General features: G+C 47.6%; 1 protein-coding gene across 1 annotated transcript; it reads right to left on the bottom strand.

The window, feature by feature from the left end:
* Positions 1-15,229: 15,229 nt before the first annotated feature.
* Positions 15,230-67,872, bottom strand: LOC119454578 (zinc finger protein 211-like). The gene is made up of 5 exons (XM_037716475.2): positions 67,603-67,872; positions 67,134-67,261; positions 62,066-62,275; positions 17,061-17,192; positions 15,230-15,591 (listed from the first exon to the last, which is right to left on the bottom strand). Exons 3-5 carry the CDS (start codon positions 62,259-62,261, stop codon positions 15,230-15,232), a joined length of 690 nt encoding a protein of 229 aa, XP_037572403.1. The 5' UTR covers positions 62,262-62,275; positions 67,134-67,261; positions 67,603-67,872.
* Positions 67,873-72,089: the final 4,217 nt, after the last annotated feature.

Genomic DNA, 72,089 nt, shown 5'->3' with positions numbered 1-72,089 from the left:
TACATTCGAACGGAAACGACTATTCGGCGTTGTACAGTATATAAAAAATGCTTGCGTAAGTGTATATATATATATATATATATATATATATATATATATATATATATATATATAAGGTGGTTTTGCCTGCTACGAATATTGTTTTGGCGAATGCGAGTTTTATGTGCAGTATTCACTAATAAGTGTGTTTGTTACTGCAAACACGTGCGCTTATTCCGGTCGGGAGTTCTCACTTTTTCAATTAGTGTATCTAGAACATTTGTTATGTTTTCCCTTACACATATATCGTGGATATATAAGTCTATGTGCCCTTTGATTTAATGTCTAGAAATACATTCGCCATTCTTCGCGCCATGCAGTTTATAAACCTGGTTTATTTCACTCTAATATTGTTTTCTTCGATCATTGTCCCTGATCAATATCCACCAACAAGAAGCGCGCGCAAAATGACACGACGTCACTAATAAAATGTTCTTACGTAGCTTCATGTTGCAGAGAACAGAGATACCAGTTACTTTTAGAAGACAGTGGTAAAAACAGCAGTTCACCTGGCTGAAACTACATTTGGCACCGGTCGTCAAGAGTCATGGGCGCACCAAAGTAACTAAAACATTAAAAAAAATGTACTGCACAGACGTTCTGCGAGAAAAACTGGGCGTCCGCCAGCGTCCATGCACGTGGCGAATGCGCGCTCGCTAGCAGACGACGCGCCTGACAACGACAGCGAAATTGAAGACGTCGCTTTGTATAATCTACGCCTCAAATATATATGTTTGGCAAAATGGTGTAAACGTAATTTTGGAGTTGAAATAAAGCACTATCTTAAGAGCGTACTATGTGCAATCGGCCTCGGCGCCCACAGTGAAAGTATGTTGAATATGCGTCGGAACGAGTCTCCACCCCAATCTAGTTAAAACCCCTATATTTATAAAAGTAGCGCCATTCTTAGATCTTGCCGCCACCGCGCTCACCCCGGCGCTTCCTCCTCGCCCTCTCTTAGCCGCCTCCTGTCGCCCCAGCCTCCTCCGCTCCCCCATTGGCCAATCTGTGTCACGTGGAAGTTCGTCGCGCTTTTGTATATTTTTTTTCTTTCCAGCGCGCTCCGACTGCCATTCTCGGGCCTGTGCGACGAAAGTGCTGTACGCACAAACGGATCAAACGTGTTAGGGACAAGAACTTCGTTGTGATGGCATGCTGCTGCGCCTTAAGTTGCCGCAACCGACAAGGCGAGGGCAAAAGGCTTTTTTTGTTTACCATCCGGCGTGCGCAAACGCTTGCTGCACACTTGATATTAGCCGTCTCGCATAGTCGCGTTGCTACTTCCAAAACGGCATTATTAAGACCAGTTACTGACTGACGAAGCAAAATCGCGCCTCAAAAACGTCTCCGCAGGGCGCGATCGAAGTTTTCCTCGGATTTCCTCTGGTAGCGCGTTAGCTGTCGTCTGCCACGGCAGGCCCGACGCAGGCGGCGCCACTGTCGATATCGCGCCTCGATCGCGCTGGTCGCGCCGAGCGCGATAGTGGAACGGAGGAGGAGGGAAGTGGATGGCGCTACTTTTTATATATAGGGGTTTTAAATCCAGTTTGCTCGCAGCGCCCTCACACAATTTTTCCACACGCGGCACCTCAGCGGGAGAGCGCCGTTTGGCCCACTCGACCATTGTCTAGTACACTCTATAGTTTATTTTTGCTACATCGCAGCCATCTTGGAAGCCCCCTTGCTGTCTACCAGGGTTGCCTTCCTACATTCCAAAAAGTGCTATGCATGGACACTACATCATCCCCTCAGGGAAGGAAAATTCACTTTTGTTCAAACACATAGTAAGGAATAAAAGAATCACTTTTGTTCAATCACAGTCTTTCAGGCGCTCAGGTTGTTGCCTGATTTGTTGGGGGTACCGCTGTGAGACGGTCTTGGGAGTTGCTGGTAGGGCTTCACTAGGAGTAGCTGTGCTGTGGCTTGGAAGGTCACTGTTACTTGGCATAGCTGCACCGTCCAGATCTAGCATGTCGGTCTGGCCCTGGTGTCGTTCCATTTGAACTGTGCTCGCATGTTTGAAGAAGCTCGAGTTGCGACAAATCGACACTCCATCTCTGGACGCTGTGATTTTGGAGCCAGTGACTTTGGTTAATGGGTGTGGGTCATAGTAATTTGACCTGTCCTGTTTGCAGAGGACTTGCTGTCGTACATGCAGCTGGTTGTGACTGGTGTGTCTCCGAGTCGACGTACTGCTTGTTGTATGCTTTTCTTTGGGTGTCATTCTGTCTGGCCTCAGAGTGAGCCGAGTTGTGAGTATCAGCAGCAAGTGTCGGTAGAAGATTCCTCATGGGTTTCCCAAGTAGAAGTTCAAATGGAGACTTTCCTGTGGAACCATGGGGTGTGGACCTGTAAGTCAGCAGGAACGACTGAAGCTCATTCGTCCAATCCAAGTGGCTGACACAACTTGCGAGTATTGACTTCTTGAGGGTGCGCATGAATCATTCGGCTTCCCCGATAGCCTCTGGCCACTGTGGAGTGATGCAGTGATGCTTGAATCCAAGTTCACTAGCGAACTCTGCAGAACGCTCACTCTTAAAGGGTGGGCCATTGTCTGACTTTAGAATTTCTGGACAGCCGAACTGAGCGAATACAGTGCGCAGTTGCTTGATGACTGTAGGTGCTGCAAGAGTGTGTATGATGATAACGACTGGGTACATGGAGAAATCATCCACAACTGCCATGGCATATTTGCCATCAGGGAAAGGGCCAGCAAAATCTAACGACAGTTCTGTCCACGAGCCTCGTGGCAGCTCCTGGATTGCAAAGGGTCTCAATGGTGTACCGGTGTGTTAGCTTGGCATGCCAGGCAGCTCTTAACTGTCTGGTCCACTAGAGAGCTAGTCTATCCCTGGGAACCACACCTTCTCACGCAACAGCTGTTTTGTCTTGACAATGCCTTGGTGGCCTCGATGCGCAAGGTGCATTGTCTTTGTGCGAAGTTGTGCTGGCAGTACTATCTGCGTGCCTCTTAACACAAGACCTTCTTTGGAGACTAACAGTTCTGTTGCAATGCGAGAGAAAGGCTGTAGAGTTGTGTTCCTCCAATGTTTGCCTTTCTGGGGTTGCTTTAGTGCTTGCTTGAGCGAGTCGATTACCGGGTCAGCTAGCATCGCTTCGATTACCTCCTTTATGGTCATGGCATGAGGTAGGCTGTGAGACATGATGAAGTTCACATACCGTTCGGCGACAGACTCCATGCGCCGAAATGGTTCCGTGGAGTTTACTGGGCGGCGGGACAAGTAGTCAGATGGGTTGCTTGGACCACTAGTGTGTTGCACTTCAAAGGTGTATTGTTGAATTCGAAGTGCCAAACGCTCTAGCCGTGCTGAAGGCAGGGAGCGGGGGTTGCTGAGAATATTGACCAATGGCTTGTGGTCCGTCAGTAGGTGGAAGGCTGTCCCATACAGGTAGATGTGAAAGTGCTCAATTCCCCACACTACAGCCAGCATTTCGCTTTCAATTTGAGAGTAGTGTGCCTCCAAAGGAGAAAGGGCACGACTCCCATATGCTACCACCCTGGTTTCGCTTCCAGATGTCCGCATGAGAATGGCACCTAGGCCATGAGGAGCAGCATCTACAATGAGTGTGATGTCCTTTCCTGGGTCAAAGTAGGCAAGAGCTGTGGCCTCGGAAAGCTTTCTCTTCCGTTCGTCCAAGGCATCTTGCTGTATGTCTGTCCAACACCAGTCCTCTCCTTTGGCTGTGAGTTTCCCGAGTGGTTGGGTGAGGTGGGCCAGGTTCGGTATGAACTGACCACAATAGTTAACAAGACCAAGGAGAGACTTCACTTCACTGGCACTGGTGGGTGGTGAGGCACCGATTACTGCAGACACCTTAGTAGGGTCTGGTTGCACACCTTTTCTTGAGAACACGTGCCCGAAAAAGGTAAGCTCCTGTTGGTAGAACTTGCATTTCCTGACGTTCAATGTGAGGCCACTTGCAAGTAGACATTCCAGTGTCGCCTTCACAGCTTCCTCATGCTTTCTCAGTCTTTCCATACACCAATATGTCATCCTATACATTGAGCACGTTGGGGATTGGTTAGAACCTGACGGATGGTGTCCTGGAACACTTAAGCTGCCGCGCTGATTCCGAAGTTGAGTCTCTTGTATCGGAACAGTCCAGCATGTGTAGAGAAAGTGGTGATCACACGAGATGATGCTCCATCAAGTTCTAGTTGGTGGTATCCATCTTTCAGATCGAGTTTAGAGAACAAGATGGATCCATTCAAAGCAACAAGGATGTCGTCCACTGTCGGTGTGACATGTCTCTCACGTTGGATGGCTTGGTTAGCACAACGCATGTCAACACACATTCGAATATGCTCGGGGTCATGTGGTTTCGGTACTTCCACGATTGGAGATACCCAGGGGGTTGGTCCTTCAGTCTTTTCAATTATGCCGAGGGACTATAGCCTTTCAAGCTCTTCTTCCAGTGGCTTTCGCATGGAGAAGTGGATGTGTCTGTGAGGTTGAACAAGGGGGTCAACATGGAGGTGTACTTGGAAGTCCTTTAGACTGCCCACTCCCTTGAAAAGGTCTGGGTAGGCCACTCTTGGATCCAGTCTGTTTGGCACCTCTCCCACACTGTACATGATCTGGACTAGTCCTAGACGGGAAGCTGCAGAGAAACTAAGTAGTGGGGTAGAGTCTCCAGACACAACGTAGAGAGTTTCATGGCTGCTGCTCTCCTTGTAGGTCATGAGAACATCAAGCTTTCCGAGTAGCAGTAAAGGAGAATTTGCGCCATAAGCAAATACTTTCTTAGACGTCTTGGACAGCGTTTCCGTGCTCAAACGATTTTTTAAGCTATTCGAACCAATGACAGACACAGTAGCGCCAGTGTCAATAGTAAAACGGACGGTCTCATCATCGAGTTTGTCATCAACCTGTGGAGACGCCGTAACTGCGTGACAGTGAGAGGAAGTCATGAAAATGTGTTCATCACTATCAGGGGTGCTTTCCCGCACGACTTGCGTGCAGGGTTTTGCGAGTTGAACGACATACACTAGCAAAGTGTCCAGTTTTGTGACAAGCATTACACTGTTTGCCAAGAGCGGGGCAACTGGAGCGTCCCTCACTGTGAGGCCATGGTTTTCCACAGTTGTAGCATGTCGCGTCTGTCCGTTGATGGCGCGGAGGCTCGCGAGGCTGTGATGGCGCTTTCCCGTGGTACTTCGGCTGATGAGGTTGCGAGGTGCACTTGGAGTTCACTGCAAGTGTAGACGCTGATGCTGAGTTTTCTTTATACTGCTGACGTTCTTGCTTGATCACGGAGAGGTTGTGCTCAACCTCTTCAAACAACCTGCCTTGTTTGAGAATTCCTTGCAAGTCGAGGTCATGCTGCATGGCATACCGGCATAGACGTGTTGACACTGTAAACAGTAGGATTTGATTCTTGATTTAGGTCAGCATCGGCGAAAGCACAGTGCTTAACGAGCTGTCGTAGTCTGGTGTAGAATGCGTCGAGCGACTCGTTTTCCATTTGCTTGGCTTGACGGAAGCGGTAAATCTCGAAGGTAGTGTTCACTCGGGGTGCAAAATAGCCATCGAGCTTCTTGCGTGCTGCGGTGTAGAGAAGCGTTGCGTTGCTGCAGCCACCGGTGCTTGAAACGGTAGATGCAGCTGCGGCTGCGGGGGGATCAGGTAGTGAACAGTAAATGTCACAAACTTCTTCACCCACATAGTGTAGCAGTAGGGCCCCGTCTTCCGGGCATCGGCTGTGATGTCGCAGGCTACGATGAAGTTTTCGAAGCGTTTCACCCACTTCGACCATTTGGTGCCGACGTTGTTGGCGTCAGTGGCACGCGCGTCGAAGAAAGGAAACGAGGGAAGAATGCTGTGTGCCATACCGCAAAGTAGAAGTTCTGTCGATGTGTGCTGATATCTTCGTTCCGTTTAAAATAGTTGCTTGGCAGCCTTCACCTACTCCAGACGCATCTTCATCGTCATTGTAATGTGTCGTAGTTTGAGTAATACGACTTATTACATTCGATTGTGTTGGGAACGCACACAGGTTTATTTTTGCTACATCGCAGCCATCTTGGAAGCCCCCCTGCTGTCAACCAGGATTGCCTTCCTACATTCCAAAAAGTGCTATGCATGAACACTACAGTACCTAGCTGTGCTGCAAATTTTTGCATACCTTTAATGAAATGTTTATCTAAGCTGGCCAAAGGAACTGTAGGTGTGATGAGCGCACAACCGAAGTCATCTCATAAGAAATCTGTAACAAAGTACAAGTTAGCCGATGTGAATGAGCAGAGCTGTTGAAGCCGGTAGATGACAGCAACTTATATCTACTTTCTTGTACAGAACAGACGTGCTACTTGCATTTTTTCGTACGCAGAAGAGAAGCTCCATGGTCACGTCGTCGCGCACGTGCAACTTCTATACTTCTGGCTAATGTGCATTCTCTTACTCCTACATAGCAGTAGAACGTAACACTTCTGCTTCCCTTAGTTTCTGCAAGCATGCTTGAAAATTAATAATACTTTATTGTTAGAGTGAAAGCTCTACTATATACGCCATGTCCACAGCCCCTGGATTAAAAAAAAAAAGTACGGCCCGTTGCGTGGCGCCGAAACGCCGTCTCGGGCCTAGTTCTCCTCGCGCCCGCTCTGGCGCCACTGCTCGGGTACAGCCGTTCACGGAGCAGCATTCCCACAGCTGTGTTTGTACGCACGACAGTGACTCTAATCAGGCCGTAAATAACGCGTTTTATACTTGCACATTCCAGGTTAAATATTGAAGTCGTTATTAGAAGTGCCGATTACCCCACATATGTGAAAAGTCTGCCCTAGGTGTGCCAATCTTTCGTAGAGTGAGTCTCAATGCTCTCCATGAAGGATGTCCGCGCGACTCACCTGAAATGAAAAGAAGTGCTCTATTACGAATAATCGGGATTGGATGTACATATTTCTTCAAGACGACTTCAAGACGATGGATCCTGTTTATTTACATGATGATGAATGCGAAGGTATTGCTCAGCGAAAACAGTCCCCGGTGCCGCACCCCCCGATCCAGCCCAGCTTCGTTCTCTTCAACTGAACTCCCCTCGCACGTTTCCATATTCTCTCTACGCTGGAAGTGGCATGGCCGCTAGGTAGGTAGGTAGTAAAATTTATTGAGCTCCAGAAGAATCTTCACCCTGTTTTCATAGGGGCAACACCTTGGGCAACACTGCGGGCCGCTCCCACGTTGGGACGGGAAGGCCAAGCCTCACCGCCGCATCGTGGGCCTTCTGGACAGCCCGGAATTGATCAATCCATTCGTGGCTCTTTTTACATAAAAAAAAGTGTGGCCTGCTGCGTTGCGTCGCCGCCAGTGGGTGAGCGCGTCTCGGCTGAGTTGACAGTTGTGGCCGCTGTTTTTCCTGGGCTCGAAAAAAAAGTTTCCTGGGCTGCGCGTTCTTTTTTTTTTTTTTTTTTTGCATGTACGGCGGTTAACCGGGGAACACAGTCGGGACCGCAGTCGGAAGCAAGAGCGTAATCTTCGTGTTCTTTTTATAGTCATTCTCAGTAAAATGTATTGAACATACCAGCAACCTGTCGCTTGGCTCCCACTTGCTTTCTTTCCCTGACAGCCCTTGTCGAGAAATATTCTTCAGCCACGCTTCCCGACGTTGTAGATCGCAGGGGAATTCGTGGTACTTCACAGTTGCTTCTCGTGTTCGAGTTGCACAGCGGCCCACAACAGCTTGGCGGCATCACACCGCTAGAAAAAACCGTCTGCCACACATGCGCACACCAAAGAACCGTACTCAAGCACAAGAAACATAGGCAAGCTGCTCACACACACGATCACACAAAAAAAGCACACGAGAATGCGCACGAAAAAGCACACCAACACGCAAGAATCCTGAGGCAACCACACTGTAGCACGAACCGGTGTCTGCCTTGCATACCGTAGCAGTGGCGTCCTCACCAAAAACAGCGGCCGCAACTGTCAACTTAGCCGAGACGCGCTCGCCCATTGACGGCGATGCGACACAGCAGGCCGCACCTTTTTTTATATCCAGCGGCCGTGCCATGTCTCGCAAGGTCATTCATCGCGTCGCAATGACCTTGAGCCGCCACAGTGCAAGTGTGGCAGGCCACATCACACCATGTGATCTGCTGCGGAAGCGTCGCAGCTGCGCTCGTTCGGAGCCTCGCCGCTGCGGTACCACGTGACTATGCGAGGGTTTAATGGCTGCTTCGCCGGCGCTTGGTCGCTCAGTCTCGCCATGGATGGCGCGCCGGCTGTGCCGTCTGTGCGTGCGCTAGCTGAGTGAAAGGCTGAATGCAATCATCCAGTAGTAGCTAGACGGCAGGCTGCGACAAAGATGGCTGCTGAAATACCAGAGCAAAGAGAGGCCAGATTAGCACATTATCGAGAAGCTTACCAACCGCGGAAGCGTAAAAACACTGTGTGCATAGTCTTTGCAAAACCAAGCCAAACAGACCTTCGTGATAACTAGGTTTACAAGAGTTAAACCTCTTTCTTTTTATTGTTATTATTACCACGTGTCTGATGGTAACTAAAACGCCTCGATAGGAAGATTGGCAAGATGCGTGCAGATTAGCCAAATAAGCGCAACTGCGCTTGGCTTCTCGTCTGCTTGTCTGCCGCACCACTTGGAAGTTGTGACGCGTGGCTAATTATGGGGGCGCTACGGAGAAAGTGTTTCCACTGCAAAGGTGACAATGTTTCCAGCTATTGATCCGAGGTTGAGATCTTAAGGCATAAAATGCAGTGAGCAGAAAGCTAGTGACACGAGCTTAAAAACTCCAGCGGCATTCCCATCTACCACGAACTAAAGTGAGTTACTGTATATGCTCCCTTGGGGAGCAGAGTTGCGCATCTGATTGAACACGCCGCTCGCACCCCTATTCGCCAAATCTGGTCACATGCACAAAAAGCATCCTTTTGAGGGAAAGCCAACTTCACGGCTGTGCCAGCACCATCGAGTTTCTATGACCTGCACTGCCGCCTGCTGCGCCACCGTCATCGCGAGCCTCTGTGCTTTGCCGCCTGCCACGCCACCTGGCCTTCACGTAGTGAAGGAGCAAGCACACTCGTCAGCTGAGCCGCACCGTATCCTGCATTCAAGAGGAGTGGCTTTTCTGCTTAACACGGATGCGTCGGCGGGCAAGATGGCACACCTATACACAACCTACCGGGAGCATATACAGTTACTCTACAACGAACCAAGCCATACAAGGCACGCGATACCTATGAATGGCGCGATTTGGCCAGTGAAGTCATGCAGGAGAGAGTGGCATCAAAAGAGGTTGCTTTGACTAGGCTGACTCAGTGACGTCATGCTCCCTCCCATAGTTTTGTCTCGCATCTGAGGAGGGGAAAATGGAGGAGCAAGCAGCGACAATGTTAATTGGATTGCAGGAGCTAGCTAGCTGCCTGATGTCAAGTTACCGCCCATTTTTTTTTTCTCTGTATGTACCATAGTTTCCACCTCGAAAGCAGTAGCGCGTGCGTTGTCTCCCTGCTGGAAAAGACAACCTGTCTCAGTTTACAGCGTTCACGGGAACCCATTGAAAAAGGTACGCTTATGGGCCATTAATAACCTCATGCAAGTGCCGTGCAGACATTACTGTTAGAACTAAGCATGCAAAGCAGTTCCGAAAGAGACATTGAAAGCCGGAGGCCACGGAAAAAGTTCAAGGTTTCGGACCACAGGTATGTTGAGAAATGGGAAAAGGAGCCAAAATACAAATCTTGGGTAAAAAGGAGTACGAAGGGGCCACTGCATTTTTAACTATTAGGCATGCCATGCGGACTGGAAGGGGGGGGGGGGGGGGAGTCCGAGATCGAAAAACACGTGGCTGGTAAAAAGCATCAGACCAATGCGTCAAGCATGGCAATGATGCAGACACTTTTTGGCATGCCGAGTGTCAGTGGAAATTCACCATCAGACAAAACGGCAAAAGAGAGCGAGATACGGCTAGCAGCTTTTGTTGCAGAGCACGACCTTCCACACGCTTTTACAGACCACCTATAGTTCCCCTGGTAAAAGCAGCGTGCCCTGATTCGGAAGTCATAAAGAAGATAGCATGCCGAAGGACCAAGTGCACTGCTATTATCAAGGGCGTGCTGGCAAGTGCGAACAGTGAAAACCTTCTCGAGTGGCCTGCGAACATCACCATTCTCGATTAACGCTGATGAGTCGACAGGAGTGGAATCGGAAACCTTGCACTTGTAGCCAGAGTTTTAAAGAAATACGGGAGGGTTATGGATGCCCTTTGGCATTGCTTCTCGTTGAGGATGGTACCGCTGCTGGGCTGCACAAATTAATGGATAATTATTTTACAGCAGTGAACATCAACTGTAAAACGAACAGGGTTGGATTCGCAGCTGACGGTGCCAATGTGATGCTGGGAAATCGAAATTCGCTTTCGTCTCTTCTGGAGAATGAGAACACCAGGTCATTTATAGCAAAGTGTGTGCGCCACTCATTAGGACTTATGTGCCTCCTATGCCTGTAAAAACGCTCTCCAGAGGCCTTGAGGACTTGGCCAGAGATGTGTACACTGTTTCTTGTCGTTCAAGCAAGCCGAAGCTTACAAGCACGTGCAACATCTATCTCCTCAATGTGCAGTCCCACAAGATACTGCATCCATACCAGACCTGCTGGCTGCCCCTTCATGCTGTGGTTGAAAGGCTTATTCAGCAATACCCTGTCTCGTGGCCTTCTTAGAAGGCCATTGTCATGTGCACTGCCTCTTAGCTGTGGATTCTATCCTCAGTAAGCTGAAGGACCAGACAACCAAGTTGTACCTGCATTTCCTCTATTATGTTCTCCCAGTGTTCACAACACTGAACAAGGAAATGCAGGCGGAAGGAGCGAGAATCCATATGCTATATGACTGCATACTGTCTTTACAACAATTGTTGAAGCATATTTGCAACCTCGATACCTGCGTGACATGCCGCTCGATCGATTGCGCTACGAAGACCCAAGTAACTTCGTCCCACTCGAGGAAGTCTGCCTTGGTGACATGGTAGCGCCAGAGTTATGTGAACCACTTGTCACAGACCCTACAGCTGTGCGCAACTTCCACCTGAAATGTTTGTAATATTATATTGAAGGCGCAAGTCAAATTATCAAAAGATTTCCTTTAAACAATTTATAGATGAAGTGGCTGGAGGCAATTGATTCCCGCTCTGTGGTACAGAGACATGTTGCTTCAATGCTCTTCTTGCTTTATTCTTGTTCCATTTATTGGTTACGGTACAGAACATCAAGAAGCTTGACAACGATTGGAGGCAACTTCGCAACACGGATCTAGGTTTGCCTGCGTTACGCGACACACGAGTGGAAGCGGTCATAAGCTTCCAGCCGAACAATATGGCTTTTATCAATTTTAGCATTCATTGCATTTTTTCCCTTATGTATGCATGTTTCAACTGCTTGATGAAGGAGTGCGGCTATCTCCTTCATATGAATATGCATTTGACTAAATTTTGCTGCTAGGTTTGGCATTGCTGAGGCTGTATGCGAATAAATGCTGTTGCCAGCATTACAACTTGCACTGTGACATCATTTAGCTTAAGCACAGTGACTTCAATAAATCCTTTCAAACAAATACATGTCTTAAAACTAAAATCTGCAGTGTCTTTGCATAGCACCAAATGGCAGTTTATCTTACAGAGAACATACTAAACAATCGCATTTTTCTAAAGCCCGGGAAACATAGCGAATTTTCTTCGAATTATCTTCGGAAGTTGGCAACGTTGTGCTGCGGACAAAACTGCGGTCGCTGCATGGACGCATTCACAAGCTGCATGGATAGCCCGCTAGACTGCCCACGCTTGTGTCTTGATGTTGGAGCTGCGCAGAGCAGCGGCCCACTTCGACGCAAGAGCCTCTGGAGCTACTGCCCATTTTTGCTGCTATAACAGGACACTCCCAAAAGATGTGTGACAGCGTCGCTCTAGTTTCCTGACAAAACTTGCAAAGAGCACCCGGGTATTGTGCGGGGAAAATGTGCCTCATTCACACCAGACTGGGGAAGGTGTGTGTCTGCAGTTGTCGCCAGACGACTGCTTGGCGACGTTTCAGTTTGGGGTGAGGTGGGGGCAATATCCTGCCTAACTGGTAGTGCTTGGTGATGTGGTTATATCCGACTAGAGCACTACACAGCTTGGGCTTACCCGAAAGTCCGGGCCCGAGCTCGACATGTTTTTTCACGGGCTCAGGCCGGGCTCAGGCACAGCATGTGCGTTTTGACCCGGCCGGGGCCGGGCCCGGGTATTTGCGGGCCCAGGCCGGGCTTGGGTTTTTCTGGTGGTGTGTATGTAACGTGCAGCAAGTTATCCTCACCGCATCTCGACTCTGAAAAACCTGTTGTCCCGCGGCGCAGATGGAAGCCAGCAGTGCTACTCCTGTGTACTTCCTTTTCTTCTTCCATCGATATTTTGCGCCATTTGAACAGAATGTAAAAGTTCAGAAAGACCGACGTCGCCTGAAACCAAAGGATACCATTGTATTCCTTAACCTAAATCAAGGTAATTAATGCTTTCAGCGCGGTGCAAGCACGTTCGTGACTTGCCAATTCTTCAAAGGCGAATTCGTAAAACGATGACTGGTAAGATATTCTCCACGGCTGAAATATGGCACTGCGTCCATCCATGATTCCACGCATGTTTTCAACGGGCATCTAAGCAGCAACACATTACGCTGCACCATGGAGGAACGAGAAGCTTTCTGTCTCCATTTACCTCCATCATGTGCTGCGCTCACGACCGGTCGTGGCTGTGCTTCGAGAATACGGTTGAGTGGACGAGCGGCTGGCGCGGTGCATGCTTCGCAGTAAGGCGCCCGACGTGGAAATACAATGTGGCGGCGCTGCAATAGAAGTGGATTGGGCCGCATCAAGGTCGCGCCGTTGGGAACTGCTGGCGATACTGCTCCGCAGGGTTATTCGTACTATTGCGCTGGTATTTGCATTCAGACCGCTCAAATGGTGTTCATAATTGTATATGACATGTATTTATGCCTTAAGAATAAATTCCTCTCATTCTCTTATTTATTTTTTTTGTTAATGCCGCTCGGTAGTCTTTCTCGGTCTTGGGCCAGGTTCGGGCCGATTTCAAGCCGGGCTCGGGCTAAGGTAAAGGGGTGGCGGGCCGGGCCGGGCGGGTAATGTACATTATTTCCGGGCCTGGGTCTTGCCATAAAACTTTTGGTCGGGCTCGGGCGGGCAGCCCAACGTAAAAACTGGCCCGGGCTGGGCCCAGGCTCAAAATATCGGCCCATACAGTGCTCTATATCTGACTAAGCGTTCTTGCGTGTTTTGCACCAGGAGGTCCGAACTCGAAGAGGGTGTCTCTAACTCAGTGCAGCGGGTCAGTTTTCGCGTAGAGTGGTGTGCCACCTCATTCAAGTTAGGGGGGCCCTCGTCGGTAGGGGTGCCGACGTGCGCTGGAACCACATGATCGCGGTGCTATCGAAGAGCTGTCGACCAGCTTTCTTTAGGATCTCAAGAACTTCGGAGGAAATGCGCCCCCGTGCGTAGCTACGAACTGCGGATTGTGAGTCGCTAAGAGCTACCTTGCAGAGGGGGTCAATAAGCGCAAGCACAACCTCTTCCGCTGTTTCTGGGTGCTCCGTGCTGACACTACATGCTAGTGTAAGCCGGGAGTTAATGTCTATGACTACCGCCATGAACCAGTGTTTTTGTGTGTATTCTGCCGTGTCTACGAAGTGCGCAGTTCTCTTCTCACCGAAGGAGCGCAGCAGTGCCTTGGCACGGGCCTGGCATTGGCCTCCGTTAAGTTCGGGGAGTATGTTTTGAGGGATAGGGGTGACATTCAACAGGTCGCTGATGTCGGGTGGAATGGCCTGTTCCCGACCATGTTGGACATGGTAGTTGAAGCCAAGTTTCTGCAGGATGTACCGACCCGTGGCCGTGAGGGACATGCGTTCCAGTTGCGAGGCTCTTTGCGCAACCACGATTTCCTCACTTGGTTGTATACCCCAGATGAATATGGCGATGCGGACTCCGCCGCCTTGTTTCGGTTGGATGCTAGCTCCATTTCTGCTCTTTTGCATCGCACCTTTGCAACGATCTGAGCTCAAGCTCCGGGAGTCATCCAAATTAACCAATGTACGGCCAAATATGCCCAAATTACCAAGTTTGATTTTATTAATAATGCACACTGCCTGCCGAGACCAAAGAATGAGTCCGGATTATCCGATTTTCTGAATTAGCAAGGTTTTATTGCAATCGAAATATAGGTAGTACATCTGTTCAACAGAGTCCAAGGGCGCGATCTTGTACGCCTTCCAAAATGGAACGGAGGCGTTCCGTTCCATCGAGTCGCACACGATTGGTCAATTTCAACCGCGACGTTCAAATTGACCAATCGTGTGCGGCTCGATGGAACGGAACGCCTCCGTTCCATTTTGGAACGCGTACAAGATCGCGCCCCTAATTCAGGCTAGTTCAACATGGCTGTTGACCTAGGGCGGTATTCTCTAAGAGTCCACCTAGTGGACTGTCCATTTCTGCTGTCGCTGATTGGCTGCTGCTTCACGAGCAGGAAGGAGACTAGCTGGCACCTTCACGCACGTGAAGCAGCACCCAATGGCGACAGCTGAAGTGGACAGTCCACTAGGTGGACTCTTACAGAATACCGCCCCTAATCTACAGTGTCAGGGTGCTTTCTTTCTTTATGTTCACTCAAGTAATCCGCACGCACAAAAGACATAGAGCAGACGGTGCAGCAGTGTGGTCGGTCACCTGTATGAATGCGCAGGTGTCGCTTCATGGCACTCTTCTGTGAGAATCCCCGAGTGCATGAAGGGCACTGAAATGGCTTCTCTCCTGTGGGGTACGCAGGTGCATGTTCAAAGTGGTTTTAAGTGAGAAACTCTGAGGACACCAAGGGCACTCAAATGGCTTCTCACCCGTGTGGATGCGCAGGTGCCTGTTAAGATCGCCACTATACTTAAATGTCTTAGGGCATGAAGAACAATGAAATGGCTTTTTGCCTGTGTGGATTTTCAGGTGTGCATTGAAATTGGTTTTATGTGAGAAACTCTGAGGGCACGAAGGGCACTGAAATGGCTTCTCACATGTGGATACTAAGGTGCCTGTTAAAATCGCTACTTTTCCGAAATGTCTTAGGACACGAGGGACAGTGAAATGGCTTTTTCCCTGTGTGTATTTGTAGGTGTTCGTTCAAATTGGTTTATGTGAGAAACTTTGAGGGCATGACGGGCACCGAAATGGCTTCTCGCCTGTGTGAGTGCGCAGGTGTCCTTTCAGGGTGGGTCCTTGTGAGAAGCTCTGAGGGCACAAATGGCATTTAAATGGACGCTCACCCGTGTGGATTCGCAGGTGCTTGTTCAAATTGGTCTTTTGTGAGAAGCTCCGAGTGCAGAAATGGCATTTAAATGGACGCTCGCCAGTATGAACTCTGGTGTGCTTTTCCAGATCTCGCAGGTTATTAGTTTGATGGTCACAGAATCGACAGCTGTAGAGGCGTCTCTGGTGTGATTTGTCACCCTCGGCTGTTGATGAAGAAATAGAAGGCCTTGACTCTGCACAGACAAAAAAAAAAGTGGAAGTTATTACGAAATGGCAAAAACAACATAGATATTAACGCTAATGATGAGCTTTCATTTTTTATTTGATAGGTCTTGAGGTTTATTTCAGAATGATAGAACAAAGCATAGCTGGTGGATCTTATTGATTTGCTCAATAATTTCGTATTCGGATACGTAATGACCCAGCTTGTAAAATCGCCCATTTTTTCACCATGAAATATTTTCTGAATGGTACAAAATTACAAAGTGAGAAATGTGGAGTGTGAGAATTCTCACTGTTTTCTAGAACCTATGAATAACGGAGTGAAAAAGCTTTGGCCCAGCATGCTATCTGATCCTCAACAAGCACTAGAGATTTAGTGGCCATGTTTTAGACATGGCCACTGACATGGCCACAGCATGATTCACTGGCACCACGGCAAATTTATCTCAAATGAGAATTCATCAGTGAATTTCTTCTTGTTGATCGCATGCAGAACTTTAATGATATTTTCATAGTTCAAGTTGTAAGAGCCAGCCAGGAAATGGGTTGTCCTTGATTGACATCTCACCATTCTTCATCTAAGAAAATCACTCAGACTGGGCTTTACTCACAGGGTCGTCCTTATAAGCTTAAGAATGAATACATCTTCAGTTGCAGTTTTGCCCAAAAGAAAACAAAGTGACGTACACTCTGCAACTATCAAGTAATGGTGAAAACAAACGCCTCCCTCTGCCGTGAGCAATACGAATTAAGGGTGTGGAGGTGTAAGCCAATATAATCTAAACAGCTGTATGCATGACAAAAGAGGCAAGTGCAGACTATGTAAGATTTTGGTTACTTTAGGGTCCAGCCTCATACGTAGTCTTTTTTAAGGCATAGTTGACTGATGAGCACTTGGAACAGTTATACATGTTATCCTTTGAGCAAAATAGAAGAGCATGGAGCAAGATAAGGAAAGCCTTAGCTTCGTACTCTTACACTTTGAGCTACATCCAATATGTATAGTAAGTCTAAACCCAACTTGCCCTAGAATAAGTTCTTTTAGACTCGTAACATTGTTGCATTTTCACATGAAGGAATGCTACATGAACATGGACACTGGAGTGCACTGCAATCTCGTTACAACAAATGACTTTGCATGCCTGCAGTATAGCCGGTGAGATCTCAACATCGTGCAACACCTTGTTAAATTGTGATGGATATCCTATTATGCGTCTATAACAAAATATAGTTACACTTGTGCTCCCTAAGGCACAAAAAATTCCATGCAGCTTACTGCACATATATTTCGAGTTACTAGTTCCAGTTCTGTTCAATCTGTCAGGCGTACCAAAAAAAGCTATTTTTTTACCTTGTTGAGGCACTGTTATTCCATGTTCCCATGGATCAATATACAGGAGTAGCCTGCACTGCTCTGACTTAAAGTTGCTCTTAAGTGAAAAGTTCTAAGGGAAGTAATGGCAGTAAAGTAGTTTCTCACCTATGCGCCTGCACTTGTGTATAATGAGAGCGGACAACCTGGCAGTCTTGTAGTTGCAACTGTCACAGTGGTAGAGTTGGCTCTGCTGCAACTCTTGGTGCTTGACTGTTGGTGGGAAGTCATGATGCCTCCCTGTGACAAGAGCATAATAATTGGATTACCTATCGTTTTATTTACGAGACAACATTAAGAGAAAGAACCTGCACAATCTTAACATCAGGTTCATCCTTCACTTACACCACATATACATGATTTACAATGCCACGGAACAAATAAAATTTGTTTGCTTGAAGCATACATAGCAGGACGAAATTTCAAGCTATTACACGGAAAAAAAGTGTCCGACGATTATGATACTCACTAATGCTAAATTTGAGCTAATATTAAGGTAAAGAATTGGAGACTGAAATCATCGCACCGACTGGCAGTGGGCCAGTGCCGTCAGCGTCTTCGCAGTTAGGGGGGCAGTATGGGAATGCTGGCATGATGAGCGGCATTGGAGGCAGCTGTGGAAGAAGATGAGCGTCCGAGCAGTGGCACGAGCGCATTATATCCACCACCTAAGTGACCTTAAAGTAACTCCAGCAGAGAAGAAACTATCCTCAACCGGGCTTATGATATCGCGTCAAGATTAGAGAGGCAGCCGGAATTAGCTGAGAAGCAACCTACACCAGAATCTGAAAGACCGCCAGCCTTTATAACAAGATATTCTAATACCCTCCCAAACATAAACAACATCCTACGAAAATACCACCCAATATTATCAAGTAATGAGTGTCTGAGAAAAGTGTTCCGGAGGTACCATTGGTCACCTATTGCCGCAATTGAAACTTTAAGAGATATTAGTGCATCCAAAAGTAGGACCAACATCATTCCCTGCAATAAAATCATGTTCTGCAACACCTGCAAACACCTTCAAAATGACATTAAAATTGAAAGCACCGGAAATATCTATGCAGATTGGGGTAAAAGTAGCTTTACTTGTACTAGTTCTGATGTAATTTATATGCTTGAATGTACCTTCTGTGAGAAACAACATATCGGTGAAACGCGACAACCAATGAACGTCAGTTGAATGGACATGGCGCGGACGCAGCCAAAAAGCTTCCCGAAGCCGTCGCTAAGGATTTCAACCAATCAAGTCATAACTTGATGAACTTACACTCTACATTCAAATTTCCGTTCTGCGTGAGAAAGAAAGTGCAGCGAATCATCATCATCATCAGCCTATATTTATGTCCACTGCAGGACGAAGGCGATCTCCAATTATCCGTCTTGCGCTAGCTGATTCAAACTTGCGCCTGCAAATTTCCTAACTTCATCACCCCACCTGGTTTTCTACCGTCCTAGACTGCGCTTCCCTTCTCTTGGTATCCATTCTCTAACTCTAATGGTCCACCGTTCATGCATCTACGCATTACATGGCCTGCCCAGCTTAATTTTTTCCTTTTAATGATAACTAGAATATCAGCTATCCCTGTTTGCGAATCATACCTCATCCTTAACTTCAAGACATTGCAACCAATAGACATAAACGTTTCAAAGTTGCCTTTAGAATCTATTTGCTATGCCAAATTTCAAACTACAGGCAACAGCACTAATTTATTTTTCACTGGATTGCTTAGTTTATTTTTGTTATTCGGTTGTAATAATATTGCAACCTCCCTACCTCCCATTTCTTTCATTCATTCACAAGCACCATTTCTGCCGCTACCTTTATTCTCTCTTTGAGAGAGACAAAAAGTTCACTGACCACCAGAGCAGAGAAGCCCCCCTAGGCCCCTTTCACGAAAGGAGGAACCTACAGTGACACGTCAACCAGCTGACACATGGCGCTACCACACTTTCCTCATCGACGTTTAGTAGCACATCCTTCCGTTCAATTCTACACCGTCGCCGCTAACACACCCTGGGTCGTTGCCTCGGCCGCCGCCGCCTCTCTCCCTTTCAGAAGAGCCTTACCTATATATACTGTGCCGAGGATAGCATATGTCGCCTTCAAAAAGACAAGTCCACTTGTCGAAATGTTGGCTCCTGCTTTCATCTTGTTTGGCATAGGCAAACATAGGCATACTAACTAAATCAACAAGCATGGTGTCACGCATGCACAAGCAAACATAAAAACATATCACTCGAAGACCGCAGAAACTCGCTGTCAAAACGCCGGAGTGAGGAAGCGTGGCAGCAGCATCAGTGCATGAATTCACCTTCGTGCTGTCTCTCGTATCAACGCGAAGCCGCGAAAACAGAGCACGAGGCGGACTCTGTCCCCGTCGCAGATGGCATTCAAGATGCAGCGGCCAAGGCGGGCGGCACGGCCAACTGGAGTAGAACGTCCCCCCCAACACACACCTACCCTCCTTCCCCAGAGCCTTGCGCATGACCGAAGACGGCACACTTCCTCCCTTGCGTACTCGAGATTGAGCCGCGATCACCGGCACACCCTCGCACGCTTTCACTCGCACATACAGTGTACAGTGAGCGGGCACGATTGAAATGCCCTTAGATTTTACATGGAACCTCACAGCGACGGGCGATGGCAGAAATGCGCCTGGAGTGTCCATATAAATGCTATCGCAATAATCAAACATACAAACCGAGTATCTGCATGTCATTGCTTTATTTTGTACCATAGTGCGGGAGATGTACTTCCGTTTCGTCTGCTTGATCCCACGTCTTGCAGTCACGCACGCAGAGACAGAAACCATGTCATTTTCTGCCATGTTTTTGCGCGCGACTATGCTCTTTCATCCGCTCGTGCCTACCTCAGTGTTCATGTAACACTGAGTTATCATACCGCTAGTTAAGGGCTCTGACGGCGGTTCCATTCGTACAACGACGCAGTGTATCACAGTATGGATCAATGCCGGACCAGCCTCTCCAAACGTTCATGCACTGAGGGATCCATTTCGCAGAAGCAGCCAGAAAACAATGCAGGGTTCCTGTGCACAGCTACCAAGATTGTGCACAGAGCGAAAGAAAACAAGCACAACCGCTTGCGGGTTCCCGCGCGAGACAGCCACCGGAAGTGCGCACCGCACAGCAGAAACGCAAGAAAAAACAATAAAGGCGGGACCGTGATGTGAACATAACATGATCCTTGAGCTCCAGTATGGGAGAACGCAGGGAAAGAATTTGCTTGTGAAGGCTAGAAGGGGCAAGTGGCGAGAGTGGCGATGTAGGCAGTGAAGCTCGCCTCATGAAATCATGGGTTCGCGACACTTCAAATATTTATCTCCACTAATAAGGAACCAATCTGAAGATTATTGCGGTAGAACACTCCCTATAGGCCACATAATTAACTTCCAGCATATATAACCAAAATTTGCTATGTAGCCTGGTGAGGGGCCCTCTAACACTTGATTTAGAATTTAGATTATTCATGCACATCTGTGATATTGTCACGTTGTCGTGATGGTAAACAACACAGTAGCAAAATTGTGAATCATGAAACCAACTATAAAACCAACTCGTTACTGTGCAAACCAGCGCCCTCAAAAGCAAATGGCACTCAAAGCACAATAATAGGCGAAAATCTGATCTGCGGCTCAAGTGAGTCGACCTTTATACATGACTTGCAGAAGGTTCCAGTATAATCACTGGTGCTCGCGTACCATCCAGGAATTACAACACCATTTGCATCGCGCATACAATCTGATTACACAAGGTTGGGCGAGAACAAAACAACAGATAGAATCAACGATAATATTCGAGTAAGTCGTCCCGATGCTACAAACACGAGAGCAAAAAACTAAAGCGCACATAGTAAAGAAAAATGTCGCAGTTTTGCCCGAAAGGCGAAGCATCAATTGTGATATCAAATTAGTAGACAGCAATACGGAGTAAGAATATTAGTTTTATTGGTCGCATAAATCTGGAAACACTCGCTTATTAACTGAATTAACAAGGATATGGTGTCAGCGCACAAGCAAACATGAAGATATCACACTCAATGACCGCAGATACTCACTGTCAAAAAGCTGGCGTGAGGAAGCCCCGCAGCAGCGAGCGAAGTGACCTTCATGCGGTCTATCGCTTCAACGGAAACTGAGCGGCGAAAACACAGCGCGCACAAAACTATGAGCCCGTCTGCAGATCGCTTTCACGATACAGCACGCGCGGCCGCGAGTACAACTACACACCTTTTCACGGAGCAGTTTGTTCTAGAGAAATGAGATGGCGCTTAAAGCACCGCGCCGCACGTGGCCTCAGTGACAATGCACGAATACGAGCCCATTACTGCTTCTACCTTGCTTCTGTGCGATCAGCTGTCAGATATGCGACTGAGTTTTCGCTAACGCACTGTGCTCCAATGGTGCTGCAAAATGTAGAGCGGTGGATTGAAGACCTGTGAAGTAGTTGGCTACGATAATAGTGACTAGCATATTGAGGAACGGAATGAATATGGGTGACCAAGCTCACGGACGGCTGCTACATAATTACAGCCTGTGTAACCGGCCCTTCGCGATGCACGACTTTCCCCGAGAATAAGAAGCTTAACTTTTCCGCCAGCACTGCATAGCTAAACCCCAAAAAGTCGGCAAGAGTCAGTACCGCTCGTTAAACAATGACAAAGGGAGTAGCGCCGCTTCCTGGTATAGTAAGTTTTACGCACGTTATCCACACATGTACCCGAACTCTCACAAACCTACGACCACTCTGTCGCCAACGTATCAAGAATAAGTGAATGCCACATACTTGAATGTATGCACACTTTGTATGCATAATAAACAACTGAATTCACTGACAGCAAACGAATCGTCAAAGCTGAATGTTTGGTCGCGGTCCACAAGGTATTACAATGCACAGAGCAGATATATTTAAGCCTTATGCGCAGTGAGAACAAACCTATCGAAACTGAGCACAACGTCGAGCGATTAGACAGAAAATAATCAGATAATGGCCGCACCTAGGAACTTTACTGAGTCAGATACGCGACAAGCAGCTGCTTCAAAGTATTTTCCAAATAAAGAACGACGAGCAAAACACGTTGATCTTGATTCAATTCTAAGTGAAAAGTTTGGCTAGCTTGGAACACATTTTTATCCCGCTTTTAGAGGAAGCATCATATAAGCTGCCCGCGCGCCATTTGGACACGGCTTAATCAGCTCCGAAAAAGCTTTTTGCATGTCCTCTGAAGCTGTGGCCTAAGCTTCATGTCGTCCACCCAGTCACCGCTTACAGTATCTCCCGGAAGGTTTTCTAAGCCACACCGGCATCATACACATCCATTGTAAACACGGAGGCAGCTGAGGCAAGCAATGGACGTGTCACCACGTGATCAGACATGGCAGCGTCCACGGGATCGCTGCGAAAAGGGTCCATACCTGTATTGGCGATGAATGTATGAATGGATGCTATGAGCGTCCCCTTTGGAAGGAAGCGGTGGATTGCGCCAACAAGCTCTTATTATTTTGACAAATGTCCTACCTACCCCCCCAAAAAAATCCCCACAGAATTCCCAGCATCAAACTTTCTGAACCATTATTGGGAACATTGTTTTTGTACGCCTCCGTTGTTTGTGAGCTTCCTACTTTTCTGCCACCAAACTTCTAATCACCTGTTAGTAATCTCTATTACGGACATGTTTACTTTCCCCCTGCTATCCCTGAAACCAAGGGCTTCAAGTACACGCGTCTTCGTCCTAGGTGTACCTCGCTTTATAACTACACGTTCGCATCCTGATCTCGCTTCGAAAAGTAAAGAGCTTCTTTGAATTATCATAAATTGTTTCTTTACTGATTTCGTCTTTTCCTCTTAGGGTGTTACTCATGGGTTTCTTTTCCGTTGCCGCCACCCATGAGATTGTCTCAGGAGCTCCAACTCTGCGTTTGACGTTCTTTGTTGCATGTTACCATACCGGTGGCATACTTGCTGGTAAGTTTTTCTTTTTTTTTTTTTCATTAAACACTGACATTATGACTCTAAAAGCCACCCTCAGCACGCGATCCTCCAGCTCCGGTATGGGAGAACGCAGGTAGGAATTTTGCTTGCGGAGGCTAGACGGTGGCAAGTGGAGAGAGTGTCTAATATATACATATTGTGACGGAAGCCAGGATATATTTACAGAACATACACAAAGAAGGCTAGGGCAAGAGATGTCTGATCGGGCACACCGTGCAAGCGTCTTCATCATAGTCTTCATCGCTCTGCCAAGCATCGTGTTCATCCTCAGTGAAACAACTTTCCGGCAGCGGAAGCGCCGTCCTGGCGCTTGCTATGAAGGCGAGGTGCTAGAAGAGCAGTATGGCTTCAACCGGGAAACATGAACATCAGTTGGTAGCAATGAGGTGAATAAGCAGGATCTAGGATTACAATTAATCTCGTAATTGATGCCACCGAGTTGATGAAGAACCTTGTAAGGGCCTGTGTAACGTGAGAGAAGCTTCTCTGATAGGCCAATGTGGCGGCATGGCGACCATAGGAGGACCAGAGAGCCAGGCGTGAAGTGCACACTTCTGTGTCCACTGTCGCAACGGGAATTTCGAGCTGCTTGCAAAGCAGAAAGTCGGTCGTGGGCAAGTTGACGAGCTGCACGGGCTACCATGCAGCTCGTCAGTAGGCGAGGAGCCAAAGGAAGGAGAGTCTCGAAGGGCAATGCAAGATGTCGGCCAAACAGTAGATAAAACGGTGAATATCCAGTGGTGTCATGCCGTGACGAATTGTACGCAAAGGTAACAAATGGTAATGTGCAGTCCCAGTCACGGTGATCTGGTGAAACATACATGGCAAGCATCTTGGCGTTCGGTTCAGGCGCTCGGTCAATCCATTCATCTGCGGATGATAAGCGGTGGTGAGCTTATGTTCAGTGGAGCAGGCACGAAGAATGTCATCTACCACTCCTGAGAGGAAGTACCTCCGATCGGTGAGGAGCTGCCGAGGGGCGCCATGATGTAGAATTACGTCGTGTAGGAGCAAGTCAACGACGTCTGTAGAACAGCTTGTCGGCAATGCCCTGATGATCGCGAAGCACGTGGACGTGGCGTAGTCTGTCACGACCGCGACCCATTTGTTTCCGAGATGGACGTAAGGAAAAGGCTTAGAAGGTCAAGGCCAATGCGGAAGAATGGCTTTGCAGAGATATCAATAGGTTGTAGCTGGCCTGCAGGCTGAGTCAGCGCTTGCGGTGTTGGCAGCGTTCAGAAGCAGCGACGTAGTGGAGCACGGAACTGTACATGCCAGGCCAGAAAAACCGACGTCGGATGCACGCTAAGTACACGAGACACCTAGGTGACCGGCGGTTGGTACGTCGTGAAGAACACTGGAGCATAGATGGCGAGGTAAGACAAGCAGAAGCTCTGGGCCATCTGAGCTGAGATTACGATGATACAGAACATTGTCGTGCAGCTCAAACAGGTGAATGGAATGGTCTGGTGATGGAGAGCTTAGACAGTCGATGATGAGCCGTAAGGACACATCTCGTCGTTGTTCGGTGGGCATATCATTCAAAGCAAGGATGGACAGTACGCAGGCGTCTGAGTCAGGGTCAATGAGGTCGGGAGCATCAACTGGGTGACGTGACAAGCAATCTGCGTCTGGGTGCAATCGTCCAGACTTGTAATGCACAACGAACGAGTATTCTTGAAGCCGTAGTGTCCAGCGGCCGAGACGTCCAGACGCATCCTTCAGCGATGAGAGCCAGCAGAGGGCATGATGGTCTGTAATCACAGAAAAAGTTCGGCCAAACAAATGAGGTCTAAATTTGGTGACAGCTCACACTAAAGCTAGGCACTCGCGTTCAGTGATGGAAAAGTTTCGCTCGGACGAGGAAAGAAGGCGACTTTCACGCTGACCTCACTTCAAATTGAAAATTTGTCCAGCCTTATCACCCTGCACAGCTTCATTCATCAATTTCATCACTTCATCAATTTCACGCTGACCTCACTTCAAAATTTGTGCAGCCCATATCACCCTGCACAGCTTCATTTGTTGTCGTCCGTGAGCGTCCAGTGCGAGGCGTCCCACTGACCTTTGCTTTCCATCGGGTCCTGATTGTACCCCTGACTTCAAGCAAACAACCGCATTTCCAAATCTAAGTTCTGGAACCATTACACCTTTCTACATACCCGTAGCACCTCGTCCCTATTGTATCACCATGCCGCTCTGCATTTCATTATGGCCCCATTTTTCTTCCCTTTTGCTGTTATTGTTTTTTTCGAGTGTTTACATATATCTATTGCCTTCGTTTATCTATATACCAAGGTATTTGTATTTCTTTACCCGAGGTATTTCCTGGCCATGTATCCACACTGTCTATTCGCTGTTTTCACTGAACACCATAACACCTGATTTTCTAAGGCTATAAATTTCAATCCTAAATTCTCACCTTCCTGTCCACAGATATCAGCCAGACGTTGTGTTTCATTTGCTTGTTAGCAAGCCACAAAATGTTGTCTGCATAAAACAAACCTATAAACTGCTGTTTAACTATTGTGCTGGCTTGTTTGTACGAGATTAAACCCGATATTGCTTCCCTCTAGCACCATTTCCATCCTAACCATGCACATCATAAACAGCAGTGGAGATAGAGGGCACCCCTGTCTCAGTTCCTAGTTGATATCAACTTTCTCCTCGCTCCTCATCCCTTCCCATTCAACACAAACTGTATTTTCTAGGTAAATCTCCCTCAAAAGCTGTATACAGTCACGACTGATTTCAACTAAGCCTTCCCCTTCCAGAATATCCACAAAAATTGGAGGACGCTCAAGCTTCGCTCTTAAGAGTGGAACGCGATAGCATTCAAAGATCCCTGACTGCTTCTCACGCTCCCCGACAATTGCAGCTTATGCAACCGTAATGGTTACCGAGAAACAATGGCGGCGAACGCTATGCACGAAGGCGAGCTTTCTGGTAGAAACGCGGCCTCTTGCGTGGGGCGATCCCGGAGATAGTGCACAGCCGCGGCAAAAAATTACATAATTTTCAGGTTTCCGTTTTTGTTTCATGCTTTTAATACTTCAGTCTGAGAAGATTTAACATAAAAGGCATGCGCTGTGGTTGTTTGTTTCATGACATTTTTTGTAGATTGTCATTCTCAAAATTCCGAGGATTAGCTTTGCCAAGAATGCAAGACAAGGTATGAGCAACATTAAGATAGAATGGTGTGGCAATATAACCCGCATATACCGCATGTCATATAAGAAGGTGTGGCATATAAATCTACCTAAATATATCCGGAGGGCCTGCATGGTTGGGATAATTTTCTCGGCCGCGGACGCCAGCGCTGACGCCAACACCGACGCCAGATTTTCTGCGACACGGGGCTCTTAACGCTCTCGCATTAAAATGTTGCAGTCTGCGTTGTCATACGCTCCGGTAATGTCTAAAAAAGTCACATATAGTGGCCTTTCTTCTCTGGATATTTCAATACACTGAGTAAGGTGAAATAAGTTATCGTCTAGACGCCTACCGATTCTGAAGCCATTCTGAAGTTCTCCCAATATGCCATTATTCTCTGCCAATGCTTGCAGCTTCAATTTAATTGCCTCCATTGCTAACCTGTATTTTACGACGTAATGGTCAACGGTCTATATGAGTCAATTCTATATTTTTACCCCTTACCTTTACAAATTAAATCCATTCTACTTTGTTGCCAACTGTCCGGTATTCGTTTTAAGGTCTTTTCTACTGCTTTCAACAGAGGTTCCTTATTTTTTGATCCTAGCTCATTAATCAGCCTAACGGGAACCTCGTCTAACCCTGTGGCTGGGTGCTTAGGAATTTTCTCTTCGGCTTTGTCCCAATTAAAATTTATAAGCACCAGCTCCTTTTCCATCTGGTTTTCTTTCATGCTCTTTTTTTTTCTTCAAATGCAACCTCGTCATTGCCTTGGAATGATATGGCTTTAATTTTTAGGATGTAATTTAATGCCGCGTCCCCTTCCAGTTTATGTGCATCTTCGTCTAGAATATGTTGTTGTATTGTTCCAGACTTCCTGCCAAATAAGTTCGTGTCATTCCAAAATATTCTAGGTGCGGCCTTATTTTTCTCACGTATTTTTGACAACCAACGTTCACTTTCACTTTTGATCTTTGCTTGAACCAGTATTTGAACCACAGATCTTTTTCTCCCGGATACTCGTATTTTCCATTTTCAGTCTACTTCATCCTGCGGCAACTGAGCTTTTTTTGCCTGCCTATGCTCTCGTGATGCTTTCTGTCGTTCGTCGATTGCTTCTCATATCTGCATGTTGCACAGCTTTACGGTTCCCTTTTCCTTTCCAACAAGCACGGTGCTTCTCTTCCATATTTCTGTCGTCATTATGCTTAGAAGCTCACTCCACTACCACTCTTTGGTTGGCCATTTACCAAGTTCTTTCTCGATCTTGTGACTACATTTGTTATTGTTCAGCATTCAATTTAGACTGGCCATTCCTCGCTCCCTGGTCTCTTTCCCAACTACATCAACCATTTCAAAATGATGTGTTAATCACTCCATATGCTGATATAACCTTCCTTGTCAATGACAATTTCTCTTAACTTATCATAAATTCCTTGTCATCAGACAGTAATCAATGGTCGATCGCATATTTCCGACTTCCCGTGTGGTCTGACCATCTCAACTATACCCTGTATTCACATAACGAGGTTATTTTCATAGAGATCTAGCAACGACTTCTGTTGTTGTCGGTATAACCATCTAGATCATGTATGCGGGCATTCATGTCACCTAATGGAGAATTTCAGCATCATTCCCGAAACACCTAATATGAGCAGTTAGACATTCACTAGCTTTTGATTCTCTTTGCAATTTTTGCCGGTCCACAAATATACACCCAGCCTTGACATTTGAATTTACTCTTTCCCATTTGGCCCCTGATGTACGAGCATTCCGACTACCCTTCCCTTTCTTGCCGATTTAATTCTGTTGCACCCTTGCTAAACATAATTCTGAACACTGTGGGCTCTTCAAAGTCTAAGGTGCGTAACCTAACTGCATACGCACCTATTTCGTCTCTATTTAACTGCTGCTCAATCTCTAACTGCTTTTCCTTTTTCTTGCTGCCCTGAATGCTTAAGTACCATATTGCACAGCAAGCTCTTTTCCTTCTTTTTCTCATTTTTCTGTTGTTGCCAGTGATGCTAATCTGAGGGTCCCTGGGGACCTTCATTACTCCCTACCTGGCCTCCTGAGCGCCCGTGGGCACCCCAAAAAAGCAACTGCGCGACCAACAAGTCACCAGCCCACTTCTCGCCCAAGCCTGTGATTGAAGTGGATCCCATCTCATTGAAAACCATCATACCTTCTCACTTCCCTGTTCCCTTCCACAACCTCGAGACCTTTCTCTCAGCTCACTCTCCATATACAGTGCAGACCGCTTATAACGTAAGTCGCCGGAGTCATGAATATCTGTACTATAAGCGGTACCGCACTATAACCAAAACAACGATTTTCAAGCCCTGCACGTATGCAAAACATGTAGACCAAGCAGCCATGCGTATCCGAGAATCGAAGCGTGCGACTGGGAGTTTTGCATCCGTTTAAATTTACTAACGTTGAAAGTTTATGTTCAACTACCCACGATCTTCGCATGAAGCAGACAAAGTAATAATTAAAAAAAGTGTCTCAGTTTTGCCCGAAAGGCAAAGCATCAATTGCAATATCAAATTAGTAGAGAGAGTAGTTTTATCGGCTGCATAAAGTTGACACATTCGCTTACTAACTGAATTAACAAGCGTGGTGTCAACGCGCACAAGCAAACATGAATAGACTCGATGACGCAGACAACCACTATCAAAACGCGGGCATGGGGAAATGCGGTCATCGCAGCGAGCGAAGGTTGTGTGGTCTATCGCTTCACCGGAAACTGAGCGGTGTAAGCACAGCGCATACAAAGGTTAGAGCCGTGGGAGATCGCTTTCAAGATATGGTGCGCGCGACAACCGACAGACCGCACTGGCGTGAACGCATTTGTTGGCAGAGTAAAGCTGCCCTCCCTACCCCCTCCCTCCCTCTCGTGCTGCCTTCCTGCTTTGCTCCTTTCGCATGGAAGATTGTGTCGCCAGTTTCCCTTGCACCCGGTTGCACGATACCGACGGGGGGGGGGATTCGGGGGTTGTAACCCCCCCCCCTGAGGCCGACTTAACCCCCCCCCCCCTTTTGTTTAACGCCTTTTCTTTCCTTACGCATTTGAGTACTGCAACTAAGATGTAAGACGCGCAATCGTCTGCACACTCGCAAAAAGCGCATTTTTTTGACAATTTCCCGTGAAGAAACCAAAATTAGTGCTGTTTAGATGGTGATGGCAAACTGTCAACCCCCCCTGGCAGAGATCCTGGGTGCGCTACTGCGATACGCATTTGGTGCCGCAACACAGTGTCGCCCCCCTCCCTCCCTCCCATGCCCCCACGGCCTTTCACGCGATGGAAGTCGCGTTTGCTCTCCGCTGTGCGTTCGCTCTCCGCTGTGCGTTCGCTCTCCGTGAAGATGCGCATCCCCCGCGCGCTTTCACTCGCACATACTGTGCGCGGCGACGATTTTATCACCCTTGGACTCATGCTCCACATCTCATGCTCTCCTCCGCATGCCCTCGTTGATCTCCTCTTCCATCAGTGGGCACACCTCGTTGAGAAGCATGCTCGCTGCCGCCCTTGTCGGTGAGATTTTCCCACGGAAGCCGTATTATCATCGATATTTCGTCTGACGCGGCTGCACTGTAAGCGGTATGCGTATGCATGGAGTGATATTGGAAAATTAATGCGAGTCTGAAAAGACCGTACTATATCCAGTCCTGCACTATAAGCGGTTACGTTATAAGTGGTCTATACTGCTACCTAATGACCAGGCCGCAACCGCTATGAGACATGAGACATCTGGCAGACATCTGACAGACACGAGACATCTTGCACAAGTCCTACACTCTTTGCCAAACGCTGGCCCAGTCCTGCTCCTTTTCTGTTTAGCACGTCTTTAGCCCACCTACAACTACAACAAGGTTGGGTCCATGTGCATTTTCCACAAGCTTTTGTTTTGCTTGCTCTATGACGAAGCCCAATGTCTGGCCTGGAAAAGTCCCTACCGTCATTATTTGTTGCATTTCACCCTCTCCACAATTTCCTGACACCTAGTCTGATTTGAGTCCCTGGCGATTATCCCCTTTTCACTCTCTCCTATTGCCGAAGCCTCTTCTTGCCTTCGTTCACCCCTTCGTTCATACTTTCTCCTTAGTGGTCGCATCAGGGTAGGTGGGCGTCTTTGTAGGTGCCCCAACCACACGTTGCACACGCATTGTTGGCTCTCCCGGTCCTATCACGCCGGAAGACTGCATTCCATCGTCACCACCACTTTCCTTCATGATCAGTTAATGGCCTATACTTTTTCTTCGGCTGCTCGAAGTCTTTCTTCTACCGCCTTCCGTGCATTGTACGCTCCATACGGAGCTCATTTTTGAAATCTTCGAAGCGTTTCACAAGCTCATCCTGGAAATCCTCTATTTTCTTTAGTCTAACATCGACATGACATCACAGTGCCTACCAATCGACTCAATCTCCTGTCCATTCTCATCCTTCCCCTCGTCCACCTTGAGGTATCCCCCACAACCGCACGCTTTACCGCCTTTCTTGCCATGTTTGCACTTAGCTTTCTTTAATGAGAACACCGAGCCTTTCAAGCACATACCTACGAGCAAAGGCCAATACCATAGAAGCTAAATCCTTAAACTGCCACAAAATTTACTACCACCAATCTTTTACAAGCAATAAATGCCGCACAGACTTAAGGGAGACACACGTTCGCACATGTTCAAACGCATGGCCACGCTCTGACTGTCCCACAACAGCAATATTCCCGATACAAATACGCACACTAAAACCACTCATAGCAAATAGCCTAGGGATTTCCAAACTGCTGGTCAAAGGCTAAAACAGATTTAACATCTCACAGGGGGCACGAAAGGACGCTCTGGCTATCCCGCAAAACCAAATATTGACTCTTTTCGCACGATCTTGTGGGCGCTGCCATATTTGAACACGTGGCCACGCGTCCATTGCTTTCCTCAGCTGCCTCTGTGCTTTCAATGGATGTACATGACGCCCGATGAGGCTCAGGAAACCTCTGCATCTGGATATATCGTAGACGCTGTCTGGGTGGACGATGAAGCTTATGCCACAGCTTCAGAGGACGTGTAAACGTACTTTCAGAGCTCATTAAGCTTTGTTCAAGCGAGCAGAGCAGCGTATATAGTGCTTGTTCTAAAAGCGAGGCTAAAAATGTATTCCAAGCTATCCAAACTTTCCGCTTATGAAATGAATCAGGATCAGTGTTTTGCTCTTCGTTCTTTATTTGGCAAATACCTTGAAGCAGCGGCTTATCACCTATCTGACTCAGTAAAGTTTGTCCGTGCGGTCGCTATCTGATTTTTTCTGCCTAATCACTTGCGGGTGTACTCAGTTGCAATAGAGTTGTTCTTGCTGCACAAGGCTTGGAAAGTAGCTGCTCTGTATTTTGTAATAGCTTGCAGCAAAGATGTATTATCGCTAGTAACTCACTCACTTCTGTGGACAGTCACGAAACATTCAGCTTCGACCATTCGTGTGCTCTCGGTGAAGTCGCTGTTGCCCATGCTCTGGTGCATTGATTGCCGATTCACGTATTCTTAACACGTTGGCGATAGAGTGTGTAAGTTCGCATGCGAGTTGAGGTAGATTACTAATGGTACCTTCGGCTGACGGAACTCGTGCCGTTTTCATTGCACTCGCGCGGTGTTGCACGTTTGTCTGGGCTCCACGTGTGTGGTGGCGCACGTTCGGCTGGGGCAAACACACACGAGTGCGCGCCACCATGCCACTGCGGAGATCGACGGTGGAGCGCGGTGCGATCCCGTCGGGCAGCACGCGGCAGCAGACGACGAAAAGCGAGCAGTTCAGTTCAGGCGCCATTTTGTAGCAGGCGGTTACGATGTAAGCAGTGTCTATAGTGAACTAGAATAGTATATTCTAGTTCACTAAAGCCGTGTCTCTGCGTGTCTCGCACAAAACTATTTTCGCTGCTACAATTCAGGAGCTCATCGGTCAACACAGACCACACAATCGATCTGCGCTGCTAATCAGGAGCTGTGACGAGAGCAGCCGTCGAAGGCGAACCATTTCATCACCGATGTAGTGGCGTCATACGATAATGAGGTACATGAGGCCGCAGCATCAGTTTCTACGTTTGATGCTTTAACTTTCGTTTCCGTTGTTTCTTTTCAGTTCCGAAAACACTTAAGGCTAAGTAAGAGTACATGCAAGGGGCTGCCAGCGCAGTTTGCAGGCTCGTCCCAGTACCCCCAAATTCGAATGGCAATAGTCATTGTCACTTGATATTTCAAGCATCTGTCATCAATAAAATGCTTGACCTTGTTCACGCCTGCAAATCGCGGCGAGACCGAGGGATAAGTGGCCTGCGTAATAGAGCGTCGTCTGCTTAACTTCCCATTCGGCATGTATCTCGCAGAGGGCGCTACAGTCGCAAACTCTCGTTTGGTGGCTCGCACGTTCGTATGGCAGGAGGGAAACGTGAAACTCGGGCGAGGTTTGGCGTAATTTCCGCTGCACTGCCACGGTGGCTCAGCTGAACGTACCATAAGCCAGAAAGCGGCGTTACTTCCTTTATCAATGTTTAATGAGCGATAATCACTATTTCTGGTATTCCTGGGTTGAAATCTTTTCTTTAGAGGTTAGCGATACAACGCTGGTGGATGAGGAATTTTTATCCACGAGGAAAGTCATGCATCGAGAAAGGCCAGCAACACAGGCTGTGTAAGGCTGTGCGTATGTAGCAGCAGTCTGTGAGCTTGGACACGCATATTCCATTCCTTAATATGCCAGTCACTATTTTGCAGCCAACTACTGCACACGTCTTCAATCCACCGCTCCACATTTTGCAGTATGAATGGAGCACAGCGCATAAGCAAAAACCTAGTTGAATTTCCGACAGCTGATCGCAGAGAAACAGGCAAGAAGCGGTACTGCAGCCAACTACTGCACACGTCTTCAATCCACCGCTCCACATTTTGCAGTATGAATGGAGCACAGCGCATAAGCGAAAACCTAGTTGAATTTCTGACAGCTGATCGCACAGAAACAGGCAAGAAGCGCTACTGGTTTCGTACATGTGTACTTTCGTTAAGGCAACGTGCGGTCGACGTTGTGATGTTGATGACCCTTTAGAACGGGGGTGCACACAAAAAAAACAAAACAAAAAACATCTTATAGCCTTGCCGCTTCCACCTACTATTTAACAGCTAAACAAATCTGCGAATCTAAAGGGAAGCAACTCAAAGCATGCACAAAAACTTGTTTTCGCCGCCGCTACGAAGCACTGGAAAAATACATCCATCTGCCACAAACATCACCACACCACTCTTGCAATGCTTGGCGTGCAAGTGCCCGTTTGTTGTGCTGTGACATGTGCGTTTGGTTTAGCGAGTCGCATGCGATTCGACGTTTTTTAGAGCCTAGCTCTTAGGCGCCTGTTCCTGCGGCGAGTGTTGGCGTCCTTCTTTGTAAAAAAGCAGAGACAGCGAAGACAGCGTGAGGAGGAAAGCAGAGGACGGTATGGCGAAAGCGTGAGAAGAAAGGCGTAGGCGGCGCGCACGAGGGGCTTTGTGGCGACAATGGCTATGAGATGGCGCCAGAGTAGCACGCATCGTCTGTATGGATGCAAAGCACTGCATCAGATGTGGTTGTCTGCAGGGGCAGCTGTGAATCGCACCCACGCGCTTCCTATCGCGACATCCCGATCAGCGAGGCAGTCGGGGCTACAATGCCTGAGTATTCAGTGAAAAAGTCAACTTTGAAAACTGTCTCTCTGTGTTCGAAGCCAGTCAGCAACCAGCCGCTCCTACAGACAGCCGCTCCAACATCGCGTCACAACCTAATGCGAATACTCCTATCGATATTTATAGACCTCATTCTATAACTGCACACATTACACTTGTGAACCCCGAGAGTTTTGCATGAATTCAGAGCGACGAATTCACTAAGATTTTGAATGAAGTAGCATATCCATGTGTCATTAGTACCAACACACATCTCTTATTTCGGTGTTAAGATAAAATCAACATTACGTTGGAATGATTCAAAAACCACACGCATCTTCACTAACACAGCAAGCACGCCACCTGTAGTTTCTCTCTGGTACAGAAGACATAGCTAAAACGTAATATTTACTGAAAAGGCAGTTAAAAATAAAGTTACTGATGAAATAGTATAAGGTTAACACTACATATATAGTCATTACTTTTTACGGCTATTTATAAGTAAGTTTTGACGACATTACAGTGTTAAATACGGTAATACAATCTCGGTATATCTCAGCATGCATCGCCACAAGCAAATTCAGAAGACCTGCACAGTTTCGTATTCATAATTATTTGTGGATGGAAGCACCCTTTAACTTCACATTTTCCTATTCTAATGGAATCATCTGTATGTTTTCAAGTGTTTCCACTGGAGACGTATTCGATGCATAATTTTTAACAACTAGTGTTTTGCCCTGCGGGATGTAGTTGCACTTCCATCGCATGACCATAATTGATGTTGCTCATTGGCTTGGAACCGTATTTCAGCCTCGCCTTCGCAACCATGTGAATTGACCTTGTCGGCGCAAGTGATGCACGGGCAGCGCGGACAATGAGGAGAGATCCAGTTTCGGTGGTGGCGCCTGGTGGTGAAAGGTTGTACTCGCCTCGACGGTCGCGACTATTATTCTCCCCCATTCCCCTCTACCAGGCACTGAAAGTATACAGAAGGCAGTGGCGGAGTACCATTGTGAGGGATTGATGGTGATGATTTAATGGCATCCCCTTTGAAATGGGACAGCGGCAAATAGTCACCTAGCCTGCTTGATTTAATCAGGTATGAAAGGTATACATGTTTTTACTAGCATTTTTGCATACATTCCATTCATATTTTCTTTCCCTCAATATCTACCTTGTACTGCTACCTTTGACTGTAAGATATCTAAACAAGTAGTATCAATCTCTTCCCTGCTTTTTTTTCCCCTAATACTCTGAACGTCTCTTGGTTATCTCAACTGCTGAGTGGCTGATGCTTCCGTCCACTTTAAACCCAAGCGCTTCTGGAAGGTGCACGTTACCTGCTGTTCTCACTGGGTGGATGAAATTTTTGTTTGCATTCTTTGCATCCAATTCACTGCATCTATTTCTGATGACTCCTGGTTGTCTATTGACAGTTTGGATTATCCTGTACTTGGTTGACAACTTTCTTTACCTCTCCCTCCATTCTGTGTCCACGCTTTTCAGGTACAGATACTTGTGAACTTTAGCCGCCCATTTATTTTCATCCATGTTCCTGAGTCTTTCTTCAAAACTAATTTTGCTCTGTGCTTCTCCGACTTCAACAGAGGCCCAACCCATGTCACCCTGCACTGCCTCACTTGTGGTATTACTGTGGCCTCCCAAAGCCTGACGGCCTACTGATATTTGGTTAACCTCCAACCCCGACAAGACGTCTGATTTTAAGCATAGAATGGCATTTGCGAATGTTAGCGCTGGCACCATTACTCCTTTCCACGCGCCACCTCATACTTATTGTGGCCCCAGAGTGCTCTGTGTTTCATTATTGCTGCATTCCGCTTCCCCTTTATTTTCAGATTATCTTGGTGGGTGGTGCATGAGTCAGTCTTTCCTTCGTTTATGTATACGCCGAGGTACTTATATTGCTTGACTATGGGTATAATGTTGTTGAATTGACACCACATAATTACTCGTCTCTTCATAAAAGAGCATAATTCCCAATTTCTCTGGGCTAAACTTAAGGCCTAGATTTGTCGCTGCGTTACCACAGATATTTTCAAGTGTCTGTAAATCGTTCGGATTGTTCGCTAGTAGCACTACGTCGTCCGCATACATCAGTCCAGGGACCTTCTGTTCCACCATTTGTCCATTACGTATGTAGGATAAATCAAACCCTAATTCGCTGTTTTCCAGTCGTCTTTTTGTGCCCTTAACATAAAGTGTGAACAACAATGGAGACAGAGGAGATCCTTGCTTCAGTATTTGGTGAATTCCCACCACTTCATCACCTTTTCGATCTTCCCATACACCTTGCACTCAGTTCTCTCTATGTATCCCTCAGCAACTCCATGAAATCGTCATCTATTCCTTCAACTGTGAAGCAGCTTGTGCCATCTTGTGGTGCACCGTGTTAACTCGTGATGCTCTCCGTGGCTTTCGCAATCGGTGCACGGGCGGGTCGTGCTGCATGGTAATGGTGGAAGATGCGAACTGCGTAAGTTATACCGGACGGCTTAGTTAAGTTTCTCTTAAACGAACGCGAGTCGTTCAAAAGAAACTTAGCAAAGCAAATGTCACGATATTCTGATGAAAAATGCTATCCAGAATGCAAAATTTCAATTGTTACATCTGACTGTACTTCACACTTCTGCATACAGGGATATGGACACAGAAGTTGGCGGGTGTTTTTTTTTTTCATCGGAACAAAAGTTGAACTGTTGAAAATGACAAATACAACAAGCTGCTTTGAAAAAAGAATGAGAAACTACTTTTTTTTCGATTTTCTGTTGCATCTTGCCTCCAAGTGGCCGCTGGCAGAAGCTGAAATTTGACGTCATACACACCCCCCCGTGGCCAAGGTCAGCCACAACTGTCGCAGTGCTTCCAGGGGTGTCGGTCCCTTGCAGCATTTGTTTAACCCATTTCGGCGATCTTCGCACGTGGTCTGTCTGAAACACTATCCCCCGTCGGCGCTCCACGCAGGTGATGCGTCTTACATGAGGCTTCCCGCGGTCATCGCTTGGTATTGACGCCTCGTCGCAGTGGAAGGAAATGCCCAGACATTGCTGTTCTAACAGCATCGTGGGTGACACGCCGTCGCACACATTTCCCAGAGACGAGAAAGTGCGTAAACTTTGGATACCTGCCTATTAGAGAGCTTTAGCTTGCCCATTAAACGGGGAAACGCGGGCACCGGGGCGTTCGGGCGGAACCATAAACGTGAGTGGCCTGCATGGTGCTGCCACCTCGTGGCACAGAGCTCAAACAGAAAAAAACAGCTAATATTGCAGTAACCACGTGTATCCACTTCGCTCTGGTGTAATCTTCGCAGCAACACGATTATGACACTGCCAAAAATTTACACCAGGAAAGACCAATAATTCTGCATAAGTCTGGTGCAGAGCGAAATATTCGCGCTACAGTTCGCGAAACCTGACCGGCACTTCCACGATCGCCTGCTCTTCTTTGTTGGTTGACGCGGAAGGCTCGTAAACCGTAAGCGGTAATATTTCTTGCCAAGTTGGAATGGTCCTCGTCTTCAGACGTGTACTCATCACTGGTAGACGCAGCCAGAACTCGAATCCATGCTCGCCATGGCGGCTCGACGCGCTTCGAATGACTGCGGCTGGCAGGCTGGGTATCCGACGAGGTGTCGCGACGTCACGCCTTCCAACTCTAGGGGTCGGGCGGTGAGGCGCGCGCTCACAAAAACGCTAAAAATAAAGCCATCGGCTCAAAATGAGCTAAGTGACTACTTCTTTTCGGTGTAATCACACACTGAGGATTCATTTTCAGCATTTTCGTCAAATGTTCAGATTTTGTTTCCGTATCGCTTTAAGTACTTGGCGGTTACATTGCCTAGTGCGCATTTCCAGTGTCTTCTCGATGGCCGTTGCTTCAGTCAAAAATTTTGAGACAGTCTTGGGTGGGTTACGAATCAATATGGCAAAGAGTTCTTGCTTCACAGCCCACCATCAGGAAACTAACTTTCTTTTCTTCTCACATGTAGGGGTCATACCGGCAGAATAGGTGAGACATATTCTTTGCGAAGGTCGTAATTTTCTCATTTGGTAGCTGCACACGCGCTTCTAGCACAGCTTTCGCTTCTTCTTTGCACACACTCCTAGTGAAGGTCTGCAGAAAGCTGTTGCGAAACCAGTCCCGTGTCATTAGGGTCGACTCTCGCTTCTCAAACCAGGTCCTTGCGACAGTCTTCCAAGAAGTATACATGGCGCAACTTGTCCTCAGAGTTTCAGATGTTGAAAATCGCCACCCTTTCATATGTCTCCAGCCAGCTCTCTGGGTCTTCAATTGATGATCCACAACAGGTCAATGGCTCCTTGAGTTGATTCAGCATGATCAGAGACACGGGTGTTGTCATTTCGGCTATTGACTTGGCCTTGATCTTTTTAAACGTTGGGGTAGAAGCTCGTGCTCTGGTGGCAATTTTTGTGGCCTGTGGCTAGCTCATGTCTGTGGCATGCAAAATGTCTTCGCGGTTTCCGCTTGCAGGGGGTTTCCGGTCTTCTTCTTTCGAGGGTTTTACGTGCCAAAACCAGTTCTGATTATGAGGCACGCCGTAGTGGAGGGCTCCGGATTAATTTTGACCACCTGGGGTTCTATAACGTGCACTACAACGCAGGAGGGGTTTCCTGTAAACAACGAAGCACCTCCACCAGATGTCACATTGAAGTGACAGTGAGGAACACAGTAGCAAAACAGTGAATCACGAAACTAACTCTTCATTGGACGAACCTGTGCCCACAAATGCAAGTGACACTCAAAACAACGATAGTGAAGAGCACAGTCGGCGATCGGCAAAAACTTGATCTGCGGGTCACGTCCGTTGGATTTTATACATGACTCGTCGAAGGTTGCAATGTAATTGTTGGAGCTCACATACCTTCCAGAAAGTACAACACTATTTGCGTCGCACATACAATCTGATTACACAAGCTTCAGCGAGAACATAACAGACAGAACCAATGATAATATTCGATTAAGTTCTAAATCATGCATGCGCAAATTGCAGTGAACGATAACTTTGAGTTGTTACCGGGTGAAATTCAGTCCCCAGAAAAAGGATAAATAAGTAAACATGTCAATATAAACATTCTGTACACTGGTAATAATGAACTTCCAAATGCCATCACTGAAGTTCTCTGGGAGTTCCCGATACAATAAAATGTTTACTATATCACTAAATTACGTGCTATTAGTGTGAGCATTAAAATACCAATAAGAACAGACAATTACTACTCTATTACAGGCCTTTATTTGGTGCTCTTATGACACCGACAGTAGAAAGTAGAATTCGTTAAACAATCAAATGCTCTTAAGAAGTAAATATTTGCGAAAAAAAAGGCCCCAGATAGAACAATGTCAAGAGCCTCCAGGATGAAACATATATACAAGAACCTGGCGTGAATAAATATATGAGCGTAACAGAACAAATTCATATGTAGCAAAACACAATTCTAAAAGCATTAGTCACCTAGATGTAGGAAAATTCACAGAGGTGCAGCCACTAATAAACGCTAACATCACACATTGTAAAAAATGCTACACAGAGGGGATAGGAATACAGTCAAAACTTGATATAACGAACCTCGACCTAACGAAATTTGCGATGTAATAAACTAATTTCATTTCCCGGTGTTAGTTCCATTAAAAACGACGCACTTCTGCTGGGCGATTTAACGACACAACTTTGTGGCACGATTTAAGTTTACCAAAGTTTTCCATTATTTAAGCAGGTACTTGGAGCCTCTGCAGCTAGTAAATCTAGCAAACGCTTATTTAATAATGTCAACTGAGGCAGAAGCCCTCATTTGCACATGTCTGCCCACATGAAAAGGGCGAGTGGTGCAAATACCGCGTTGTGAATGGAATAAATGGGCTCTGCGAAGCACTTATGCAGGAGTATGGTATGCATAAAATATCACTGCGCCATCTGTTGCATCGGTAAAAACTTGCAGAGGCTAGGGGAGTGCAGCAGCTCAAAGTAAGAGCTACTAATCTTGAAGGCCTTGAGAAGGCAGCTCGGAGTAACAGTAAATACTCTCTAATGGCCTGCTTGGGTATATTAAAGGCACCGGAAGCCATTTTTAGAACCAGAAACATGTATTGCCAGCCATGTTTCACCCCAGCGACAGTTCCTTCAGCGTAAGAGGGGGAGGGGGCGTATTAAGAAAAAGCATAAGCCAAAAGTATTAGCCAACACATGATGACCATTTCACAGTGGACAGCAGGTATTAGTGCTTCTGCACTAGACCCGGTGCTACGGCATGGTCACCGAACAAGTGCAACCAATTCAAAATACTGGGAAGAAAACATTCAGGGCCAACACTCCAAGTCTTAGAGCTCATGGGAAAAAGCAAAGGGAATGGCTGCCCGGAGAGTTGACAGGCTAAGGCTGGCTGCGTGACATAATTCTCTCCCACAGCCGATTTCTTTGCTCAAACGCGGTGGGGAGAAGTGGTGGTCAGGTGACCTCTATACCAGCTGTGGGTGTGCATTGCTGTCTGTGCAGCTGAGTGCATGCGCAGGCCACATGCCCAATCTTAGAGGTGATATACCCGCCCTATTTTAGAGGTGATATACAGCAGGTGCTAAAGTTAAGGGCAAGCCATGATGGCTGGTGCCTTGATGCACGCTGTGCTCTGGCGCACCTAGTGTTGGAGGTTGCATAATCTCAAGTTTCGAAGTCGCAGTGAAGCGAGAGCAAGCATGAAGTGTGCACTCGCTACAGCCAATGCTATTCATCACGCCAGCATTGCAACAGCAAGTGTTCATAGCCATCAAGTGAATTATGTTCATGTTTGCCTATACACATGATACCACGCTTGTTAATTTATTAGTAAATGAATGTTTACTCCCATTATAAGGCCAATAAAGCTACGAACCTGACTTTATGAAGTTGCCTAATAATTTGCTATTGCTATCAGTGCTTCAACTTTCAGACGAAACTGCGACGTCACTAATTATGATGCTTTCGAATGAAACTGCTAGTCTTCTGTGAACATTCGAGCGCTTGAAATATTCAAACTGTAGTGAAGCGTTGGAACTCTGTAGTGGGTCGTTCGCTCCAGCGCCTTGAAGTGGGTCTCCCTCGCCAGTACCTTCTAGTGGGTCGTTTCCTTCGGCTCTCGAGCGCCGCTCGTGCTGAGAGTCCGTGCTGCGCTTTTTGGACAGTCGCCCTTGCGCTGCTTCGAGTGCCATGCAATAAACATCCTTATCAATTGGTGGAGAGTGCTGTACCCTCAAAACCGCTCCGAAGCCCCTTCGATGCCCCTGGAGCTTTGATCCCGTGCACTACCATCTGCCATGCCGCAAGACGCCTCCCAGCAAACTCCTCCTCCCGCCCACCCGCATGTGCCGGTGTCCCTCGTCAACGCGATCCACCTATCTTCACTGGCGCGGATGGCACCGACGTGGAGGACTGGCTCGCTATCTACGAGCGCGTAAGCGTACCCAACAAATGGGACGAGGTAGGAAAATTGAGCAACTTGGTATTTTACCTGGCGGGAGTAGCAAGTCTGTGGTACAACAACCACGAGTCCGATTTCCCGACCTGGTCCGCTTTCAAGACTGCAATTATCGACGTGTTTGGCCACCCTGCTGTTCGTAAGCTACAAGCAGAACAGCGTTTGCGCGAACGGGCTCAGCAGGCAGGGGAATCTTTCACCAGTCACATAGGGGACATCCTGGACTTGTGCAAGAAAACCAACGCTACCATGTCCGAGTTGGATAAGATCAAGAATGTCATGAGGGCATCGACGACAACGCCTTCACCATGCTCCTCGCCAAAAATCCTCGCACGGTGGCAGAGCTAATAACGCTGTGCCAGAGTTATGAGGAGCTACGCCGGCAGCGGTCGTTGACCCGTCGGCCGCCAGCACGGGACGCAGATCTCGCTGGCTTGTCAGCCGTTTCTGACTACACCACCTTGCTGGCAGAAATGAAGACATTTGTGCGCGAAGAAATTGCGCGCAAGCTCTCTCTGCTGCCCTTTGCCCATCCGCAGCATGTGCAACAGCCATCAACCACACTCCCGCCTCCCATCCGCCGAGTGATTGAACAGGAAATCGCCGAAGTCATGCCCGAATGTCACCAGCGCCCTCCGGCACCGGCGCCACTTAGCTACGCTCAAGTTGTCGCTAGACCGGCCCAAGCCATCTCTGCGGCTGCCCCGTTTAGTTACGCCGAAGCCATCGCTGGACCACCGTCGTTCGAAGCGGCTGTACCGCCTACATACGCCGATGTCACTAGGCTCCGTCTGCAGCCCACCATGCAGCCATATCAGCAGCCGCTACGTCCACTGCGTCCTGAGCCATGGGTGGGACCCTCTCCGGCAAGTCGTTGGCGAACTTCCGACAACCGTCCCATATGCTTTGCGTGCAGTTACGCCGGCCACGTTGCACGTTTTGCAATCGCGTGCAGCCGCCTAGAGTCGCATCACCCGTAATGAGCCAGTCCAGGCACCCTAATACGAACCACCACCGCCTGGGTCACCGACGTTCCGCCCAGCTCCATCTACCCGCCGTTCACCGTCTCCACGACGTCGCTCATTGTCGCCGATGCGGCCACGTCAGGTCGCACGAGATCGGGAAAACTAGACGTCGCAGTCCACGAGGCAAGGGCTGCGACACTATCGAACTGTGAAAGCCCTTAGCAGAGACGTTTGCACATAATAGACGTGTTTGTAGACGGTGGTTTGCGCATCTGCCCTTATTGATACTGGGAGCCGCCGTATCGTTATGGAGCCACACTTAGCCGTTTCCTCCGAAAAGAACGACGCAACTTTCGGGGCTATCCCTTGTACGGCTAGCGCCCAAAGTATCACCCAACAGCAGTATGCACAGCTCGCGTAGTCTTCACGACGCCATGTATGCCGTCGAATTCATCATCATTCTGCTTGCTCGCACGACATCATCCTGGGATGGGATTTTCTCTCCCGCCACAACGCCGTCATTCATTGCACACCCGCCGAAATAGAACTCTCGCCGTTCTCAGAGATGACGCCGGCAGACAGACCATCGCTTTCGAAGAAGATATGTCACGACGACACCCAAGTGCCTCCGAACGGTCAGCGGCTGTGTCAGTGTACTGCGACGGTCTCTGCGACACCATTGCACTCCTTTCGCCATCTGATCGCGTTCGTACTAAGAAAGGATTGTTGGTCCCCTTTGCGACAGTGCAACTCACGGTGACAGTGCCATTTTTGTTAGCAATCCATCCCCCTATACTGTCACATTGCTGCGAGGGGAATGTCTCGGCAGAGTGGAACCCCTCGAAGAGCACAAATTGTGGACGCACCCGATGACACGCACTGGCCCAGCTCCTGTACGCTCAGTGCTGTTTCGAAGTCGGATTCGTCGCCCGAAGATGTATTTGGCTCCTCCATCGATGAAAACCTTACGCCGGCCAGCGTTCACAGCTTCTGTGCCTGTTGGAAGAATTTCGCCCATCTTTCGATGTCGCGCAGACTTCCTTGGGCCGCAGTCCACTGTCACGCATGGCATCGACACTGGCTCCCAACCGCCACTGGCAGCAACGTCCATATCGCGTATCTCCTGCAGAGCGTCGTGTCATTAACGAGCAAGTCGACGACATGCTTCGACGAGATGTTATTCGACCATCAAACAGTCCCTGGGCGTCTCCGGTCGTTCTTGTTGCGAAGAAGGACGGTTCCGTACGGTTCTGTGGGACTACCGACGGCTCAACAAGATAACCCGCAAGGACGTCTATCCGCTGCCACGAATAGACGACGCGATTGACAGCCTCCAAGGAGCTGAATTCTTTTCATCGCTCGATTTGCGCTCAGGTACTGGCAAGTCCCTATCGCTGAGGACGCTCGACCGAAGACAGCCTTCGTCACGCCCGACGGCGTGTACGAATTCAACGTCATGCCGGTTCGGACTGTGTAATGCGCCCGCGACCTTCGAGCGCAATGATGGATACCGTCTTGCGCAACCTAAAGTGGCACACGTGCTTGTGCTACCTCGACGATGTCGTCGTTTTCGCGCCGGACTTCTCCACGCATCTTCACGTCTCCGGCATGTTGTGACCGCGTTTGAGCAACGCCGGCCTACAGTTGAATCTAAAGAAGTGCCGATTTGCAGCACGGCAGCTGACAATACTGGGCTACGTCGTGTCCAAGGATGGAATTCTCCCAGATCCTGCCAAGCTTCGGGCCGTAGCCGAGTTCCCCAGACCTACGTCCGTCAAAGAACTGCGCAGTTTCGTAGGACTGTGTTCCTACTTTCGACGTTTCAGTCGAACTTCGCCCACTATTATATCCCACTGACGAAGCTCCTTGGCAGTAAAGGGCCCCTCGACTCGTGGTCGCAGTGTGCGAGGACGCGTTCGCAAAGCTCCGTCGTTTGTTGACGTCTCCGCCATACTACGCCACTACGACCCCTCAGATGTTTCTCAGAAGTCGGGCCCTTCCATCAAAGATGACGTTGAGAGCTCCCCTCCTTCCTCCGCTGTGAGAACCCACTTGAATGGTGGAAGAGCAAAGACAGCCACCTTCACCCATCCCATGTAAGGGTAGCCCACAGGGACCTTTCAGTGCCAGCAACCCAAAAAGTGAAATGTTATTCTTGACAGCGGGTGCTATTGTAACCTGCAGAAGGGAACACCTTGTTCCCCAGCATGTGGGGCAACTAGTTTTTCTGCATGAGAATTTCGACCTTGAAAGATGTTTTATTAACTGCAGAAAGGAGCACCTTTATTGCATTTAGAGCAGATAGTCTTTATCTGCGATACTTTTTTACTTGGAACATGTCATCAAAGAACTTTCTGTGATTTTTTTTTTTTGTGTGTGCATTGTAGCCATGTAAATAGAAGAAGGCAGCACCTTCATTTCTGCATGTGTAGCTGCTAGTCTTTATGTCATTCATTTTCCCCTTGAAATGTGTACCCAAAGGATTTTCTGTGATGTTTTATGCATGAATGTGTTGTAGCTTGTTACCTGTTCAGAAAGGAGCACCTTCTTTTACAATGTGCGAGCAGCCAGTCTATATGTATGAACATTTTTTACTGGTTAAGATATGTTACTAAAGGATTTTCTGTGATGCCTTTGTATGTTGTAACCTCTCAAATAAAAAATGTTTGCATAAAACAAATTTAAACTGTTAAATGTAGTTCTTCAGACACCTGACAACTATTCAAATTCACTTTGAAATTATTCGGCCTTCGAGGACTATTCGCTTCGAATTCACTTCCAACCAAAATATTACTATTCGCACAAGCCCAGGAACTGCATTTGATCTCATGCTCAATGCACAAAAGGTCTACGAGTGTACACAGAAAAGCCCACAAGCCACCGTAGAGATTTTTAAGACATAGAAGGGACTGCATGTAGATTCGTACTCCGCTACTACGGCTGTCAGTGTAGCCCAGGCATCTTATCTCACACTCGAACACCGATAAGGTCTTCGAGTGCTAACCTGTTGGTGGCAGGCCTCCCATGACGTCTTGCCACCAGCCACTCCACCAGCCGCATTGCTTACGCTGCCAGACGAAACCAGTGCCGCTTCATCGAGGAAGCAGCAACCAAAGTTGCAGTTTTATGCCAGTCAACACGATGGCACCTTTCTTCATGGCCACCACGTTTGTGATATCACAACGCAATTGATGTCTGAAACAATTTTCAGCATATGAAATTGAAGTAACTGTCGTTATACATTGGTGCTAGGGGTACGTGGTGGTGGCACAGGTATTGTGCAGGTCCGAAAAATCTGGTATCTAAAAAATTTATCCAAATCCGTATTTGATGTTTTTGCTGCCAGAATATATTTTTTCGATAAAGGTGAAATGAAAAAAAAAAACACCTGTGTGTGTACCGTGTACTGGGCGCACATTAAAGAACCCCAGATGGTCAAAATTATTCCAGAGTCCCCCACTCCGGCATGCCTCATAATCAGATCGTGGTTTCGGAACGTAAAACCCCGTAAATTATTATTATAAATATTGTGAGCGTTAACTGTGCAGTTCATCATCGTCTTCATGTGTAAATACCCATCCTCATAATCATCATCATTTTGTCGGGTTCGTGTTCGTGGGCTGTCTCGCGCTGTGTGACAATACAAAAGCTCTGCCTTCGTCCCGGGCGTTGTCTCACAAGTAGTGGAGGTGCGGAGCATCCCCGTCCTCTTGCTCTACTGGTCACCCCTGGAGCTCCGCTCTGGTCGACGGTTGTGCTCGCCAATACCAGTCATGACACAAACCACCACATCCACTGCTGCCACCACCTCAGCTACGCCAGCTGGGCCTATTTGGTCCGTCACCGCACCGCAACGCAACCCTCAGGTTTTTTCTGGCCTTCGCGGCGAAGACGCCTTCGCGGCTTGACCAGTACGACAGGGTGAGCGCTTGCAACCATTGGGACGAGTCACACAAGCTTCGCAATGTTGCCTTGTACCTGAGGCAGGTCACCCAAACTTGGTTTTTCAACCATGAGCGCGACTTCCCTGATTGGCCAGCATTTACTGCGCAGCTGCGACAGATATTTGGCACACCTGCTGGGCGCTCCGAAGTAGTGAAACAGAAGCTCGCTACCCGCATCCAGGGAGCCGAGGAATCCTATACCTCTTACATTGAATACGTTCTGGCTTTCTGCCGTCGCACTCGGAGTGACATGCCCGAAGTGGAAACGTATCTACCATATCCTGAAGGGCATCAACTCCGTTGCCTTTAACGCTCTTGTAGTCCAGAGCCCCACTTCAGTTACTGACATCATCACGACATGCCAACGCCTTGCCACGATCTGCGCCTTTCGTCTTCCACGCGCCTCCTGCGACGCTCACCTTACCGACAACGACGAGTTGCGAGCGCTCATCCGCATCATTGTGCGAGAGGAGCTTCACGGCCATGGTCCAGCCAACACCGCCATTGCGTTCTCTGCGCGCTCCTCCGCCTAATTTGCGCGAGATCATAAAAGAAGAACTGGCATCCATGCCAAGTGTCACACAGGCCCGGTCCCCTGCGCCTATTTGTGCATCTTCTTTCGCCGAGATTGCTTCGCGGCCTGCAGTCCCTGTTCCCTCTTGCACCTGCCACCGTTGTCTGCGACCACCTGGCCTCGTTGGCAGCGAAAGCCCCCGTGCAACCATACGACTCTACCTGGCGCCCTTCCCGCCCAGTATGTTTCTACTGTGGACATACGTGGTCATATCTCTCGTTTCTGCCGCCGGCGCCAGCATGATGAACGACGTGGCTATTCCGCCTATGAGAGAGGACTATGTGCCCAGATCGGACGCCTACGTTCCAGGACCTATATATCCTCGTCACGTCGCTCACCCTCACCTCCGTTGTCCCAAAACATGTCCCGGTCTTGTCGCTCACCCCGTCGTCGTTCCCCGTCTCCGTTCCTCCGTACTTCATCGCCCCTGCAGTCCGGCCTCCACTTCTTTCGAAAACCATCCGGAAAACTAGACGCTGCAGTTTTTGGAGGAGAAACTGCTTGTTTGCGAACTGCCCCAATTCCTCCTGCTCGCCCGACTAATTTACTCGCTGTTTGTGTGGAAGGTGTTTCTGTCGACGCTCTTATTGACACTGGCGCCGCAATTTCTGTTATTCATCGCGCACTATGCTTCCGTCTACGAAAAGTGCAAACTCCGTATGTTGGTCCGGTCTTATGTGGCGCCAATGACAGTCCGATTTACCCTACAGGACAGTGTACTGCTCGTGTCCTCATCGACGGAATTCGCCATCATATACAGTTTACTGTGCTTCCGTCGTGCGCTCATCCGATCATCTTAGGCTTGGATTTTTTGTCAGCTGCATCTGCTGTCATTTCGTGCGGGCAACCACTTATACATATTACGGACACCGAGCTCTGTGACGGTGCCGATTCCTCGCCGCCCCACCTTGTCACAGCGGCAGATTTTGTTCTTCCACCCGGCCAAGCCCGCATTCTCACCATTAGATCTAGCGAAAATATCGACGGCGACGCAGTGGTTTCCCCTTCTCAGCGCTGCATTTTTCGGGGAATCGCCATCGCTTCTTGTCTAGTGCGTTTCTCACGCGGCTGCGCCAGTCTGACCGCCTACAACACGACGTGAGAGCCACTTCTGCTGCCGGAGTGGTCCACTGTTGTTATGCTTATCGACGCAGCACCAGTATGTGTCGTCACTGCTTCGCCTGTTTCCTCCTTCGCCGAGTGCACGCCCACGGACGGTTCACCCAGTGCTCTCAGGGCCACTGTGAGTTCAGATCTGAGCCCAACTCAGACTGATGCCTTGCTGACCATCTTAAGAAAACACCAACCTTGCTTTGACGTGTGTTCAGATGGCTTGGGTAAAACAACCATGGCCGCTCATCACATCGAAACCGACGGATCCCGCGTCATTCGTCGCCGCCCTTACCGTGTATTGTCTGCTGAACGGAAAGTTATAGAAGACCAAGTCAACGACATGCTCGCACGGAACGTTATAAGGCCTTCAGCAAGCCCTTGGTCGTCTCCTGTTGTCCTAGTTAAAAAAAAGGACGGTTCGGTATGCTTTTGCGTCGATTATAGGGCACTAAACAAAATTACCCGTAAGGACGTATATCCTATGCCCCCCGTATTGACGATGCTTTGGATACCTTACAAGGCGCCGAATACTTTTCGAGCCTCGTTTTGCGTTCTGAATATTGGCAGATCCCGATGCATGAGCCGGACAAAGAGAAGACGACGTTTGTAACACCTGATGGCCTTTTCGAATTCATCGTAATGCCTTTTGGCCTGTGCAATGCGCCAGCCACATTTGAACGAATGATCGATACCATACTACGCGGCCTCAAATGGAAAACCTGCCTATGTTACCTGGACGACATTGCCATCTTTTCCTCCAGCTTCTCCCAGCACCTAGAACGTTTAGACGACGTTCTCACGTGTCTAGCCAAGACCGGTCTCCAGCTCAATACTAAGAAGTGTCGATTTGCAAGCCGCAGCATCAAAGTATTAGGTCACGTGGTCAGCAAGATCATTGAGCCAGATCCCGACAAGGTCGCTGCTGTACAGCATTTCCGAACACCAACCACACCTAAAGACCTTCGCAGCTTTCTCGGATTAGCATTGTACTTCCGCCGCTTTGTCCGTGGCTTCGTGACTATCGCAGCTCCTCTTCATAAACTCCTGACCCCGACCATACCATTTGCCTGGACGGATGAATGTGAAGCCGCCTTTCAGACCCTCAAGCGATGCCTCACATCAGGACCAGTGCTTCGTCACTTTGATCCCACAGCCTCTACTATCCTCCACACTGACGCAAGTGGGCATGGAATAGGCGCTGTCCTGCTGCAGCGGAACCACGCATCTGAAGAGCAAGTTGTGGCCTACGTGAGTCGTACTCTTTCTCCTGCTGAGCGAAACTAAACCATCACCGAACAAGGATGCCTCGCCATCGTACGGTCCATACAAAAGTTTCGCCCCTATTTATATGGCCACCAATCCACAATTGTGACTGACCAGCATGCTCTGTGTTGGTTGTCCTCCCTGAAGAATTTGTCCGGATGCCTCGGCCGTTGGGTTCTGCGTTTGCAGGAGTACGACTACACTGTCACGTATAGGTCTGGCAGGCAACATCAAGATGGTGACGCTTTATCTCGTTGCCAGCTGTCGCCAAATGCCCACGTCTCACCTTCCCTCCGTTCGGCACCGCCAAGCCAACCGACCACAACCATGGCCCCGGTACGGTTCGTGAGTTCGGTTGACATTCTGTCCTCAGAAGACCTCGCCGCCCTCCAACGTGCAGATATGTACTGCCGCACAATTATCGACCGGCTCACTGGCTTATCCCGTCCTCCCAACAGCCGCTTAAGACGACAAATGGCACGGTTTAAACTTCATGATGGCTCATTATTGCGGCAAGTTTACCACCGTACTGGTCACCGATGGGTCCCAGTCGTCCCTCACTCACTTCGACTGCAAATTTTACAAGCTTTTCACGACGACGCAACGGCTGGCCACTTAGGGTTACATAGAACCTACGATCGCATTAAGACTCGCTGTTTCTGGCCTGGCCTGTCTACTAGTGTTGCCAAGTACGTCAGTTCGTGTGCGTCATGCCAACATCGAAAACGTTCGACCTCTCTTCCCGCCGGCCCTTTACAACCATTGCCGTGCTCGTCCGTTCCCTTTGAATTTGTGGGCATCGACTTATACGGACCCCTTCCGCTTACACCCGCGGGTCACCGCTGGATTGTCACCGCCGTGGACCATCTCACATGCTACGCTGAGACGGCAGCTCTTTCTTCTGGTGCGGCTTCTGAGGTCGCCGAGTTTGTCCTGCAAGCCATTATCTTGCGCCACGGTGCGCCTCGTGTTCTTCTAAGTGACCGTGGCAAGACATTTCTTTCCCATGTTCTTGCTGAAGTCCTGCAAGCCTGAAATACCATCCATAAGACCACCTCTGCATACCATCCACAGACCAATGGTCTTACCGAGCGTTTCCATCGAACTCTGTCCGACATGATCTCCATGTATGTGAAACCCGACCACACAAACTGGGACAATATACTTCTTTTCGTCACGTTTGCATATAATACTGTTGTTCAACGCACAACAAACTACAGCCCCTTTTTCCTCGTGTATGGCCGTGCACCGTCTTTTGTTTTGGACACCACCTTTCTCTCTACACCTTCTGTTCCATCCACATCTCTACTAGAGGAGTTTGCCGCCCGCGTCGCCCACTGCCGCGAAATTGCGCGTGCCCACACCGCGACCATTCAGGACAAGAGGGAAGTCCGTTGTGATGCGACCTGTCATGTCATTTCGTTCCGCCTAGGCGACGAAGTGCTCCTGTGGACACCTCTTCGAGTGCCAGGACTCTGAAAAATTTCTTCATCGGTATCGCGGCCCATATACCGTGTTTGAAAGAACATCTGCCGTGAACTATCGCGTAGCTCCTGTTACCTCGGTTACTGACCGCCGTTGCCGCAGCACTGAAATTGTTCACGTCTCTCGCCTGAAGCCGCATCTTCGGCGTTCCGACCGTTTCTGACTCGCTGCCTTACCGGCCGCTTTCGTGAGGGGGGGAAGTTAGTGTGAGCGCTAACTGTGCAGTTCATCATCGTCTTCATGTGTATATACCCATCGTCATAATCATCATCATTTTGTCGGGTTGGTGTTCGTGGACTGTCTCGCGCTTTGTGACAATACAAGAGCTCTGCCTTCGTCCCGGGCATCGTCTCACAATATTATTATATTGACACGTATACATGTTTATCTTTCACCGGTGGCCGCTTTCCACCGGCTAACAAATGTTAAACGTTATCGCTCGGCGCAGGACGCGCCTGTATCGGAAGTTTCTAGAACGTTATCGATGCTTCTTTCCATTGCCTGTTTCCACCGACGCTTATGTTATCTGATTGTATGACCGACGTGAATTGTCTAGAACTTTCTGGAAGACACGCGGGCATCAGGGATTAATCTGGAACCTTCGATGACTCAGGTATAAAAGCCGACGCGCTTTGCCGCTGATCAGATTTTCGACAATCGCCGACTGTGTTCGCCGCTATCGTTGTGCTTTGAGTGTAGCTTGCTTTTGTGGGCACAGGTTCGCCCAATAAAGAATCAGTTTCGTCATACACAGTTTTACGACTGTATACTTCAGCGTCACTACTACGTGACAATATTCTGAGGAACGTGGAAACAAATATTTGCTTCAGTATAAGTGACACCATGGCCGATCCCTCATTTTCGATTTTACCAGCAGGAGAATACTCTGCACAGAGGCCACGGCGGCCCCATTGCGATGAGGGCCAAGTGCAAAAACACCCGTGTACCTTGATTTCGGTGCACGTTAAATAACCCCCAGGCGGTCAAAATTATTTTGGAGTCCTTCACTATGGCAGGCCTCATAATGAGATCGTAGTTTTGACACGTAAAACTGCATTATTTATTTTATTTTTTACTCTGCACAGATAAAGCATGACAAAACAAATTTTACATTTACTTCATTATATCAATAATTCTTCATGCCCGTGTTTGTTATATCCAGGTTTGACTGTATTGCATAAATAGACACAGAGTTTCCTAATGGAAATTAGCAAAGCAGGTCATTCAGACATCCTCAGCACAGTAATAAGCATTGCAGTACAGTAAATAGAACATACATATTTTGTAGGGGCGTGTGAACAGTCATTTTTGAGATCGAACGAAACAGTATTGAATTTAAAAAATATGTTTTGAATATTACATAGTTTCTTCCACAAGTAATAAAAACCAGCAATCGCATTCAAGTACTCATAACGTTAGCCAACTTCCGTCATTACAATGCACATTAGGAAGCATTGTTAATAAAAAGCACAAATAGAGAATTATAAAACCGATTAACAGCCTGTTCACGTACACAGAACTCTTCGGAAAGTGCAAATGATCGCTGTGTAGCCAGTAAGGTCTGACTCTCTGAGCAGCCTAGCCTGTTCCGCTAGGCAAGTTCACATGTTGCGAAATACCATGTTGCTTAGGAATTAGTATATTATGTTTCTCAAGAAAAACAACAATTCTTTTCTCAATGAGCTTTTCAAAAGTTGCTTATGCATGACAAGATGGTAATGAGATGCTATTTTTATAATGCACCCGTATCACTAATTTTGAGACTGAAATCACCTTGTCTTTACCAATTCTGCATATATGCCCGAGAAGAATGCGTGATTAAAAATTTATTTAGTGGTAGGCATAAAAATATTATATTTTGTTTTTATATGTTTAACAATTCATCAATCATCATACACAGCTGTTTTGTTTGATTTCATTGACTTTACTGTGTTAATATTCTCTGATGCACTGATGTCTCGATATACAAATGTGTTATATTGATAAACAGGGATCTTGCGGATGCATTCATCACAGCTAATACCAAGTGGACTACTGCCCATGTTGATGGAAATGTCGGCAGAACATTCAGCACGTGCTGCCTGATTGCACCATGGCTGATCTGGGTCTAACTCTTCAATCACAAGACAGTTAAAGTAGATTACTTTGCTGGTAATAGCTGAATAACAATGGAACATCCTTATAAACCTAGATAAGTTTAACGATGTTCGATATCCACTGCCATGGCCATGAGCAGCACACCGGCTAACACATCCAGGTGTAATATGCTGTACACATACACAAAAAGGGGAGGATGGTTCATTTGCCCAGATATCTCACCAACTATTAACCAAACAACCTAACTAGTAAAGCACTGAACTTGGAATTTGGAAGATGTAGTGCCACCTGTGGGAAGTTTTCTTTATATTTCCCTAATGCTCCATGATTTCAATTAAACACAATTATTTTCCTCTATGCTTTCTTTGGCTTGATCATCTATTTCCATCTTATGTTCATAACTTCAAATAGGCAGCAGTATATTTAGAACACCAATATACTTGCGTGAGACATTTGATTATCAGAATTTCACATGCAGGTATACTATTATTACACACACTGAGTCACTTGAAGGCATAATTGAGAGATGAGCATATCTGTGTTATGTATTTACATGAAGGAATATAACATGAACATGGCGAATGTAGTGTACCGCAATCTTATTACTACAAGTGTCCCTGCAACTTCCTAGACCAGGCTGGAACTTCCTGTAAAGTGACTTAGCAATTCAAAATTAAAGGGCACATGATGACACTTGTGCTAGCTGATGCACAGAACATGAAGCATGCTACACATGTATGTAGATTCCCACCACAGGCTCTAGTTCAACAAGGAAATTGAACTATGGTATCCTGGTGCTTCCTTTTATGTGTTCTCAAGCAACCATGCCACCGAAATGTCATGGAGCAGACGGTGCAGCGGTATGGTCGATCACCTGTATGTATGCGCAAGTGTGACTGCATTCTAGACTTTTGCTTGAAGGTCCGAGGGCATGAAGGGCACTGAAAGGGCTTCTCGCTCGTGTGGGTGCACAGGTGTTGCTTCATGGTGGGCATGTCGGAGAATGTCTGAGGACATGAAGGGCATCGAAACGGCTGCTCACCCACGTGGACACGCAGGTGCCTGTTTAGGCTGTTCCTCTGTGAGAAAGTCTGAAGGCACAAATGGCATTCAAACGGACGCTCGCCAGTGTGGATCCTGGCATGTACTTTCATACACCACAGCTTATTGGTCTCATAATCACAGAGGGGACAGCGGTGGAGGCATCCCTGGTGTGAGTTGTCACCCTTGGCCTTTGAAGGAGAAATAGAAGGCCTTGATGCTGCACAATTAAACAAAAGTGAGATTTATTGTGAAATGCCAAAGAGCAGCATAAATACTAAAGCTATCATGGTTCCATGAAAGCAAATGACAAATCTGCAGCATGCTGCAATACTTTTGTACTGGTGTAACACTCCAGCGCAATCATCTAGCATGGCCGAAGTGGGCTTGCAAGTGTTAGAGCATCAGGCCACGTGATTAGGCTATCTTGTCGCAGTAATCTTAGACCGTCATAACAGTTTTGGCTCAAGATACGTGAGAGCTGTCGCTTTCACGGCTTCAGGCGAGTGATGCACCGCTCACTACAGCACTGTAGTTCATCAGTGTGAAAAACAAATAAGTAGCCATGCGTGCACTGTACATATTCCTTGTAGCTGCATTCAGCTGTTGCAATTATAGCACGAGTTACAGACCAACAGTCAGCACGACCTGTAGCAGAGCCTGCCCTGTCCATAAAAATCTCACGTGGGATCTGCGCTCGCCCGCACATTTAATCTTCACGATGGGGGAGAAGCCCAATGTGGGCACAGAGATGTTGCATTATGCAAGAGGTCTTGCAGCAGGCACTATAGCTAACAGGCCGAGGTGGCTGGCATTTGTGTTTCCATGCGCCTAGTGTTAGAGGCTGTGCAATCTGAAGTTTATAAAGATTCGAAGAACTGGTGAATTGAGATGGAGGACGAAGCATGGCTGGTGCTCTTCAACATGCCAGCATTGTGAAAGCAAGGTCATCGAGTGAGATGTGCTCGTGTTTGCCTGCGCGCACATGACACTATGCTTATTCGTTTAATTCGTAAGCAAATGTTTACTGCAATTTGTAAGGCCGATAAAACTTTGAACCTTACTCTTGTCTAATACCCTTTTATTGCTATCAATATTTTGCCTTTCGATGCAAACTGCGAAGTTGCGCACCTCGCGACACTTCCGTGTGAAACTGCATTTGATCTTGCGCTCAACTGCCACCAGGCCTAAGAGTGCGAGCCTGTTGGCGGCAGGCTTCTCGAGATGCCTTGCCACCAGCAACTTCACCAGCCACACTGCTTAAGCCGCCAGGTCTAACCAGCACCGCTTCATTAGGGAGTCGGCAACCAAAGTTGTGCTTTTGCGCCAGTCGACATGGGAACACCTTTCTTCATGGCCACCAAGTTTGCAATATCACAGTGCAGTTGATGGCCAAAGCACCTTGCAGCATATGAAGTTGCAGTCATTGCTGCTATAGATTAGTGCTCGGGGTAGCTGATTATGAGCCACTACGGCGTGCTTCATAATCAGAACTGGTTTTGGCACATAAAACCCCAGAAAGAAGAAGGTAGTGGTGCCGCAGCAATTGTGAAGTCAAGAAAAATCAGGCGTCTGGAAACTCCAGATTTCATTTAATGTTTTTGCTACCAGTACGATTATTTTGAGGCATCTGCAAACAAAAATACGCTTCGCTATAACCAATACCGTGACAGATCAACTCCGATTCATTAATAGCAGAAGAATAGTCCGCTGAAATAAAGAAAAACCAACCAAGTTTTATATTTATTTCCTTACATACGATAACTTATTATATCCTTGCCCTTATATTGAGGTTTGACTGTATATGAAGAAACATTAAATCGGAAAGCACACAGAGAAATACACAGCATTTTGTAACTGAACTGAAGTTAACAAATGAGACCACTCAGACGTGTGTCGTGTAATAATGCATTTATTGAATATATATACTGTGACGAGTTTTATTGGAGTCATCGAGCGGCAGCCAAAAATGCAGCGACAGCACTGAGAGCTCAGCTGGATGGGCTAACTGGCCACAAACACGCAATGGTAATGGGACTTTCGAGTGTGCCATATTTCTTTTTTACAATCGCCCCCTGGCTGAAAAAAGAGCCATCCTGGCAACCTACGGGGACGACGATAGGATTGGCTCATAATAGAGCTTGAGACTGTCTACGTGAACAATTTCACATCCACGGCAATGATGGTCATTTGGGCTTATCTGTAGCTCAATAATGTAGTGGACGGGCAAGGTTTGAGCAATGATAGGATAAGGACAGTCAAATTTCGGGAGAAGTTTGGTTATAGGTGGGACTCAGGGACGCCCGAGAGATTCGGGCGGGAAGGTGCTCATTTTGGCAGCAGCGAGCTGTGCACTTTGCGTGTTACGAAGACGGCATTTAAAAATCTGCCTGGTTATCTCGAGTTTCTATTATTGTTGCCTGATGGTAATAAGGACATGATTTGCACAAAATAAGGAAATCTGCGGCAGCAAGGCTACTTCGTATCATGCGATCTGACGGGTGCAAAGGTAAAAAAGTTTCGAATTGTCACACAAGCTGTGGAATACTGAGATATGGTAACCCATGGAAGCGAATGCCGCCGATCTTGCTGATGTGGCAAGACTGGGTCGCGTGGGATTACCGGCTCCTGGTAAAGTTGCAAGGAGTTTGAATATGGTTGACAAATTGCATAATACTGCTAAAAGCAAAATCGTTATGTTTTTATGGTAGGGATGAGGGACGTGAAGGGATGGAGTCAAAGCAGAGTGGCGTATATCGCCCTGATAACAGGGATGCAACCAGCGCGGCTGCTCTGTCGGCCTGACAACAGCATGTGTCTGGCGCAACGAAGCCTCCTTGCCAGCTCCGTGGGGAATCGAACTTCAAATAATTTGCTGCGGCACGAAAAGTGGTTCACAACATTAGAAATTTAGCACATCGTAAGCTAACAGACTTGGGCTGGGACTTTTGAAGTTATCAGGCATGATTGCATCAGAGATTCTACCGTAGAGACCAGAATTTTCAGCACCTGTAGGTGGCCGCCATATATTTGTCATGACGGTGATGATGGTGAGGGGGACTGCCGGAACGGTGCGGGCGGCAGCGGGCCCAAGTGTTTGCAGTTGTCAGCCGCCTGCGATGGCTGGTTCCAAAAGCGCTGCAGCCGTCTTGTCGTCCCTAAATGCCGCTAAGTGTGTCTTCTTTAATGCAATCACATTTCAGATAACAGAAATACACCACGGAAACTTTTTTAGTGAGAGCTCTCTGCAGCACCGTCTGCTTCACTGCAGCTGCCACGTCCTTCACTTGACCAAGCTTTTTTTACGAGATCTGCCTAACCATACACATTTTTTTAGGGCTTCAAGCACTGCACAAGAGATACTAGAGGACATCTAGTATGTATACAGGGGTGGAATTGATACGGTGTGGTTTGGAGCACTCCTGGGAGCAGGTAAATTGCAGTTTTGGAGCAGACTGGGAGCAACTAAAATACCGGTTCAGAAGAGATAGAAGGGGCATATCAGACTTTATTTTGCATTAGAGGAGCATGTATTGTACCTTAAAACGATGAACATCGTTAAAAAAAGAGGCTCGATTGCCTTGGACCATTTTATAGGCACTGGACCAATTTTAATGAAACTTATTGCATTTGAGAAAGAAAGTTAAATTCTAGTGAAGGTTGGAAGCGGAATCTTGATGCCAATTGGCAAGTTCGAAGAAAAAAAAAAAAATAGATGCACGACGTTTACAAATTTGAAGCTCTGCTCCAAAAACAGATATCGCAGTTTTGTAAATTGCATCTGTAAGAGCATCCAAAGTGGACAAATTTTATATATCAATTTAAATCTTAAGTGAATTTGTTACACTGTTTACCAGGATTTTGCAAAAGTCGCACTCACATACTAACGGTACATTGCAGAGCAGTGTATTATACATCATTTTTGTCCGCTTTAGATGTACAATTAGATGCAATTTACAGAATTGTGTTATCGTTCTTCATTTCCGAGTTACACAGCTGTAAGTTTCATAGTATCGTTTTCTGAAAAGTTGCAATGTTTGACAATCTTTATAAAAAAAATCTATGCCTAAATCAAAAATACGCTTCCGCCAGTCTCTAGATTTTAACTTTATCTTTTAAATGCAGTAAATCTCATCATTGGTGCAGTGGTTGCCGAGAAAAACTATTTCTCTTTTCTCATGTACAGTATAGACCACTTATAACGTAACCGCTTATAGTGCAGGACCGGATATAGTGCGGTCTTTTCAGACTCCCGTTAATTTTCCCATAGTACTCCATGTATACACGTATTGCTTATAGTGCAGTTGCGGGAAACAAAATACCGGTTACAGTGCGGCTGCCTGGGAGTACAGAAGTCAGCAGAGACGGCAAACGCTCCCCTCAAACGGGCGCCCCAAGGAGTGCTCGAGGAAGAAAGAGAGAGACGAAGTGGAGGAGAAGGGAACGTGGTGCGAACGAACAGCCAGTGAGGCTGAAACCAGAACCTTGAGTGCGAGTCGTGAAATATCACAGTGCAAATAGCGAGCAAGGGCCACGAAACTGCCAACGCCCGCCAACGCTCGCTTCACGATAACGGCAGTAAACGAAACTTCAGGGAGGGAACGGGCGGTGCCGGCACGGCACGGCGAAGGGCGCACGTGGAGACCGTGGAATGTGAGGGAGGAGGGCGGCAGGGAAGCGGATTTCGCCTCGGCAACTCCGCCGCTTCGGTGGCTCCCCTCGCCCTCCCTCGTAGCTCCCTCACTTTCGACTGTCACCGTGCGCGCCCGCCGCCGTGCAGGCGCCGCCGCTACAGCCGGCCCGGCGCCAGCTCCCCGAAGTTTTGTTTTCTGCCATTATCGGGAAGCGGGCGTTTGCCGGCGTGGGTAGTTTCGTTGGCCGGCCTGGGACAGCGCCGCTGCTTCCCTCTGCGCCGTAGCCGCAGCGTGCAAAGTCAACACGTGACTAAAAAGTAGCTAAAGCATAAAGCAGAAAGAAGGGTTCACTGTCATTTTCTACGCATGGCTGAGACGTCGGCACGTACACGCATGTTCCAGCGCAACGCAGAATCGGCGACCTTGCCATTTGAGAGAGGGTGAAATTTCCACTGTGTTTTTATTTATTTCTTTTTCTTATTTTTTTTTTTTTTTTTGGCGTGCGACATTGAGGCGTTTCTCCTAAGCTTTTACTCTATGGCGTTGCCGGAGCAATGCCGGTCGAAGGTGGTGCCACGTGATTTGGTTCGAATTAACGAGATTCAACTGTAAATTGAATGCAAACGTTCTAGCCGCATTCCTCGGTTGTCGCATACGCATGGCGGCTCGGTGAACATGTTTTGCATGTGTGCGGGCCTTGAAAATTGTTGCTTTGGTTATAGTGTGGTACCACTTATAGTGCAGATATTCGCGACTCCGGCGACTTACGTTATAAGCGGTCTACACTGTATTTAGATAGGAGTCCCGGAGCTAAAGCTTCCTCTTAAACCCTAGAATGCCGTAACTCTTACGCACGCACTCTACAAGCAGGGCTGCTACACCTGCGAGCGCAGAGAAAAGGCCTACCGGTCTACCGCTCCCGACGCCGCATAGCTGGCTACACGCTGGCTGGTGTGCTTTACACTTTTGCGAGTGCATGCTTAGTTTTAGTTATACAAAATAGCAGCAGAATATTATTTACTTTTGGCCATTTTTCAGTCCTTGAACTTCCCGAGGACCGGCGCACAATGATAGTCGCCACTAACTTCACGAACCAACACGTATGAAGAAGAAGAAAAAAAAAAAAACCCTGGCTACAGCCACATCGTAATAAGAGTGAATTGAGCTAGCCAGACAGAAGACGCGCTTGCCTGTAACAGAAACCGAAACTACGTAAAGTGCCCTTACAGCGGAGCTGTTAGTCGACGCTTCGGTTCTGTGTAGTCTGTCACGTGACAATAGAGGATGAGAGCCACGACGATGGGAAGGTATGCCTCGGCGCGGCCTCCTCCCCATGGAGCTTTCCGGTCCGCCGGGACCGTGCGGCCGCAGTAAAGCGCGGCTCCTCCACCTCCTTACCCTCCCTCCTTAGAGATGTCCGCTACTGGAAGACTGCGCACTTCCTTCCCACTCCCTGCCTTTGCATGCACGAGCCGCGATTGCCGGCTGCCCGTCGCACGCTTTCACTCGCACATACCATACAGCGCGCGGCCATTTTATTGCCTGTGGACTTCATAGAGAACCTCGTGGCAAAACACCTATAAACAGTCTACCAAAACGAAGACAGCCACAGCTCCGCTGTTTCAACAGATTTCACTTCGTGGAACTGGCTTCAGTTTTTTTTAAAGTAAAATTTCCTGCATGGTGCAGTGCAGCGCAGGGTTTTATTTTTGGCTCAATTGGCAGGATAGCGCAGGAAAACTCAAATGGAGCAGAATGGCGCAATTGGAGCAGGAATTCCACCCCTGGGTATACCTTGCATTTTAAAAAATGAGTATTATAACTGACAGCATGCTACCGTGATAAATTGTGCCTCATTTTTACCCTGCTTTGTCATCTTGACCACCTACGATTTTAGTGTACCCCGATCGTTATGAGTACAATAAAGTTATTTTCTATGTTATGCAAGCTGCATGCAGTCACAGGGAAAGCTAAAGCTCCTATGTGCTTATGTACGACTGGGACGCGAAGCAAGTATGAGCAGAATTTCACATTGACAATGGACACACACAGCAACATAACCAATCATTGGGCCAGTGCAGTCTGCACGAGATAGAAGCATTCAGTATAATATTGCTGCCAGTTACAGGTGCTTTATTGTCTCCCTCGCAGTCAAATGAGAACACACAATAATTTGCCTATCCCGGTATGCCATTGCTGAAGGGAGTACCAGCTCTGTTAGGAATGGCTGAACATGCTTCTCGTGTGGCTCAGCGTAAGCATCGCACAATTCTAGCAGTTCAAGCATCCACACATACTGCGCGAAAGAAAAAATCAAGTTAGGCATTGACAAGTGCCCAGCCCTGTTTCTGTGCAGGCTAGCCATAAGCTGCTTTCTCTTTTTGCAGTCACAAGTGCTCAAACGCAGCTCAATCATGTGCATGAAAAACACAGGACACAAAAACCACCAAGCTCCATGCAGTCTTGTTGGTTTGCCGTAACGGAACAATCGCCGCGCAAGTTACGAAGTCAACACGTGCACCCAAAAGCTTTCTGCTTACATATCTTTAGTATCCAAGATACAGTTTTGGGTACGGACTGACCCCTGTGAGCTTTCTGTTCGGAAAGTGAACTGAGCGGATACAAAATAAAGGCTCCGGAAAGGTCTTAAACGGCACCACACAGTGACGTCTTAGTCTCAACATTGTCATACCATTGTCATCATGCCATCATCATCCTACTAATGTAATCATTCCAGCATTGGCATACCATTGTCATCACAAAGGGGTGGTAAACCAATGATCATCATGCCGTATCCGTCGTGCAATCGTGGTGATGCCATCATGGTCGTTATATTGTAGCCATTTCTTCCTAGTGACTCCCACTGTCATCATTCCATGCCATTGTATCCATTTTAGCATCGGCACCCTAATGTCATCCCTTTGTCGTCATTCCCTTTGTCACCCTGTTGCCATTGTGCATTGTCATACCTTCGGCATCACATCGCCAAGCCATCTTCATACCATCATCTCATGGTCCTCATGCCATCGTCTTGATATCATCTTTGTCACTCCTTCGTACTGCCATTCTCATTTTTTAAATAGTTATTGGTGTGTTTGTTCATCTTCATTTTCTATTGCGATTTGAGTGTTGTCATGCCAGTATCTTCATGCAAACATCACCATTCCATCATTGACGTTGCATCGTCATACAGTCATCTTCATGCCATCATGGTCGTTGCGTACGTCCTACAGCCATCCTCATCCATCATGGTCATAGTGTCATCGTTATCTTCATGCCATCATGGTCGTTTTGTCGTTCCTCTGTCATCAAGCATGTCATGTGTATGATCAAAAGTTTAGGTTGAGCGAGGAGGTTCCTATTCAACATGTATCCAACTACCTCATGTGGTCACTACTCACAAATGATCACTAAGCAGGATCAGCATTCTCACAAACAGCAATGAAATATTCACTTAAATCGATTCGCACAGCGCGTGGGATCCATGGATCTTGCATTTTGCCTAAATCAGAATGCAGAAAAGAATCGCACACCTGCTTGCTGACTTGTCCCTCAGCAGTAGAAGGTCATATACACTTGAGAAGGTCATACCAGGCAGACTTGGCCCTTTACCATAAACTCACACAAGCAAGCTGAAGTAAGAGAAGTGCCGGTAACTGCCTACCTGAGGTCGAGCTTGACTCATCCACCGCCTCTGTAGTCTGCACGCTCCTCGACACGCTCTGTGCTTTGAAGGAGCACCCGACAGACTTGTCGGCTAGAGGCACGCAGCACTGCGTGCCGGCCTTGACCCGACTGACGACCTTGGAAGGGGCCTGGCATGCCACTATGGCAACAGTGATGCATTCACCAAGATTCATTGCATTTGTGGGGCCTGCAGAAAATAATTGCAGCGATTGCAACATTGAGAACAAGTGGCAAATACAACAACAAAAATGATGCAGGGGCAGAATACAGTGTAGCCATTGAACTCAATATAATCATGTTGGTTTCAGTAGCACAAAAAGACTACAAGGGACAATCCACACCAAATATTTGAAAGCAGGGCAACCTTTGTCTGCACATGGTTTACGACTGCAGAACATCAGGCATAACTTCAGCTCACAGATTTTAAAGCTATTGGTGTAGTCCGACTAATGCAAACTAATTACAAGATACCAAGGTCATTGTCATCTACGCAGCCTTTTTAATGTCCATCGCAGAACGAAGGCGTCTCTCAGCAACCTCCAATTGCCCTGTCTTGTGCCAGCCGATACCATCCTATGCTTGCAAATTTCCTACTTCATCACAGCACCTTATTCTCTGCCACCAGGTATCTGCACTCTTCATAATATTCATCACATAAAACATCACAACGAATATTGTCCCTTCCATTGGTACCCCTTCACTCGCCCTAATAGACAGACCACTGATTACCTGCCCTACACACTACAGGTACGTTCAATACGCCTGCACCACTGTGAACCAGTTGACGGCGGCTCACGAGAAGTTCAGATATTGTGCAGCTCGATTTCTGCAGTGCAGGCGTTATGTAATGTTCTACTAATGTGCACAGAATGCGTAAATTTGAGACGTCCTGAACTGCAGATATAATCGGCTTCTGGGGCATAAATACACACCACACTTGCGTAGATACATCAGACGTGCATAAGCGGGGTTTTAAAGGCGCTCGTGCCCATGTGCTGCGTCGTCAGCTGCGCTGCTGCCGCGCACCTGTACGCCTGCACCAAGGCGGCACCGACAGTGGAGTGGGTGCAGCAAAATCATGAACCAGCCCTGCACCTTTTGAAACAAACGGCGTGGTTCAGCGGGCGCCATTGCTGCACTGCTGAAACGAATGGAAGGATGCAGCACCTCGTGAACTGGTTCAGGCGGTGCCGAATATTGGCTGCCGAATTTTACTTTTATAGCAATAGCATTCTTTGGGAACTTCATCCAGTTTGTGGTATGTACGTATGTATTTATGTATGCATGTATGTACATACGTATGTATGTTTGCATCTAACCCCTTTACCACCAACTAAGGCCACTGGGTAGCCCATGGTTGAAGAATTCAACAGAAACCATCTCACGATGACTGTCACAATGACGTTAATGCGTTTAACGACACAACGTACTGCAGTAGGACTTATCTTTCGTGTTTTGATAATGACAATATTTATTGGCATCCCCTTCGAAATGGGGCAGGGACAGTCATCTAGCCTGCTTGATTTAATCAAGTCTTACTACATCAAATGGTGCCACTGACAAACTGGGATTTGGAGAAATTTTTGGAGCAGCAAAATGTTAATTTTGGAGGAGTTTGGAGCACCCAAAATGGAGATTTTGGAGCACTTTAGAGCAAATATATGCCAACTGCTTGGGCATATATTCACAACTGGCATCGACCAATTACATGGACATCAACATTTCAGACAAGCTCGATTATTCCGACTACTTCGAGGCACCATCACTGGCCCATAAGTTTCGATACGTTAAACATGCCATTCAATAATGCGGACTACGGCTGCACGACTGCATGCTAATTGGACCACTGAGTTTTGGCTTTGATACATTGCTCACATTGCTCCGGCATGGCCGTCGGCTATGTTGCCGACACCTCCTGGACACTAAAACTTGAGGAGCCCGGTTAATCCAGCACTGACTGCACCCAAAATGAAGGATAAGCGAACCCCGGTAACCCATTCATGAGTCCCGCAGTAATGGTTCCGCACGTCCAGCATTTGTTCATTCACATAATAAATACAGACATGGTCCCCGCGACTTAAGTTGTTTAAGCGGTGCCGACTCTACCTTTGATATCTGTGTTGACGGGGACAATGATCGTTGCTAAAAAAAATGGCGTCATTCGGCTATAACAGCACGGTCGACTTCTGGGCCGCCATGTTGTAGCAATGCATTCCACTCAATTCTATATGCCACTCTTATCATCCATCGATCTTGGCCGGCTAATACCATTGATAACGCAGGCGGAGCGTCGCTCTTACCACTGACAAAGCGCAAGAAAGAGTGGCATTGGAAAAGGCATCACGGTCCTGCTATATTGCCAGGGGTTGAAGATATAGTGCATGCATTGATTGTATTTTCCACACTCATCCTGTCTGGTCTTCCTTCGTGTGTCCATGTTTCTTGCGCTTTAAGTATCAATCGATTGTACCTTCATCTATCTGTAGCGACAGCATGACAAGGGTAAAGATACAGACTGACCAGATCGTAGGCAAGTGTATGTGCATGCTGCCATGGGTTGACAAACATTGGCTTTATTTTTGGACAATCTCTTTTGGGGGTACTAGAAACATCAATGGAGAACAACGTTCCTGGCAAAGTGCCAAGAATGCCATCACTCGTAGATGCCGATGTGTCTGAAGCTAGTAATGCACAATCATGCAAAAGTGAACGTATCCCTGAAAGTGATCATCCGAGAATATGGCACACTTTTTTAGCCACTCGTGAAATAAAGTCACTTGTTTTCTGCTGAACTTGGATATTTCGAACTGCCAATTATTCGGATTTTTAGGCGGTCCCTGTCGGTACCCAATTATCAGTCGGCGCCGTATATATAATGGGAAGTTCAATTTATTAAGCCGCTTTAATCATGTGCGCTATGCACGTCTGCAGACAACTGCGGCAACACTAATTTTCACAAACTTCAGCTCAAAATCGTGTTTTTTTAAACAAGGTGGCACAGGATAGCTCATTCGGCACAATTTGGTGAATTTGGCACCGGAGTGGGAGCACTGTACATCTATCACTATTTGACCTCGATCTTTTGTATTTAAAACTATATTGTACCATTATCTATGGCCGCAACAATTCCGGTTCTATCAATCTCTTTCCTGGTTTTTTTTTTCCGCTAATACTCCAATTGTCCCTTACTTATCTCGTACCAGTTAATTTTTCTACCTTCTTTGAATCCCAACACTTCTGGAAAGTGGACACTCCCTACAGGTGTCGCTGGATGAATATCCTGGCATGCCATTACGAAGTGCCCAGTCCTTTGCAGGCTTTGTTTCGCAGCACACACATGCCCCATTCTGTGGCGCATATGTGCTCCAGTATTTTCTTGTCCTCGGGCAGCCAGCTCAGGCCTCAAATAGCAAGGCACTCCCGTACATACTTTCCCACCTGATTACTTTTTTGCTGCATTTGTAAATCTCTAAGATTCTCTTCGGTTTCCCTAAGAACACTTGGCACCACCTAGTGCTGCTGCGCATGGCCTCCAATCTGCATGGCACACCAGTGCCTGCAAACACAGAGAAATGCATCATGCGGCAACCGGGCTCCTCTCTCGCGCTTCTTTCTGGACGTGCTGTGCCACTGCCGAGAAATCCGCACATGGCCTCCAGGATGAGAAGCGTGGCGCACCAGTGCCTCCGAATGCTGAGAATGTTCCCTCGTTTGCCACACACCCAGTGGAACATATTCAGTGACCCAAGTTGGCGAGAAGAGCGGCACATACCCACTGCAATCACGGCGCCGCTCACAAAAGCGTTGGCGTTAAAGGAATTCAATGAAAGTGGCACATACCCCGTGCATTTGTGGCACAGCCTGCTAAAGCGTCGGGTTGCCGTCCTTGAGGAATGCTTCTGACACAGGTTCTATTCCACTCAGCATCGGGGAAATTTAACGGGTATTTTTTTTTGTCACTGTAGAGTGGCATATTCCCAGTGACCCAAGTTGGCATCAAAGAAGTTCACTGAACAGCGGTACCTACCCAGTCCCGCATCTACAGTGACACATGTCGCCATGAAAGAGGTTCTTCGAAAGAGCGGCACACATGTAAACACTGCCACGTAGTCAGTGACCCGAGTTGTTCCGACAGTTGGTTTCGAACCGTTCCCTCAACACAGTAGCCCAAAGTGCCACCTATTCGACCATGGACTACCCTGTGGCCCAGGTAAGCGGGAAAACGGTTAGATACAAACATACATACATAAATACCTAGCACCCAAAAAGTGTGTGAAATACTTGAAGAATGCTAACGCATTAGTAGGGGCTCTCATGCAAGAAACGCTGGTGAACAACAGCGGCCCCTTAGAAATATGGGCCAGAGCTGAGAACGACTATGTTGGTAGCTCTCAACACAATTCTTTATCCATTCACGTGCATCACTCATAGCGCTACCATTGCATTGTACCGATACGCATTTATGATTCACCTCCACGACGTCGTACAGATTGACAGAGTCTTGCGACCATAGATCAGACGCTGAGGATGCAATTGAAAATAACAGGGCCCCTCATGCAACAGATGCTGGTGAACAACAGCAGCCCCATAGAAATATGGGCCTGAGCTGAGAGCATGTTCTCTGGTAGCTCGCATAAAAATTCTTCTTCTATGATCTATTGTCTCGGGAGAGCTGGAAAGAAATTTTTTGGATTCATCTTCTAGTGTGTTTTTTGTGATGGCAGTATGCATCAAGTGCAATACAATATTATAAATGTTTTAGCCTACACTATTCCAAATGGAAGTTTAACACCAATGTGGTAACTTACAACGTTTAAATGACAAGCATCCACAGCTTGAATCTGTGAGCAAGCCTTGCCACCTGTCCAGCACGATTATAAGGTGCCATACATCACTCAAACCCCCATTACCCAAATACGCTCAGCAGCACAAGCATTACAAGCTGGCTTTTTCTGCGATGCTCCTAGCACCTTGGAAGGTGCTGAATAAAGAATTGATTGACTGATTAAATCAAAAGCACACCCTTAACAAATGGACATAAGTACCATAGTCTGGACCGAACAAACGAGCAGCAACCAGTACGTGGGGCTAATTGTTGTCAACAAGGCAGAGACAGGCTAGATCCTGGTGGGCCCAACAATTACAAGGTGCAGGCAGAAGAAATCAGCAGAACCTGTAAAGATAGCAGCAGCAGAGTGAAACAAATGAGACAATTGGCTGTGTACACAGCCAGGGAAAGGGGTCTAGGGCATTTAACGAAGTTTCTACCACAACTAGAAACATGCTCCTCATGCGCCAGGGCACAAAAAACGTTAGTAGTGAACAGCACAAGCGTATACTAGGTAGTTCGTGATTTATATTCTAAAAACGGCGCAGACAAAACACCAAGGCACCTAGTGCCTCTGTCGTCTGCCTTCTTGCTGTTTTTAGAATGTCGATTACGAATGCAAAGTTAGAACGCACATTACTTATAAACGAAAGCAGCGGGCGGCTGATTCGTGCGCTCATGTTTACCTTTGGAAGTGCCCGTAGGCGACAGCAGCAGTCAAGTGGGGTTGTTTACCTACTCGCTCACAATGTATGTACACATAGCTTCACACGCCTCCACAGCTGACACAGCTGCTAGGCTTTAAGTAAAGGAAAGAGGCTGTTTCTATCAAATGGAAGGTGCCCACAAGCTGTACAAGCTGCGAGTATGGTGTACTGCAGAGAGTTTCTCACTATAACATATAGTGAGAAACTATATGGTGTACTGCATGGTGTACTGGAACTTGAAATATGTCGTCCGACGCTTCTGCGATGACACCACCAGACAGGCGCTGCGATTGAACGGTGTGCCTGGCGCGCGAAATTCAAATATGTTATGCAAAAAAATATATGAACTGTTAGGCTACGTAACGCCGTCTAAGTTTCCAATCGTGCCTCCGAGACTCCCACGTCCACTTCGCCAGCCGCCCGACAGATGGCAACACCTGTCTGGCATTCTCCCCTGCTTTCCCGTCTTTAGCTTGGAGAGCAGAGCTGAGAGAGTGTCTGCCGCGCTGCCATGGAGGACTGTCGTGTTGAGTCGCGCTAGCGCGCGTTAGCCCTTGTATTGTTGCCTTGCCAACATTAATAAAGACGTCGACCTGCGTCGACGTTACTGCCTCATGCCCAGCCTCAAGCCTCTCGCCCCAGCCTCGCCCTCACACCATATCGCCTGCGCAGCGTTTCGGTTGCAGAAGACAAACACACAGAACACCCATGACAAACACTCGTCTGCTCGTTCCGTTCGGTTAGGACGCATGTGTTTATCAAGAATTTCGAAACACACGAGGACGAGAAGCCTGGAAGGAGCACCTGCACTACGGCGGCAAGATGTACCTGGGCCGGTATTTTGTAGCGATGCCTTTAAAGTAATAATGTCTTTTCGCGCTTATCGCACTTTGTCAGTGGTCGGAGCAACGGTCCGCTCGCGTTATCAACAGGATCCGCCGGCCGTGAGCGGTGGATGATAAGGCTAGAGTAGAATAAGTTATAATGCCTCACTACAAAATCGCGGCCCGGCACTGTGCCTGGTCCTAGCCTGGTGGGTTGCACGGGATTCCTTTCATACTTCATTGGCCAGAAAAGCGGTCGCCAGGTTTCATTGAAGATAATAATAATAATAATAATAAGAAGAAGAATACAGTAATGTTCCCATATACTCATGGAGAAAGGAAATTTTTCTACCTCCATGCATATGCTAGTGTGCCCGACTTGAAGAAGCCTGCAGTTGCAATTATTGTGCTAGAACCACAATGCACACACATAAAAAAAAATAATAACTATTACAAACCCAGCGCTTGCCGCGCACATAAAAGAAATGTGCGAACGTGGTAGGAAAAACCGCACCAAGCAAGAGAACCATAATTGTCAATCCCGGAGGCCCTGTGTTGCACCGTTATGTCTCCGCTTGCCAGCAACGACTTCGGGCTGGAGTGACAGATGACGCTGCAGTAGACCAGAGTGCTCCAGCACTACAGGCCATCATCGCATAGAGACACGTTTTCGCCCGCAGACTAGTGACACTACTCTCTCGACCTCCAGTGTGCATTTCCAGTGTCGTCTGCTAGTGCGCGTTTCATGACGGGATTGCACACGCACTCTTGTCGTGCTCCGTGATCGTGCTCGGCCAGCCGAACGTGCACCACCACATGCGTGGCGCCCAGATAAGCGTACGGCACCACATATTTTACTAAAATAATTGTTGTACAAAATGGCACCACATAAAAAAAAGAAAAGAAAGAAAAATGCCAGCCAGAGATGCCAACAGGTCTTGAAGGCCATGCATTTGCTGCCTGCATGCTGCGAAAGCGATTCTGGAAGCTGAAACACATTTCGGCAACGTAAAATGAACAAAAGCACAGCCTTCGAGATTTGCTTTTGTAGCAGCTGGAAGTGCATGGACACCATTTATTGCTTCCGGCGTAACAAATAAGCGAAAGCATCGCCTTTGAGATAGACATGTGCTACCTCTAGAAAGCGGTCGCCGGCGCTGGATTTGCACATAATTTCTAGCTACTCTCGAACACGCGAACGGCTCACATGGCTCGCATCATAGCCTCCTATATACTTTCTATGCCTGCTCGATCACTGCACTTCCCATTCTTTCGCGCCGTCGCGACTAGTTCGAATGTGAGCCGCCAGGTGACGCCTGCAGCCCTGGGTAGTGCAGACGACGGAGCAGCGCAGTAGTCTCGCTGCTAGCTTAGTCAGCATCGCAAAAAGCGTAAACTTAATTGACGTAAATGCAGAAACTTGTTATTATAATCATCTTAGACTACTTGTGCCATCTCTTAGCGAACATTAACTTCGCATTCGAATGTCAGAATAAAGTCGTATCTACGCTATCAATATAAATACATGAAGATATTGCATCTAGCTTTTTATTATTATTAATTTTTATTCCAGTTTCCTTATACAAAAAACCAAAGGGGCCCGGACAAAAGGTGCTTCCTTGAACCTGACTGGGTCCGGGGCCCAAACTGTACATGGAGGAAACAGCGATATACAAATCAAGAACTTATTTCATTATCTACTCACATAGAAAAAGAAAAAAAATATGTGCATAGAAAGCAGCAAACAAATAGTAAACAGAATTCAAAACACTGACGGTATCCACGTCTTATCTCGCAACACACAGGCGCAAGTGTGCATGAACACCTAGTAATATAACACCAAAAAATTGATCTGTCACACAAAAAAGGGGGGAAAAAAAGGAAAGGTTATTTTAATACAACACTAGTTTACAGGAGAATTGCTTCGGTTATAAAGCACTCTTAAAAGCAACTACTGACGAGTGCCGTTCTATTACTGGGATAAGATCCTTAATCTCGTTCAAAACTTTAGGTATTTGATATTTTAGACTTTGTTCATCGTAGTTTGTTCGCAATTTTGGTAATCTGTATTTTATTGTTCTCAGATCAAAACTCCGATTCATTACCATGAACGAAAATTCACAACTTTGACGGTCTTTTTTTATTTCTGTATGCATGTAGGTCGCAAGCTTGCGTTTGTAAAGCTGGTCTACCCTCAATATCTCATCGTCTTGTGCGCGCGCCGCATCATATTCATGATTAACGCGCAAAACGGATATTTATTGACAACAATCTTAAATTTTCAGTACCCTAGAGTTCTACAGGCGAATTCACAATACTTACAGCTGCACATGACAGTACTGTTTATGGTTCCTTAGTTCAGCGGCTTTGTCGTTGCGTTACTAAACACGAAGTCTCGGGTGCGATTCCCGGCCACGAAGCCGCATTTTAATGTGGGCGTTTTTGCTGCCTAGATTTAGGTGCATGTTAAAGAACCACGTACAGGGGGTCAATATTAATCCGAAGTCCCACACTACGGCGTGCTTCATAATCATATCGTGGTTCTAGCACGTAAAACCCGAGAATTTAAGTAACCGAGTAATAACCGAGTAACGTGATGTCGTATTAGGCGTCCAGTCAATTCCTAGCGATGGCTTTCAACCAAGCTGCTCTCGCTTCACTGTCGCTAGGAATCTCGTGAAAGGAAATGCCAGGTAACTTATGTTTACCATCCGAATTGCACTTTGGAACGCAACAGTAGGCCATAGCATCACAAGAACAAATAAAATGTCACAGTTTCGCCCTAAGGGCGAAGCAATGAATGCGATAGCAACACAGCAATGTCATACGAAGTAAGGTGAGCGGCCTTGGTAGCAATATGAATTGTAGTAAACATGAGCTGATTAAGTAAGCAGGTGTGCTGCGACGTAAGTAGACCGACATGAAGAGAGACTCGATGACCACGAGAAGGCGCGTGTGAAATGGTGGTGTTGATGAGAAGCGCTTACCGTGGGCAGCGCGTGCGAAGGGACACACCTGTAGTGCTGCCCTGCCGATCTGGGCAGCATTGCATGTGTAGCGTGCGTTGGAAAATGTGGCCCGACTATTACTAACTGAAAGAACAAGCGTGGTGTGAGCGCGCACAAACAAACATGAATAGATCACACTGAATGACTGCAGTCAACGACTGTCAAAACGCTGGCAGCGAGCGTATGTACGTGCGGTCTATCGCTTCAACGGAAACTGAGCCGCGAATGCAGGGAGCATAGAATAAAGAACCAACTTGCAGGGAGCATAAAGGTCAGAGCCGTGTGGAGGTAAGAGACGGTGCGGTCGAACGAACGACGAGCGCGGTTGTTGGCAGCGTAGAAGTGCGCCCCCCCCCCCCCGCCCCCCCCGCTCCCTCCGGCGCTGGCTTCCCGCTTCCTTGCTTGCGCGTGGGAGAGATAAGAGACTGTGCGGACGAGCGACGAGCGCGGTTGTTGGCAGAGAAGTGCCCCCCCCCCCCCCCCCCCCCCCTGCTCCCTCCGGCGCTGGCTTTCCGCTTCCTTGCTTGCGCGTGGGAGATTGAGTGCGTTCGCTCTCCGTGATAGCGCGCGTCCCCGCACGCTTCCGCTGGGGCATTGGGCGCGCGGCGAAGATTTTATCTATACGGAACCTCAC

Source organism: Dermacentor silvarum, chromosome 5 (assembly GCF_013339745.2).
Source record: "Dermacentor silvarum isolate Dsil-2018 chromosome 5, BIME_Dsil_1.4, whole genome shotgun sequence".
NCBI lineage: Eukaryota > Metazoa > Arthropoda > Arachnida > Ixodida > Ixodidae > Dermacentor > Dermacentor silvarum.
Note: the sequence above shows the minus strand (reverse complement) of the source record. Positions and strands in the feature narration are given on the sequence as shown.

Excerpts from the sequence above, each read along its gene's own strand:
- LOC119454578 (XM_037716475.2), bottom strand. The coding sequence starts at position 62,261 with ATGAATCTTGGTGAATGCATCACTGTTGCCATAGTGGCATGCCAGGCC. Across the intron at positions 17,193-62,065 it reads TGAGTCAAGCTCGACCTCAG|GGAGGCATCATGACTTCCCA; the intron begins GTAGGCAGTTAC and ends CTCTTGTCACAG. Across the intron at positions 15,592-17,060 it reads ACACAAGTGCAGGCGCATAG|AGTCAAGGCCTTCTATTTCT; the intron begins GTGAGAAACTAC and ends TTGTCTGTGCAG.